Here is a 57,105-nt window from a genome sequence, read left to right as displayed (position 1 = left end):
ATTTCTTCAAGAGGCATTAAAGTGGATAAAGCAAAGATTGACTTGATTCGGTATTTACATGCTCCGACAAGTGTTAAGGATATTAGGTCATTTCTTGGGCATGCTGGTTTTTACAGAAGATTCATTCAAGACTTTTCTAAAATTGCAAGGCCTCTAACTAATCTTCTTCAGAAGATGTTCCGTTCGAGTTCAACGATGAATGCAAGTTAGCATTTGAGGAGATGAAATCGAAGCTTACATCATCTCCCATCATACAAGCACCTGATTGGAATTTGCCTTTCGAGATAATGTGTGACGCTTCAAATTATGTTGTTGGAGCTGTACTAGGGCAACGGAAAGATAAAAAGGTGCATGCCATCTATTATGCTTCTAGGACCTTAAATGATGCACAACTCAATTATGCAACCACCGAGAAGGAGCTCCTAGCTGTTGTTTTTGCTTTGGAGAAATTTTGGTCATATTTGCTTGGTATAAAAGTGATTGTGTATACTGATCATGCGGCCTTAAAGTACTTGTTGGCGAAGAAGGAGGAAAAACCAAGACTCATTCGTTGGATCTTGCTGCTACAAGAGTTTGACATTGAAATTAAGGACGAAAGGATCTGAGAGTGTTGTAGCTGATCATCTGAGTCGCTTGGTGAGGGAGGAAGAAGATGTACCTATAACTGAGACGTTTCTGGATGAACAATTTCTCCGGATTGAGGTAAGTGCTCTAAAACACTTTATTCCATGGTATGCAGATATTGTGAATTACTAGCACACCAGAATATTGCCCAATACTTTGACTAGTGCACAAAAGGATAAAGTTAAACATGATTCAAAATTTTATGTGTGGGATGATCCATATCTTTGGAAGCATTATCCCGATCTAGTAATAAGAAGATGTTTGCCTGATAATGAATTTGAATCTATGTTAAGGTTTTGTCATAATTATGCATGCGGAGGGCACTTTGGAGCGAAAAGAACTGCACATAAGGTCTTAGAGTGTGGTTTTTATTGGCCTACAATCTTCAAAGATGCTAAGGAATTTTGTAGCACTTGTGATAGATGCCAGCAATTAGGAAACATAATATTTAAGAATCAAATGCCCATGAATCCTATTTTAAATGTTGACTTATTTGATGTTTGGGGTATTGATTTCATGGGACCGTTCTTGAATTCAAATGGTTTTCTATACATTTTGTTGGTTGTTGATTATGTGTCGAAGTGGGTGGAAGCTAAAGCCACCCACACTAATGATTCTAAAGTTGTTTCAGAGTTTTTGAGGACACATATTTTTGCCAGATTTGGAATGCCGAGAGTTGTTCTCAGTGATGGAGGATCACATTTTTGCAACCGAACCATTGAGGCATTGTTTCGCAAGTATAACATCACACATAAGGTTTCTACACCTTATCATCCACAAACCAATGGACAAGCAGAGGTGTCTAATAGGGAGATTAAGCAAATCTTGGAAAAAATTATGGGATCAACTCGAAAAGATTGGAGTCAACAGCTAGATGATGCACTTTGGGCTTATAGAACGGCATACAAGACACCCATTGGTATGTCACCTTATCGCATTGTCTATGGGAAGCCTTGTCATCTACCAGTGGAACTCGAGCATAAAGCATATTGGGCAATTAAAAAATTCAACATGAACTTGGATGAAGCTGGGTTACATCGCAAGCTACAATTTTCGGAATTAGAGGAGCTACGCAATGAAGCTTTTGAGAGTGCTCAGATTTATAAGAAAAAGACGAAGGTGTTTCACGATAAGATGATTCATCGGAAGCATTTTGAGGTGGGCCCAAAAGTTCTCTTGTATCACTCTAGGTTGCGTCTTTTTCTTGGAAAGTTGAGATCAAGGTGGATTGGTCCGTTTGAAATTGTGGAGGTATTTTCGCATGGAGCTGTGGTGATTAAAAAAGATGATGGAAATACATTTAAGGTGAATGGGCATCGTCTCAAACCATACTTGGAGGACCCTTCCAACCACATCAAGGAGAGCGAGGCTCTTAATGATGTGATCATTTCTGATACTTAAAATATGAGGCAAAGAAATTGTCTAGCCAAAGACAATAAATGAAGGTGCTTCTTGGGAGGCAACCCATGAATGTTGTATATATTCTTTGTATTTGAACAGAGAAGATTTTAAAGATCTAGCAGAAGTTCATCATGTCCACACAGCTTTGTTATGGTGTCTGGTATGTTTTTCTCATTTAGCATGACCACGCGATCTCAGTGCATGTTCACGCTCCTCTTGATCCATAATCTGTCATGTTTATTCAGTTTGGCATGCTCACTCCAGTTAACTGCATGCTCATGCTCACTAGACTATCATAATCTGCCATATTTTATAGATTTGGCATGATCCCACAGTTTTGTTGCATGCTCACGCAGCCTTACAAGAAGCAGCTTCTGCCAGATTTTTATATTTTAGCAGGTTTCACGACTACAGCTATGTTTCTTATGGGCCTATTACGAGCCCAATTGCTTACCAGTTCATTTACTTCCTTCTTGCTTGCTGTGTAAAAAAAAAGGGAATTATGAGCCCAATTGCTTACCAGTTCATTTACTTCCTTCTTGCTTGCTGTGTAAAAAAAAAGGAATTGCTGCTGCGTAATCTCGAACCCCTGACCTTGTAGATCTCAACATTTTCTAATGTGACAATTGTACCAGCTAAGCTAGCAATGCCTTGTGTTATAAACTGGGTTGAATTAATTATCTACTTAAATTGGGCTGGAGTTTGGACAATTGGAGGCACTGTTTCTTATATTCTTTTCGAGCGACACTTCTTTCCATTGCATAGGGGAGTTTTTCTCACTTTCTTTGTAAATTATTTTTCTTATTTAATTTGTGTATTTTTTTAGGATAATATTTTATTCCTTATAGATGTATATATGATAGATTTTATTCATCGAGGACTATGAATCATTCAAGTGTGGGGAGGTGTTCTCAATGTTATTAAAAAAAATAGTCTTTTAAAGTAGCTAGATAATCATGCCATGTTAGATTAAATATTTGCACATTGCATAAAGTAATTCATATAAATTGCATTAAATCATATAGTTGTATTATATGTTAGTTGCATATCATTGCATAACATAAGCATGATCTCGAATTAGTAGTAGTCCAAGTCACTGACCTATGATGATATTATGTGTAACTTGTTTTAACTAAGTCTTGCTATGATCACTTGATGTTACAAAGCGTGGTGTCACTAGTGCAGAACTTATTTCCCTACACAATCTTTTTATACTCTTGAACTGAGACTTAGATATTCTTGTTTCTTGAGGGGTAGCTCCTTGTTGATAGTTAGAATTTTGACTATTCATTTTTGAGCTTAGTACATAAATGCTTAAGTTTGGTGGAAGTTGTGGGATGTAAATGTCTTTAAAAAAAATAGATAAAAAAAGTATATATGAGTATCAATAAAATACACATTAAAAAAAATGGTATAATTGACTAGGCTGGGCTCATTAATACTCGAGTTATTAAGTTTGAGAGGACTTTGTGCCTAGTAACCTAAAGCCTTTTATGGTTTGGGATTGCTGACCCAACGCTCGCTACATGAGTATTAGTGCATAAATCTTTAGGGATCTCGACCATTGCTTGGTTAAATAAACCACTTAATACAGATGTGTGTATAATATGATTGGTGAAGTTTGAAAGTGGTCGTAACTCACTTACCCTGAGAAGCCACCCGACCTTGGATCTAGCTTGTGAAGTCTTATGGTGGACGTAATTCACTTACCCTGAGGAGCTTGCTAACCTTAGACCGAGCATTAAAAATCATATGTGTATAGTTAATAGTATTGTAAAAATAAAAATAGACATAAAAATCCCTTGCTAAACTCGAATGATGGCCTGTTCTAAGTAACGAAGTGTTTAAGATCTATTCTAGTGATCAAGTTAGGAGCTATTAAATCGCGTGACTTGTCATGTTGAAACTTGTACGTCTTTGTTCTTGGTTCAGTAGAAAGCATTTTATTAATCTCAGCAGTTACATATCCTGAGAGTATTGCTGACTTGGCGTACACTATTATGTTTGTGATCCTTTGTAATCATCTAGTTGCATGCATGTAGGTAGTTGTAGTCCTTCATTGCTTGAGGACGATTGTATTTCATGGGCTGGGTAGATTTTGTGGGTATATCTTCTATAAACCCTCACGAGACACAACTCGTCCTACTAGGGTTGACTAGGGGTTTAACGGCTTGTTGCATATGCTCAATGCAATCGTGTCATCTACGAAAGTGGAGTTAGTTAATTAGATAATTTTATTTCTCTTATTTGTCCGAGGACGTGCAAAATGCTAAGTGTGGGGATATTTGATAGAATATATATTTGTGTATATTTTAGATGATATTTGTTTCCATATTGATTATGTTTTGTATTTAATTGGACCTTTATTAATTAGTTTGTAATATTCTATTGTAGGAAGCAAAGAATTCTAAGTTGGAAAGGATTAGAGCTAAATTAGAAGAAAATTCAGATTAGTGGGACTATTAGAGCACGACTTATTGTTTGGGTCGTATCTTGAGTTCCGTTCATCATATTTGGGCGATTCAACAGCCTACGCGAAGATAATGAGATTCTCTTTAATTAGAGAATGGTCTACACTTCAAAATACATTCGGATCAGCCCAGTAACAGCAGAGAAAAGTCAACTACGAATTTTGACTTTAGAATCCCATTCAATTTTGGAAACTCTTATTTTATTCCTAGAAAGAAAAAAAAATATTTTTTATATATTAGGTTTATATTATTAGAGAGATACATATGCATAGCCACGAAGGAGAGAAGAAGACTTCAAGGAGAAGATTGTGTACTTGGAAATTTCGACATAGGGATTTATCTTCTACATCTTTACTTTGTATTGTATTCTCAACTCTTTATGATTTCCATGTATTTAGCCATGACTATGGTAGGCTAAACCTTTTTTTTGTTGGAGGGCTGTTTTGAAACCCTAAACTTTATGACAATTTTATGAGTATTAAACTTGAATTCTTGAGATGTGCTTGATTATGCTTATATGTTCATCAAAGCTTTTAGAGATGCTTGAATTAACATTGGTATGTGGTCATCCAAGTTTGTTATGTGATTGTTGTCTCTAAAAAGTCAATTAATCTTTCTATGTGGTCATGGGATTAATTGTATAAGTATGTAATTCATATTAACTTTTCTATGTGGTCATGGGGTTATATGAATAGCAAAATTTGTTTCTATGTGGTCATGACTAGTTTTCTGTAAGTATTTAGCACATCGAGGATAGAGTTCAAGACTTGTATGTCATGGGTTTAGTGGTGGATTTACATGCTTTACAACATCTCTTTCTAATTGTTTACACACCAAATTTTCATTAAGTTTTATTTAGTTTAGTTAAAAACACCAAATCATACCAAATTCTATTATTAATTTTTATTTAAGATAAAAGCAAGAAGCAAACCCTTGATCCTTGGCGTTAACGATACCCTTACTTATTCTACATTACATTGGACACAAAAGGGTCTAAGTTGAGACACATCAACCATGTTTTCAAATTTTACTATTAAATTCGATTTAAAAATTAAATACTACTCACTCCTGCACTTGCAGTCTGCAGATATGTATCATGTTTACAAATCAGTTTTTTTTAAGAATATTAAAAGTCAAAAGTATTTTGGTAAAAATATCACCTTTTTTATGGAATTTACCAAAAAAATCATTTTTTAATGAAAATATTTGCAAAAATACGGATCCCGGTTGCAGGTTGAAACGGTTGCATTTGAGGTTGATCCGTATTTTTGTAAATATTTTCTGCAATTTGGGTATTTATGAAAAAAATTTCTTTTTTAAAATAATTAAGAAATATCTTTTTATTTGTAAAAATACTATTTTTAATTTCTTTTTGCAAAAAAAACGAGATTTTACAACTCGATTCAACTAGAAGCAATATTAGACTAGTTTCTACAACTCCATGCAATCGCGTATAAACTCAAATGCAATAAAAACGTTGGATTCAATTACTTGCATGTCTACTTGATTTTGTTTGATTTCATATTTTTGCAAAAAACCTCATAAGATAGTAAAATTGCAAAAATATTTAAAAACATTAGTATTTTTGATAAATAATAAAATTGTTCACGTATTTTTACTGTATAATTTTCTTTTTATTAAGAATTTTAATGACATAAATTAAGAGCTTTTTTTGAAAAATAATTAACTCCAAAAATATTTTTGCAAAAATACTGTTAAAAAAAATTGCAAAAAAAAGATTTTTTCAGTGATTCGATTGGATCTCGACAAGTTTTGTAATTTTATGCCAATAAAAAAACCCGGCACAACTAGTTATATATCTATTTAATTTTAATTTTATCTTACTTTTGCAAATATTTTCAGAAAACAGTGTAGCCCAATTTTTTTTCTATAAAAAATGTTATATTTTAGGTAATTAAAGAATACATTAGATTATTTAAAATGTAAAATATTGGCAAAGAAAAATAATCATATCCGACGGAGCATCCGTTTTGTTTTGTTTATAGTTGTGTGTATCCCTCATCTGTTGTTAAAACATGCAACAACAAACCACGCAAGTACTTACATAATTACATATAGTTAGTCAATTGTTGTTTTAAGGTATATGATTCACAACTCGTAAGAGTAGGCTACACAAATGATCTGTCTTGGTACTTATTCCATTCTCTGTACTGCAATTAAGGTACTTGTTCAAATTCTTGTGTATCTTTTCAAGAATTGTGTTCTTTTTTCGTTAACTGATTATAAAGTTCATATCTTTAGCTTAAATACCATTGTTTATTTGTTTGAATCAGTGTTCACATGTTTTTCTTAGGATTTAGAGTGGGGATTTTATAAAATGGATATAAATCTGGTGATATTCATTCTTTGATGATTATTTTGAAAAGTCATTATGGTTTTTTTTGAAATTTTAGACTAAAAATTAAGTTAATCTAAGGGCAATTTTGATTTTACATCTATTTATATAGATTTTTTTTTAAAATAATCGATTTAAAAAAAAAACAAAAATGACCATTGTTTTAAATTGAAGGTATCCCAATTTGTATAAGCTCCACTGGTAGTTGGGTATTTTATTTATATATATGAAATACTCTCATGTAACTAGTAGTCGTGTCCCATCGGCAAATATTAGACCAATTTTTCAGAAATTAATCATTTTTGTTAATTTTATATGCTAAACTTGTCCTTTACCCATTTATATATTGGATTGAATCTAATGAAGTTAATATCAGGCTGCTAAGTCCTCTATGAATGCCACAACTTTGAGCTTACCAAAATTGAGAAGAGATGCCCAGGGCTTGCAAAAAGAGAAAATGTTGTGCAAATCACAAGAGGATTAATAAAGGTGGTGTTGCTGAACCGCAATGGTTAGATTTTCCCAATAATATTCTTGTTGAAATTTTTAACCTTTTTATTCCCAAAGATGCATTGTTGTCTCTTCCATTAGTTTGCAAACAATGGGGTCGAAACTACTTGGAGCATATATTTTGTAAACAAAAAGGTAGTTGTTTGGATTTTAGTCCACTTGTGGAGAAACCTTTTTATAAGCATTTTTATATATCGAAAGACAAGGATATAAGAGCAATAAGATATAAGAGCAATAAGATTGATGGATTTGCTTGTGGGTGTTATGCATGCATTCAGTTCTGATAGTCAAAGTGATGTCAACAATTATGCTGCTAGGACTACTCCAATTACAGAAATTTATTTTCCTCATGATCTCCCCCTTTATGACAGGCACCTTATTTATGTCGCGGAAAGGTATAATTTTGGTAACTCGTGTTTTATATTACAGAATAAAAATTTTGAAGTTTTTACTATTATAGAATAAATACACGACTGATTTGGTATCAAAATTGGTTTGTGAGAAAAATATGGATTGTGAAAGTAATATCTAAGTTTTACAAGTTATATTTGTTCTCTTTTTCTTTTCCTAGTTTAATATTGGGGTTTAATTATTTTTTTACTGCTTGTATATTGTTAATATTAATTGTGATATGGTAAATTTATATGATTTTTCGGTTTAGTAAATAATTTTCTTTAAAGCCTGCATTGGTGTAACTTATGATACTTATGAACTTATTGGTTGAATGAAAAGTGTCAAATGAGGCAAAGTCTAAAAAGTACCTTAAAACGGGAGTTATTGCTGAACCTGCAGTGTGATTTGAATATTGAAGTTTGAACTCGGTTGTCTTGATATTTTATCTGATATTTACTTCTTTAACTTGCAGGAAACATGTGAACAATTATAAATTTGTGACCATGTGATTATTTTTAAAAATAAATGCTCAACTGAGTTATGATTGAATGTGGTGATTAAGTAAATATTTAGCATCGTCCCACAATTGAGCTATCATGACCGCATTCATTTTATTTATTTTACTCTTTCTCTGTATGTGTTATTCTCGGATTATGAAAAACTAAGAATAATATAAAAGGGATCATAGTAGAGAGGAGGAAAGAGAAAGGCGGAGAACTGAAAGTCTATATAATATATTGTCTACTGCAGTATCACAAGGGAGGCAAGAGCCTCAAGATATAGAAAATGGCAGGGGTGTACGCGGTTCGGATCAGATCGATTTTGGGGTAAAAATCGAACCAAACCGCGAAAAACGGTTTTAAAAAATTATCATCCGGAACCGTATGTGCGGTTGCAGTTAACCGCGTTATTTGCGGTTGCGACTTTGCGATTATTGCAGATCAGTTTGCGGTTTAACCACTTATTATAAAATAATTAATAATTTACAATTAATTAATTCATAACTTTAATAGATTTAAGTTTAAGTTTTTTGATAAGTTTACATTAATAATTTGCTAAAATTCGCGTTTACCTAAACGTATACGCTATAAAGACTCGGAATGCAAAAATGTAAAAAAGACTCAGAGAGCAGAGCAAATCTATCTTCATGTACCTTAATTTTGAGACTTATAAATTTGTATAGGAAAATGTTGTGAATCATTGTTTCTGCTTTTTTAACTGATTTAATTCAACACACTAGTTGGGTTTGAGAATTGAGACCGAAGTGAGGATAGATTAAGTACTGGACTGCTAGTTGGGCTTCAAGTAATGGGCTTCAAGTCATGATAATTCAGTATTAACAAAGGTATGTTAATCTTGGAATATTAAAGAATAACATTTTTTCAAAAAATATATGTTTACTTATTAATTTATATGATATCAAGTATATTTTTAAAGATATATTTTATTATAAATATATGTAGCGGTTTGCGGTTGCGATTTTGCGATGTTTAAAAGTTTAAAACCGCATCCAAACCGCGAACAAGCGATTATTAAAATTTGAATCCGCAACCAACCTGCGTTTCGCAATTATCCGCAAAATGCGGTTCGGTTGCGAGCGGTTGAGCGGTTCAATGCGGTTGAGCAGTTCATCTGTACACCCCTAGAAAAGGGAAACTTGGTGGCTACTCTTTTTACAGTAACCAAGTACTTTATGATGTCATCTTGATGACCTAAGCTTGCTTATGTCATGGTTCTTACTGATATTTAACACGCCCACTGACTCGAAATCCCATCTTGGGATGATACCTATCTTGGGATTATAGATTATAGTGGAACACTAGGAGCCCTTAAGCATAGCCTTAGCATCCAACCAGACCCATCTTAGGATTAATCCATCTTGGGATTGACTCATCTTGGAGTTAACGATCCATCTTGTGATTTCCCATCTTGGGATTGTCCTATCTTGGTTTATGTAATTGAAGATTTTGGGATACCGGGACTCGAACCTTCTACCGCACAGTATATTTTAGGCCATGTCCAAATATAGAAGCTGCCTCCAGCACTATAGTAGATCAGCCACCTTATTTTTGGGGTTTTCGACCCCTTTTACCACTGCCATGAATTTTGTTTGTCACCTGATTCTGCATGGGCAGAATAGGCGGATGAAGGTCCTGGAGAATCAATCTCCATTTGAGTCAATAGCTGGCTGGTATATTCCAACATTTTGATTTGGATTCTGTTATAAGGGTTTTGCTTGGTTAAAAAAGGAGTCGGCAAGTTTCCCGTGTGAAACTTGTTATTTTGCAGATTCCCTCACTGATCTCTTCACAAATCGACCTGCTCTGATGCCATGTCAGATTATGAGAAACTAAGAATAATATAAAAGGGATCATAGTAGAGAGGAGAGAAAGAGAAAGGTAGAGAACTGAAACACATTGTTTAATGCATTAGAATCTAATACAGTTATTCGTCTCTATATAATATATTGTCTACTGCATTATTACAAGGAAGGCAAGAGGCTCAATATATAGAAAAGGGAAACTTGGTGTCTACTCTTTCTACAGTAACCAAGTACTTTATGATGTCATCTTGATGACCTAAGCTTGCTATGTCATAGTTCCTACTGATACTTAACAGTTATTGTTTGTTAATCTGTCTCCTACTTGTATTATTTTGATTAGTGAAACTAGCTTAGTTAAGACATGCTATTTGGTGTAACAATAAATAGCTATTTCCACTTAATCTTCACTTTGTGTGCTTGGTGATGCATGTTCTTTTGTATCAAAGATTACTACTTGCATATAAAACATTTTTCTACATATAACTAAATAAGTTGTTTCTAGATGTCTTAACGATAGACAATTATATCTGTTTTGTTCCTTTTGTTTTTATGTGCAATGTTTGCTCAAGTCAAAAGTTGCTAACCTGCTTTGCAACTTCTCCATGTGTTATAATAGATGTATTCAAACATAACTTGATATTATTACGTGGAACTACTTGTAAAAAAATGAGGTTTGATGTAACTAATTCTGGATGTTTACTACTATTTTTTGGTTGCTGAAGTATGTAGTCAAGATTTTTAGAAAGAATTATCTCTTAATTCGTCACTGGTTAAGTTTATATAAGTCAACTACATATATTTCCAGGTGTCCAGAGCTCAGACATATTATCCTCCCTTGTGCAAAAAATATTACAGACAAAGGGATTTCAAGGGCATTGCGTTGCTGGAAATACATAGAAATGATGTCATACGGACCGTTTGATAGTCAAATCCTAACAGATCGACATCTTCCGCGAACCATTGAAGAAATTGGAGTAAATTGCAAGAACCTTCAATATCTTACTCTAAGTGGTTTCCACTTACATTGGAAATCATCAGATGTTATGGTGCGGTATCTGAAGTCATTGAAGTGATTACGCTTGAATGCTGTTCATATTTTAAAGAATGGACTGCAATTGTTTTTGTCAAAATGCAAGGAACTTGATGTGCTGGAATTTTATAATTGCAACTTTTTAACTGATGAAAGCACAATCAATCAAACACATATTAAGATATGGAGGATTCAAAATTGTAGAACCAAGTGGAGTACTGATATAAACAGTGATGTAGCATGTAAAGCTTACACCTTGAAGGAGCTGGTGAGTTTGATTTGGAAGCAGAGAAAATAGATTTTTGAGGTAAATCAAGTGTGATATTAGATTGATGTAAGGAGTCATTTTGTTCTGTTGGAAACATTTTTTGGTATCAAGTTTGTTTTCAGACTCTATGCTGTGGATGTTGAACAAGTGCACCTCACACTCTAATTATAGAAAATAACTAAAATATGAACTCGTGTTATAAACTATGTAGTCTCCATACCTTTCAATTTTCAAGTATACTTAAAAAATTATTAAAGCTAGTTAATAATTAATAGTCAGATTAGAAGGAGGTGTTCTGAAGTAAAGTATTCTGACGAAGTTTATGTTTTCTTTTCAGTGTTATCTTTTTATATTAAAATTTTAACTGGTCAGTTATCATTTTTTATAAATTACATGTGACATTTTACAACATAAATAAATATTCTCAAATTATAAAGTGACATATTTAATCGGGGGTTCGTTCTCGTATGTTTTAATATTTTCTGTTTTGATGTTTGCATAGCGGCTAACCTAATTCATTAGCACTTGCTGGAGAAACAGAATTCTAAGATTTCACAGTGAATATGACCTGAATTCGTCGCAACTTTTGCAAGAATTCCTATGCCCTAAAAGAGGGGCTGGGCTGATGGGTAGCAAAGGTACTAAATATATTTTAAGTCTGATTCAATTTGATTAAATGGTTGTGAATATCGAAGCTTTAGCTGAAATATCATTATGTATATCCACTTACAAGAGTGTGTCTATACTCTATATATTAGTTGTTTCTTACATTCTTTGTATGTCATGTAACATAAAAATTAGCTTTCATGGTGATGAATGTGCCTGTTTTGACCATAGATTTCTTTTACAAGAAAATTAATCTAAGGATTTTGCTTTGATTGTGTATTTGTTGAGGTGATTGATAGGAATTTGAGGATAAAATGTTTATGCTACAACTTCATCAGGTTTATCAAAATTAAACCAAACATGACCCATAAACGTTAATGTCCCACCGAATAGTCATACATATGTATTTGATAATTACAATTATTTAGTGATATGAACTGCACTATAGATATTGATGTTGCACATCTTTGACATTGGCATATGACATTACATTTTACTATATATTTGATTCTAGGATGGGTTTGTTTGGACACAAAAGGTCATGATTAAAGGTCCCTTAGTTATGCAATTTTCAATCCCAATATAGGTCTTACATCCCAAGGCGAGTTTTTGGGGGACATGTAAACATCGGCTGACATGACAACTTTTTGCTTCCATAGAAATTTAAAAATAGTTAATTGATTATATTTCATATATAAGAATAAAGAATTCATTAGTTGTGGGTGTAAGAGTTTGCTGAATTGTTAAAAAGTGTTTTGTTTGTGAACTTATTTAACGGTTTCTATTATTCAATACCTTTTATGTACATTAATGTTAGTATTAGTTTTTTTATAACTTGTTACTAGGGATGGCCATCGGGTCACTTTGGGGTCTCCTTGCCCCGAACCCGCCCGTTCGGAGATTATATTGTTCCCCGATCCCTGCCCCGATCGGGAAAAGATGATCCCCGTGGGTAACTAGGATTTTTAATATTTTTTAACAAATAAAATTCTATATCAATACATTTTTAATAAATCATGATACGTAAATATGTTTCAAATTTAACATCGTATTTAAATAGTAATTTGAATTTATATGTACTTATAATAAAAGATTTAATTAAAATTATTGTAATTAAATCATATTCTAATGTAAAAAATTAATATATTAAACTGGATTAATAATTTTAAACTTATAAGAATGTATATTTTATATTTATTCATAATACTTTAGTTAATGTACATATAAATTATTATTTATTTATATTAAATATGATAATTGGGGAGCGGGGATCAGGGAGGAGATACCCTAATTCTCGACCCCTCCCCGATCTTTTGTTCACTAAGGTTGAAATCTTATAATACAATTTTGATATATGTTCACTTTTTATATTATATTTCCCCATATGCCCCACTCCACTAAATTTTAATCCTCGGTCCGTGCATTGTCACGTTGCTATTGCAAATTTAAGCTCCATAAAATAAAAACGAGAGAGAGCACTTATGGCCGCGAAAAGGAGTACAGATGGTCAGCCCAAGATGGCTGTCAACAGATGGCTTGATTTGCCGACCGGCCCTCTTGGTCAAATTTTCGCCAATTTAAACCCAATAGATATGTTATTGGTTGTTCCATTGGTTTGCAAATATTGGGGTCGGATCTTATTCGAGATCCTGTTTTTTGAGAAAAAAAGTAATTTCTTAGATTTCAGGCGACTTTATGAAGTACCTTATAGGAGCATTTTCTACAGATTGGGAAATGCGAATTTGAGGGAAATGCGATTGATGAATTTGCTTGTGAATGTTATGCATACGTTTGCTTCGGATAGTGGAATCGTTGTCGGCACTTCTGCTGCTAGGCCTACCCCGATTTCTAAAATTGTGTTTCCTGTCGGTCTTCCCCTTTATGATAGGCACCTCGTTTATATTGCAGAAAGGTATTATTAGTTTATTACCATCCTTTCAATGTGATTTTGTTACATGATCAAGATGTGGATTTTGTCAATCCTAGGGTGATCATTGTCATATTTGGCCTAAATTGAGTTGGGGGCAAGATAAGTTTTTTTTAAGTTTTGTTAGTTAGCAGTTATATTTGAGTAAAATTTATTACAGTTAGTTTTTTTAATAAAATATAATTACTCCTCGATATCCTTCATGTATTGCTTCTATAATTAATAGCTCTTGTTTTAGGTGTTGAATGGTTCACATCTATATTCACATAGTATGTGATGAAATAACCGGAACTTTTTGATTAGTATTGAGTTGTAGTCCTTTGCAAATTAAATGGTAATATCAAAAGTTGGTCAGGTTGAGGTACAATATAATGAAGACCTTAGAAAATAGGATAAAATTTGTTATTGTGGACAATGCCATCAGCCCTTTTTAAATAATATCTATTTTTGTTCTCCAAATTTCATGATATGCTGTTGTTATAACTTGAATTTACTTGTGCTTTTATGCTTTAATTCTGTTTTTACTTTCAATGACATGTCAGTATTTATAAATTAGTGGCCATGTGTTTATTTTTGGACAAGAGATACCATTTACTATACATCAATTAATTTTGTTTTGACTATGTTTTGACAAAGTAGTACGAGCTCCCCCATTGAGCTATTGTTAGCACATTCACTGTTTTGTTTTTAGTTTCTCTATATTTGTGTACTCAATTTTTTGACAATCTAGTTTGTTGAATTATTATTACCAACAAGCTTAACTATAGTTTAGAACATGTGGTCGGTGTAGGAGTAAATAACATGTCCACTTATTCTATCATGTAGTATGCTTAAATATGTGAGTGGTCTTTATTATATATATTTTTCTAGTCATGCTATCAGATCCCGTGTTTCCAGCAAATTTTCCATTTGAAACCACTTTTCTTTTGCTTCGTATACTTTTTGCGTCCTTTGGTTGAAAATTTTTGCTGCTTTTAAAAGCTCATGTTTTTGCTTTAAAAAATGCGACCCCTGTCAGAAACTTTGTAGCTTATATAGGGACTTAGTTCTTTTATACAAATTTATATAAATTTATCTTTTATATAACTTTGTAAATAAAGCCTGAGAATTGCATATTAGAAATCTAATAGTCTTGCACTTTCGGTTCATTATTTTATGAAAAAATTTGTCCCTTCAATTTCTATCGCCTAGTCGAAATTTGGTCACTCACTTTGCCATACTTTACATTGTTTGACCTGATAGTGATGTGTCTCAATCAGGGTCTTGCAAGTAGAAAAATCTTTTAGTAAGTTGGGGCAATTGTTGCGTTACAACTCAATGGTTTGTAGCCTACTTTGCAACTTTTTCCTTGGTTTAAAGTCTAATGAACATAACTGGATATTTTTTCTAGGCACTATATATTTGTTGTTACCAAAAGTGTTATAAAATGGTACCTCCCAGTCAAGTTTATAATGATCACGTACAGATATTTGTAGGTGTCCAGAGCTCAATTCTATCTTTCATTACAGTTAGTTTTACCAATAAAGGATAATTACTCCTTGATGTCCTTCCTGTTTTACTTTTATTGATTAAATTGTTCTGATTTTTTATGTTGAATGCTACACCTCTGTTTTCACATATTATGTTATGAAATAAGTCGAACTTATTGTTTAGTATTGAGTTGTAGTCCTTTGCGAATTAGTTGGTAATATGATACTGTTGAACTTGAATTTATTTCTCTTTTCTTTTCTTTTTTGGATAAGTAGCAGGTTTATATTATTTCTAGGTTCTATTTATCTGTTGTTACCTATAGTATTACAAAATGGTACCTCCTAACTCACAACCAATGAAGTTTCTAATGCTCATGTACAAATATCTGTAGGTGTCCAGAGCTTAAATCCATCTCCTTCCCTTGTGCAGAGAACATTACAGGCAGGGGTATTACAAGGGCAATGCGGTTCTGGACTGGCATGGAAGAGATAATTTATGGACCATTTAGTTATCCACCTCTGTATGATCTAAATTTATCTCGGACTGTTGAGGAATTTGCAACAAATTGTAAAAACCTTCGGCGCCTTCAGTTAAATTGTTTTGAATTGAATTGGCAATCAGCAGACATTATTGTCCGGAATCTGAAGTCTGTGAAGTCATTATGCCTTGGTGGTGTTAACATTCATAAATATGGGCTGCAAATTTTCTTGTCAAGATGCAAGAAACTTGACATACTGAAGTTTGTTTGTTCTATCCTTGTGAGGAGAGGCAACGGGGAATTTGTAGGAGAAATGAACATAATGAGGATTCAAGAAGGCCGCAGAACCAGATGGAGTACCGATAGATTTCCTCGTGAAACTGGCAAATTGCACACCTCTAAGGAGCTGGTAGATCTACTTTGGAAGCGATAAAATAGAAAGTTATGGATCCTTAATCTTAAAGTCATTTTTAACGTTTTACAAACATGGTCACATGAGTATGGTTTGATGTTTTGTTTTCTGCTTGTATTAGAGAAATCCATAACATATGGTTTCTAAATGAATTTGATATATCCTTTTCGTTTTTGGATTTTCTGTGAGTATTACAAGGCTATAAGCTATGCTTTATTTTTTATAACCAGGTGATATAACTGCGCTTGGCTTGGCTGTAGTTAATATATCTTCTTTAAGACTTAATATATTTATTTTATTAAAATATTGCGTTGAAATCTTTAAACATTTATAGTAACTGGTTAAATATTTTGCATTTATGTTCTTTTGCACTGTGTAAAATAGTAGTATAAAATTTTGAGTGCAGCTTGTCAACCCGGATGCTAATATATTTGATATTTTGGCAATAGCTTCCAACTTGGATTTTAAATGGTTTCCCACCTTTAGTTAATCATAAAATGTATAAGTTAACAAAGTAGCTTTCAAATAAAAGTTCACCTCTTTTTGAAATAATTTATTTTATTTAAATAATTTTTTTAACAAAATTAATATTATTATTCAAATAAATAATTTAATGAATTATTTTTTTATTTACACATTTCAAGAACTCATAGTTATATATAATAGAATATTACCTAAACAGATATTTACTTAAAAAATTTATTTTTCAGAGCTTTTTGAGCTGTACAATTTTTGTGTTGGAGAGTGTATATTTTTATATAGGTTTCATTCTATTTTTTTTTGTCAGGTTTCATTTTAGTTTTCAATTGTACATTTCTGTCCCCATGAATCTCCTTATTAATCCAAATATGTTTACTAATTTCGAAACCGAGTATAGCTATTGCCTATTAGAGTTGAATAAACAAAAATAAAAGCTAATAACCCATTTTTTCATTATAAAAATTACATTTTTTTTAATTCAATCAATAAACATGTTTTTTTATTTACAGTGATTCATTTTTGTGTAATTTTAGTTATTTTTTTGTGTCTAATATATTTATGATCTTAAATATTAAATTATTATATTTTGAAATTACAAAAGAGTTAAAACAATTTAAGGGAGTTTTCGTCGGTTTAATTGTCAGTCCATCATCATATTTACACCTAAATGTATAGTATTATTAGATATCCTAATTTCTAATTTTCAAATGAGCTCAATTTTGTCAATTATATTTCATATTTTTATAAATTCTAAAGTTTCCAAGTAGGTTCAGAAATTTCATCCATAAATAATTTTTATATCCCATTTCCATAACTTTCAAACTTTTAAAATATCCTATCTCTCTTGTATGGCATCATCCAAATTATAATTCTTAAAATTTATCTTAAACACAAAGCTCTTTGCCTAACAACAATAGTTGCACCTCAGCTGCAACAGAAATATCTGATTTGTTTATCAGCCTTTTTGCCCAGATATCCAAGAAGCGTTTCATGACAACATTCAACAAAACCACATCCCCCTCTCAAACCTTCTTCCTTTTTAACACCATGTGGATGCCTCCTCACAGTCCCCCCTCCTTAACACCATGAGGCCACTAATTGCCCAGACTTCTGGGTTTCCAGAAGGTCAGGCTCCACTTCGCCTAGGGCCTCCTCGCTCTCGCAAAATTACAATTCTTAGTATACAATGCACCGAAAGGTTATGAGAATCCAAGATACAATATATTAAAGAAACAAATAATGTCTTAGCACAATATAAGTTCAGATGTTACTACTACATGTACCTGTACCTGTGATAGGACAAAGGTACCACCTTCCAGAGTCCGAGATAAGAACATTACAGAATACATTACAGTTTTGAAGGCAAATGCAAGCATATGACACCCACAAGTTTTTAATTCGCCGCTGGGGAATTCAGTAGTGGCCACCTCCAGGGCATAGATCCAAACACAAGACACTTGACATGATAAATCGAGTAGATTTTAGTTTGCATCAAGCCTCATTAGGAAGCCTGGATTTTTTAAAATGAAAGTAAAACATAATGTTGCTATCACTGCAATCATTATATGAAGCTTTAAATTTGATAAATCAGAATAGCTTCATCCCATTTAAATTCAATAACTGAGCAAGTATAAAGTATAGTAATAAACACTTTCAAACAAAAATCAAAGTACATTGTACAAGATCATCTTAATAAGAAACCATATAAACTTATAATCAGTTGTCTCTCAATTCAATAACAGTGGAGAAATTATAAACTGCAATAGGTACTTCCAAACACAAATCAAAATACATTGCATAAGATTATCTTAATAAGAAAGCACGTAAACTTGCAATTAGTTGTCTCTCACTTGATAAAACCGGTAAAAATGTTTATAAGCAATTCGGCCAGGCTATCACTTACAATTCTGATAAACACTAATAATAGAACCATTTCTTGTTGATAAATATTGTGATTCTTTAACATAGATGTGTGCATTAGCAGATAAAAGGAACCTCCCACCATAAGCTCGGAAAAAGTGATATTAATATCAATAAAAATTCCCAAAATTTCCGGGCGGTGAATACTCTGTCCCCTTCGCCATGACCAATAAACAATAACTCAGAAGCTTTAATCTACAAAGCATCAAAATAATTAAATTTCAAAAATTACATTTGCAGGCCTGCCTATAAAAAAGCTTTAGATCTTTATACATGTACCAAAGGCTGATTAAAATTTCAAATCAACAGAATTTATATGAGGAAGAGAACTTTAAACCCAGTTTCTTAATAAAATAGAGAATCGAATAGATGACTGATTGCATATTATATATTATCAAAGCCTGATGCCTAACGATAACAACAAACATAATTATTCATTGTCAAGTAAAATCACAAAGCAAATGTACCTGATTTCTTTAAAAAAGGATGCAACAAAGCAAATACATGAAATAGTTAATGAGAATCATATATACTATTACATATTTTTCGTGGATCCCGAATATGCTAAACCATAAATTTGCCATTTCTAGTAAAAGGGACGGGACCTTTGAGATTCACCACTTGTCCTTTCATTATCCAACTTGGCTTACTTGTTGCTATCCTGTGGTAGTCCAAAGTGAATGTGAGGAAAATGCGCCCACTGCAATTCTTATTCAACAACAACATGCATTAAGTAATTAACAAAACTATTTGAGTTAAAACCAAAACCAGTCAATGTAGGAATTGTACCAGTCAATGTAGGAATTGTACCTGCATATAGACCTGTAATTTCCTTTGCTGGCACCTGCACTTTGTCGTATATGTATGTAATTTGTTTTTACTTCCACATGCACTTTGTCGATCAGGGTACCAATAGAAATTAACTAAAGGTTATTTCATGCTCTAAAATAACAAAATACTACTGCGAGAAAATGATAGCAGACAACACAATCATGAATATGATGCAGTTTGATCTAAACTTTAAAGTTATTTAAGACCATTCACTTAAAAAAAATTGGAATAGAAAGCCAGGTCTCCTCTTCCACAAAGCAAACTAAAGTGATTATTATTTCTTTAGATATTAGGTAGCAAGTTCGTGCACCAAAAAAATCTTAAATTAGATTCATAACATTTCAAACGAAGCGACATAAAATGCGATGCTGACACAGTATGATGAACACTAAACATGTTTCTGCGGCATGTGTCAAACACTTTTGTTACTAAATCAACATATAGACTCTGCAGGACAACAACTTAACATGTTATAAGCTAAAAATATATCTAGCATTAGCAAAATTCCAAATCAACAAATTAAATTAGAAATATAATAGAAATTAGCAATATAACAATCAACAAATGTGGAGATGACGAGCAGTAGAGTCTGGTATAAAGTAGATATAATGAAAACATTCAGCTTACACAATGACAAATAAAAATACTTATCAAGTGAGAGGAGGTGTCAGTAATTCCCATAAACCCATGCTTGACCTGAACTAAGGGAGGCATATTGTCTAAAACTTGATTAGAAATAACTTTTGAATACATCTGAAAAGAATTACTTAACTGTGTTAATGTGAATCGAAAATGAGCAAAAACAACCTGATCAAACAGAAAATAACGTAGTACCAAAAAATTTAATAAATTTGCAAAAAGTAAAGTGTGAATTTTAGGAATAATACATGTGAAAAAAAAAACAAAAGATGATCGAACGGAAAATAACATAGTACCAAAAAATCTAATAAATTTGCAAAAAGCAAAGTGTGAATTTTAGGAATAATACACGTGAAAAAAAACAAAAGGTGTTTAGGCATATAGGCTAAGAAACAGAGTGTTAGTGTTAACCAATGCGGGATGCCAAAAACACACAAGATTTCTTCATTCTATTGCATTATTGTTATACCCAAAATTTGGCATTGAATTGACTCAGGTCAAATGCGGATTACATGCGGTCAAACCCGGTGTTGCGTTGTAGGAGGTTAGGACGCGTCCAGGCATACATGACGCGCCTACTTGTAAGAAGATATGTTATAGTCTGGTAATGAGGGAGCATGGGAGTGCATGATCAGGGAAGGACGCGCCCCAACTATGTGGACGTGTCAATCATGGTGAAAGTACCTTGCCAGTGTGATCTTGTGAAAATGGAAGTTGGAGGACGCGGCTGACCCTACCTGGACGCGTCTTGTTTTTGTTGCATGACGTAAGGGGTGGTTGATGAAGAAACAAGGTTGGTTTTATAAAGGAGAGGACGCGCCCGCATAGAGAGGACGTGTCCTGTGGTTGGTCAATATGCTTTTGATGGTGATTTCAGGACAGAGCTCGCATGGAGATGAGTAATGGAGGTTATTTTTACTAACGTATTTGTTACAGGTACTTTTTGAAGAATTCCCTCCTTGAGACGGTCAAGGAGGGGGATGTCCGTGAAAAGCTTGAAGGCCTCCAGGGGTATGCCTGATGATTGAAGGCCTCCTCCTGTATTCGACGGGTGTCCTCGTTGGGGATGCGTGGTTAACTTTGGTGTGTGCTTTGGGAACTCTGTTCTTGCATTCAACGAGTGTCCTCGTTGGAGAACTTTGGAGTCATCTTGCACTTTGCACCCAAGAGCTTGGGATCACCTGTCCTGTTATCTGGTGGGTTATCTTCATTCGGGGGACAGGGATGCGTCCGACACTTGGGGTGAATCGTGGCTATACCTGCGTCCGTACATCAAGGGAAATAGCTATAGCAGAGTGTTATCCTTGCGCAGGGAGATGCACTATCCGTGAAGTCCTACAATTATGGACGAGCCTTGGGCCTTCGCGGTTGGGCCTCATAGTTGGACATTCCTAAAGCTAGCGGAAGACGGACTTTGGATGGGTTTCTACTGGGCCTAGGAATAAGAAGTCTAAGCCTATTAGATTTCTTGTTCTACGAGAACTACGTCATACTTGATCCCTATATAAAGGGTACGTAGGCACATTGAGAGGGTAAGAAGTTGAGAGCCGATAAGAGAGCCACCACTTACTCTGATCAATCTCAGCCTAAAATAATCACAAACCACCGCACACCGCTTGATTTTCCGGCAAAGAACCACCATCGCAGATCTTAGTTCCGGCGAGAAACCTCAATTTTTGTTGTTACCAGATTCCTCCGTCAACAAATTGGCGCTAGAAGGAGGGGCACGCTAATTAAGGTCGTAATTTTAGGAGGAAAAGATGTTTTATAATCGTGATGGAAGTTCTTATGATGGAAGTGACAGCAGATCTGAAGGAGAAGGCGGGGGAGGCTACACTCGCCATGAACCTTACGTTCCCAAAAACATGGCGGATCCACCAAGAGCTCCGGATGTGGGGGGAACACCTCCAGTTTTCATCAGCAACGCTGATATCTTGGAGCAGTTGTATCGCATGGGGGATACTCTTAATAGTTTTCACTCAAGATTGAACACGGTGGAGCGTCGGAGAATGAGAAGAGGTCGTCATTTTCCCCGTCACGGCCACGCCGTGGGGAAGGCACCAATAGTTGAAGGAGATACCCAGGGCAGCGGGGAAAACCCGCGAATCACTCCGCGGCGCTTGAAATATTCGGACGATGTAGAGTCTATTATGGAGCTTGTCGATGAGGACACTGATGGTAGGGAAAGGCCTCTCCTAGGTAACCAGGTGGTCCCACACCCACATAGGTCTGGGCGTACGATGGACGAGCGTCGTCATGCGGAGAACACTCAAAATCAAGATAAGGAAGGAAGGGATCTTTCAACCTTGAAAAGAAGACTTGGCATAAGGTTGGAAGATGACGATTTGAGGATGTTGCTGGTAGAATGGAAAAAGGAAGGAAACGCTGGAGAAGCGAGGCCCCGTGACACAACGCGTGTGCCCCCTGCATTCCAAAGGGATGACGGGGCACGACACCACGAGCACGAGCGTGCCCCTCCGCGAGGAAGGCCCGGGAATTACTACCGGGGATATTAGAGGAATGGACGAGGAAGGATGGGATACCAATACAGAAGAACACCCTACAATGGTAGGAGAGATGGAGCACCCTCCGCTGAAGAAGCCCCTGCCGTTATTCCCGTAGCTTCCCACAATGCTACAGGTAATGGGTCCAGGGCGCGTCCTCATGAGCAGGACGGCGGGCGAATTCAAGTAAGAATGCAAAATGATGATGAAATCCCGCGACGCGGTCAAGAGGAACCTCGCGTGCGGGAAAATGTTCGAAACCAAGACGGTAACGTGCCACAGTCGCAACCTCAGGGTGAGGGGCGGCGAGATCCACCACTACACCCAGGGGGTAATCAAGGGGAATTACAGCAAGTCGCAGAGCAACCCCAACAGCCTAATGTTCAAACCATTCCTGGAGTAGGGATGTTTAATGTGAACGACCTCAAGAGGTTGCTCAACCATCTTGAGGGAGGAAGAGTAACGGTGACTGCACAAGCCCCTTCTCCTTTCGCTGCTGTTATGAGGGAGGCACAATTGCTTGCAGGATACAGGAAAACAACCAATGACTTGCGTTTTTATGGGAACTCTGATCCCGTGGAATTCCTGGGGTGCTTTAACATTGAAATGGATGTATATCAAGTACCTGATTTGGCTCAATGCCGTCTCCTGGCGGCCACTTTTAGAGAAGGCGCTCAGTAGTGGTTTCAAAAACTTGGTCCATGTGTGATCACATCCTGGGAACAGATGAAAACTTTGTTTTTGACTCAATTTCAAGCCGCATTAAAGTACACACCACCTATTACCATACTGGCTAATGTGAAACAGAAGGAAGGAGAAAGTTTAACTTCATACTTCAAAAGGTTCAATGCAGAATCCACTTTGGTAAGGGGTGCAACTGATGAAACGCTGAAAATACTTATTATAGCTGGATTGCGTGTGGAAACGGATTTCTGGAAGCACTTGTAAGGGAAGGACCCTGTATCATTAGCTGATGTGCTTGTGCAGGCGGAATCATTCAAAGCAATTGAACAGTCGCTTGCAGAGACAAAAAAGAATGACAACACCCATAACTCCAAGGGGCGATCCAAGAGAAGGGATGGATCCTTGAGCCTAGATTATCGGCGGAATGCCAGAAGCCCTAATAGAGTGAACACCGTGAACACGCGGAGAGAATGGAGCCCGCCATCGAACTATGAGAGAAGGGTCAGCAATTATACGCCGTTGGCGGCATCCATTGATCATATCTTTGAGGTAAATAAGGATAGAGGAATCTTCAAGAAGCCCGACGGTCTAACTTCATGGCAGAGCAGAGACAAAAAGAAGTATTGTGATTACCATGAGTCTACCGGCCATGACACCCACGAGTGTCGTCACCTGAAAGATGAAATTGAGGAACTGATCAAGGTTGGGTATCTGGGAGAATGGATTGACAAGGTGAAACGATGTAGGGGAAGCGACGACAAGGGTAAGGATGAAAGACAGCCCCCGCGGGGGGAAGATGTTGAAAAAATAGCAAAAGTTAAGTTTTAGAGGGCTGGCAGTATCAGGGAAATTTTTGGAGGACACCCTTTTGTTGGTGATAGTAATCGAGCATTTGAAAGAAATGCGAGAGAGGCGCGACATCCGCCGCTCACCAACATTCACATCTTGGAAGACAGACCTCCGAAGATCTTTAAGGGAGAGTCCGCTGACATTACATTCAAGGAAAAAGAATCAAGGTGGGTGCATCATCCCCACAACGTTGCGCTGGTGATTACTATGCTCATTGGAGCAATGAATGTACATCGAGTCTTCTTGGACAATGGAAGTTCTGCGAACATCTTGTATTACAGCACATACAAAAAATTGGGTTTCCCGGATAGTGACATGTATTTTGAAGATCCACACGTCTATGGCTTTACTGGAGAAGCAGTGAGAGTTATGGGTTCGGTTAGGCTTCCCGTTACACTCGGTGAAGGAGATTTGTCGGTCACTCAAATGATAGACTTCAAAGTACTTGATTAGGATTCCGCGCACAATGTGTTAGTCGGCAGACCTTGGTTACGAGCGTTCAGGGTGATAACCTCGATACATACCAAATGGAGTAGGCAGTCTGAGAGGGTCACAGTACGAGTCACGCGACTGTTATCACAAGGCTGTTAAAGAATTCCGTAGGAGAAGGTACGAGGGAAAGGGTCTCCCATTTGAGGGTGCTGAGGACATTCATACAAAACCAAACGGAGAAGTTCACGCCCACTATTTCGTAGAAGGCCCCGAAGAGGAAGAAACCTATGTCGCTGGGAACTCTGTTTTGACGCTGGGGAGTGTTTCGAGGTGTTAGGTCACACACACTGTAGAGGGGGGTGAATACAGTGTATAGCACAATCAAATCGAATTCTAATAACACAAGTAACAGAAAACATACTTTATTCAAAGCAATAAACTCTGTTACAATGCGGAACTGTCCTCTCTCAGTGATGAACAAATATCACGAGAGCTTCTAGGGTTACAATAAATAATATTCTCGATAATGATAACACTTATAGTGTAAACCCTATGTCCGTGTTTATATACTACACAGTTACAAGATAATTATTAATTGATATGGAATATAATTCTGCTTCCTAAAATATATCAATCAGATATCTTTTCTTCCAAGTATTCCATTCTTTACAGAATTCCTTCTTCATGCATATCTCTTCTTACGTTTGTCTTGATCTTCTCTTCAATCAATCAGCCGCCTTCCTTATCTGAACGTTTCCTTTAAGTCCTGAGATTATCTTCTGATAAATATCTCCTGAACCTTAAGTACTGATGACTTAAGTTCTGACTTCAGTATAAGTGCTGATTTCAGTTAAGTACTGATTTGTCCTGTTTAAATAAGATCTGAAAACTAAACATAAATCATATTAGTCATGACATTATCAAATATATCTAACAATCTCCCCCAACTTGTAAATTAGCATAATATACAAGTTTAACAGATATTTGATGATGATAAAAACATTAAGTACAAATGCATGAGAATTTGACTAGATAACTACAACTTACAGTCCTTAAAGCTTTACCAACTTTAACTTCTGATAACAACTTCAGTCTGTATAGATATCAGAATTTGAGCAGTTGTAGATCTTGACTTGGCTTCACTTTCTGATCTCTCTGATGTCAGGAGTTGTTTTGAGATAGTTCTTTAACAAACATCTCTCAACATATCTGAGTTTATCAATTATTCTCCTTTTAGCATCTTTAAGTTCTGCAGAATCTTCACCAGTTTGGAAGATAGCAGCCCTGAGATCATTAATTATAGCTTTTCTTATGTCCTGATCCAGTCTGATCAAATATGCCTTGTCAGACTCAAGATTGAATTCTACAGCCTTGTAACCCAGAAATGTAGTTATAATCTTAGCAGAGTTAGGCTTCATCTCAACAATATCACCCTTGTGATCTCTGTACTTTGGAAGATATGTGTTGTCAGAATTTACAGAATAAAGCCTTTTGTGTCTCTGAATTTGATTCTTCAAATAGTTTGCAGCACTTTCTATTATTCTGTCATTCACTTGAAGTAAAAATAAAACATGTTCCAGTTCTTCAAAATACTTCAGTGGAATAGCATTTTCCCTTATGTGGTAAACCCTTCCATCTGTCATGAAGTACAACAAGATGTGTTCTTTCAAGTAGGTATGGTAAACTATTTGTACAGATTCTAGTTGATTCAATCTTTCAGGAGTTGCTCCAATACCTGGTTCACTTAAGGAAGTTGGATCATTGGTTGTGTTTTGTACTCTTCTTTCATCATAACTACCCAATCCAGATTTATCTCTTGCTTCCTTTCCAGTAACCACTCTTGCTTCAAAACCACTTGCAGCAGTCTTCAAAGGTTGAGTCTGTTTGGCTTTGGTGAAACCTGGTAGGAGTAACTTTAAAGGTTTAACATGAGCAATGTCAGAGGTTTCCTTTGATTTATCTTCTGATATCAAGTCAGCTTGAGCTATGTCAGAGGTTACTTGCTTCTTTGTAATATCAGAACTAACTATATCTTGACTCTGAACAACTTGAGCCATGTCAGAGGTTGTCTTAGAAATCTTTCTCGAAGTCAGAGTAAGATCAGCATCTTCAACAGTAATTTCTTCATCCACAGGAGGCACATAAACCTTTATAGGTTCACCAACTTTTTCTTTGCCCTTAGACCTTGGATCTATCTGCAATTGTGATTTGACCTTGGTTGCCTCAATATTTGTCCTTTCTTTTATCACAATGCCTTTGGCCTTTGGAAGTTTCTTTTTACCAACAGAAGCTTCAGATTTAGAGTTAACTTTTTCTGACTTAAGTCTAGCTTCTTCTTCCAAAAGACTCTCAAAGTCCATTCCTGGATTCTCCTTCAGAAATAACTGTCTTGATATTTCTTCATCAAGATCCAGAAGTTCATCAGAACTTATTCTTTTACCAGTATCAGAAGTAATTCTTTTTCCAGTATCAGAACTTGTTCTATGACTTGTAGCTTCAGTTCTTCTTGATGATAAACCACTACCTTGACCATGACCTCCACCCATTCCAGAGTTTCCTTGGTCATCTTTTTCATCATCCTTCCCGTTCAGTGTCTTAACAGTTTTGTATTTAGACTTAATTACCTTCTCCCCCTTTTTGGCATCAGCAGGTAAGAGAAGAGAGACAAGCAATTCCACTGAGGATTAGATTTCATTAAGTTGAGATTGCTGAGAAACTTGATTTTTCAAAATATCATCAATCTGAGACTGCTGCTTCTCTTAGGTCTTCTCAATGTAAGCAACTCTGTCAAAGGTAGGTTGAAAGAAATTTTTCTTGTCAATTTTCTTAGTCATGTCTTGCTTGAGCAATTCTTCCTGAATTTTATGCAGCTCTGCATGAGTTGTTGAATGTAGACCTTGAAGATGTCTAGTACTCAATGCAGTAACTCGAAATTGTGTCTTGAAATCAGCATTAGCTAGTAGCTCATCAGCTTTTGCCTAGTGCTTAACAAGAATTGATTGAGAAGGAACAAAAGTAACTGTGTTCCATTCCTTAGTCCACTCCTCTCCTCTAGGAGTTTCACTCCAAGGTACTAGTGCATCTCCTCGAACAAACTTTTTGACTAGTTCAGATTTATGAACAGTTTGTTGAGGTGCATGTCCTGAAGGACCAGCGGCAGTAGCATCTTTATTTCTAGCAGCATCACCAGTAGTACCAGCATTTGCAGAATCAGAACTTACAGATTCAACATCTTCTGATAAAAGAACAGTATGAGAAGCTATTGAGACTTCAACATCATCCTCTAAGTGTTGTTCTGCTTCCAAGTTCTGATCAACAATCATTGTCTGATGCTCACCTATAATCTGATCTTCAATATCTAGATGCATAGAAGGTGTTGTAGACAATTATGGAGTTTCATTAGCATCAGTAAGTGGTGTTGTTGATGGATTAACTAGAGCTGTTGGAGCTTCTAAGTATAGAACTTCAGGCACAACCGGGTTGTGAATATCAATCTCAGCACTTGTGCCTGGGTCTGCAGTAGATACTGGTTCATGAATAGGAGACACAGGTGGTGTAGTTGCTTTATCTGTAGTAGCTTCCTGAGTTGGTGACAATGGAGGTGTAGAAGCAGTAGCTGTAGCAATTTATGGCTCTTTTGAGATCAGAGATTCCTGATCTCCTTCCTTAGCTGCTGCTTCCTCATCATTTGAAGCTGGCCTGTGAGCTCTCTGTTTCTTGTATCTCTTTGAAGATAGAGATTCTTAGGGAGTTTCAGCATAAGACATTCTTCTAAGCCTTTTGAGAAGCTTAGATCCCCCAATACCAGTATCCTTCTGAGAAGTGACCTTCTCAGCTTCTTTAACAATAGGTTCTGATGTAGAAACCTGTTCCTCACTATCTGACTCATCTCTCAGAACAATCCTCCTTCTCTTCTGTGATATCTAAGGGACAGTCTTTGTCCTCTTGGGCTTGGAAGATGAAGGGTTCACAGTATGTGCTGATGATGAAGGTTGGGCTATCTGTGAAGGTTTGAGATGAGTTCGATAGAGGGTTGAGTAGGTTGAGATGTATGTGTGTTATGTTCTGATGGTTGTTGTGGTGTTTGGGATGTGGTGGTAGGTTGAACATCAGGATAAATAGATCTGTAGGTTTGAGGATCAGCATTTACCAAGATCTGTTTTACAGACTGAGGTATCTGTAAGGGTCTAACCACTTTTTTCTTAAGGTCAGCATTTACCAAGTCATTAAAAGCTCGTTTTGCAAGTTTAAAGGGTGGAAATAAAGAACTGGCTAGTTGAGGTTCATCAGCACAGTAAAAAGTAAATATAAGCTGACAGAATCTAGCAAAGTATACGACATTCCTATCCTCTGTCATTCTATCCCCTATAAAACCTAGCACAACACTTGTAAAATCAAAATGAGTTTGGTGAATTATAGCATACCCGATGTGCTGACTCATAATAGGAATGGCATCAAAGTTGGAACACTTATTCCCGAAGGCTTTAGTGATGCAGTCGAAGAAAAAGCTCCATTCCTTTCTGATAAGCGCTCTTTTCAACTGTCCAAGCTTGGCCAAACTCTTCTCATACCCCAAATTGGCCATGAGCTGCTGTAGAACTGGTTCCTCCGCTATTGAGAAAATGCAGTCTTCTGGTAAATGTAGAGCTTTACGAACTGCTCCAGGAGTTACCACATGCTCAACATCATTTACTTCAAAGATAATGCTTGAAGTTCCAGTAGCACCACCATTATCAAAATGTCCAGTCCGCCAGAACGTCAGAACTTGATGACTGGAAATGACTTGAGGCTGGGTCAATGCATACCCAATTTCACTGTGTGCTAGAAGATCTTGCACAAAGTGCAACTCAGATGGAGCTTCATCATGATTTAAGATTGCAGCACAGTTGTTGGGAACGAACTTGGCTCCATCTATAATCAAATCCTTAGGTGCCATGAGAAAAATTGAGAATTAAGGTTGCCTGTAAGGTGTTTGATAAAATGTCTGTATGAAAAACAACGTCAGGAGATGAGAGAGAATAGAAGTAAAGAAAGAGAGATAAAGTGTGAAAGTAAATAAAAGATTTTACAATCTTCTCTCTCTTTTACTTATACACGGTAGAAAAAGTAACCGTTGGATACCTGTCAGACATGCAGCAGTAAAGAATAATTAATGGGCACGGGAAAATAGTAATCATTACTTATCACATACAGTTTTTCAAGGAAAAACCGTTCCACTTACCAAGTAATCCCATTAAGTAAGGTAATTCAGTTTTAATTCAAAATTTAAATTGTTCCCACTTATTAAATCATTTTCACTGCGAAACCAATATTCTGTAAAAATACATCAAGTGTGAGAATGACAAAAAAAATCAAGTAAACAGGTACTGCCATGTCAGAATCAGAACTTGATTTGTATCAGTAATAAAATGGTCATCAGAATATGGATAAATCAGGATTTAAAAATGCATCAGAATTTCAAACGACTCAGAGACAACATCTTGAAAAAATATAAAAATTTCATTAATATATTAAGAGAATACATTCATGAAATTGAAATTACAGCAAAAGATTACAAGAGTGTCCTAAGCTACAAATCCTATTTCTTCTTCCTACTTTCTACAAACAGAACAGCGAGACGAATGATTCGCTCCTGCTGTCGAAGAGCTTCCGACCGTTCTTCTTCCAATCGCTCAACATGGCGATGGTAATCCATATAGAAGAACAAGAGGTCTGTCAGAACCTCTTGGGGAACAGAGTCCCAAACCTCATCAGGAATAGCAGTAACATGCCATTCCTGCTGCCACTCTGGACAGCTCATGGTGAGAGAGAAAGTATCATTGTTTAGAGCTAAGTTATAGTTCACCATGATTGTGATGAGAGAGAAATAGATGAGATTGAGAGCTAGAGAGTTTGAGAGAAAGTGAGAGAAAATGAGAGATGTACTGACTGGAGTGAAGTGTTGGTTTATATAGGCAATGGAATGTCAGGAGATGCAAGGAAAATTTAATGCTGACAGGTAGAAATAATTCTACCTCGTCTCCCTAGACTGAGGAGAATAAAAACAGCCATTGGAAGTGTAAAACAGGGTTTAATGCGCATAAGAAACAAGTAAATATTATTGTGCATGGAAATGTACCACTAACCCTAATTGTATTGACTGTTAATATTCCACCCAAACATATTCTGATTTGAAAATAAGACTGTTTCAGATTTTAACCACAAATAAGTCAAGAATCAGAATTTAATATCAGCACTTAGACTTATATCAGAACTTAACAGTCATCAGAACATGATTTCTTAACTCGAAAAGTGAATGCCTATCTTTGTAATCTTCACACAAATTCTGATTTCGGTTCTTCAGAACTTAATCATCAGAACTTTTATCAGAACCTGTCCTCAGAATTTATGCAATCTGACACATAAACTGTTCATCTAGAACAACATTGATCACCACAGTAATTTTCATCATTCATATAGAGTGTAAGTGTGTGCATTAAGCTAAATATCAGACAAAGAGTAAAGTCTGGTTCACTTCAGTACATCTTCGAAATAAGGCATAACTAAGAACTTTACTTAAAACCTGTCATTATTCTGAAGCCTACTATTGAATGAGTTCATGCATGAGTCCACCTCAACTGTTTTGTGCTTATTTTATGCATCTTTTGAAATTCCATTTTACAGTGGCTTCTCAGTGTAAGTGAGTCACGACTGCTTATCAGAATTTATGCTATTATCAGAGTATTTCTCCAGTAATCATAGAGTGTGAAAAGTCACCAAGAAAAATAATTATTTGTTTTTCTGATGCATATTACTTAATACCAGCAATGCACTTGGGTCGTCCCTTCCACATTTTTACTCTAGATCTCAAAGGAGTACCTGATTTTTATTCCTTGTTCTTTTCTTTTTTCTTTTGATAAGTGAGGTTTATCAGCACTTAGTACATTCAGCAGATTTACTAACATCAGAACTTAACAGATGAGAAACATTATTCTAGTTTTGGACTTAGTAATAAGATATACAAAGTAAACTTAACTAAGCTCAATATCAGAATTTGCTTGTGTCAATAGATTTCCACATAAATAATTACTTCTAACATGGGATCTCTAGTATATTAAAGACCACTAGGTCAGCATCTAGCACAGTTATCCTCATAGGATTGAATAGTCACAGAAATATTCATATCACTATCAGAGTTTAGAAATTCACATCAGACAACAATCAGTACTTAAACAATTTTCAATTAAGCACAGAAAACACAAATAGAGTAATATCTGTAAATACTGATCATAAAGTCTGATGCATCAGAACAAAACTAAGCAGATTTAGAAAAAGAACCTGAAACCATTCCAAGTTCATTTACCAATCTTGTAAAAGTAGCTTCACACAGTGGTTTTGTGAAGATATCTACTAGTTGTTGATCTGTTGGAACAAAATGCAATTCCACTGTACCTTCATCCATATGTTCCCTTATGAAGTGGTACCTAATGCTGATGTGCTTTGTCATTGAGTATTGAACTGGATTACCTGTCATAGCAATAGTACTTTGATTATCACAGTAAATAGGGATTTTAAAATATGTTAACCCATAATCCAGTAACTGATTCTTCATCCTGAGAATCTGTGCACAACAGCTTCCTGCAGCAATGTACTCTGCTTCTGCAGTTGATGTGGAAATTGACTTTTGTTTCTTGCTAAACCAAGAAACCAGTCTGCCTCCAAGAAATTGGCAGCTTCCACTTGTGCTTTTCCTGTCAATTTTGCAACCCGCAAAATCTGCATCTGAGTAACCTATTAGTTTAAAATCTGATTCTCTAGGATACCACAATCCCAGATCAGCTGTTCCCTTAAGATACTTGAAGATTCTTTTCACAGCTGTTAAGTGAGGTTCTCTTAGATCTGCTTAAAATCTTGCACAAAGACAGGTAGCATACATGATATCAGGTCTACTAGCAGTTAGATAGAGTAGAGAGCCAATCATACCTCTGCAATCAGTAATATCTACTGATTTACCAGTATCCTTATCCAGTTTTGTTGCAGTGGCTATGAGAGTGGATGCACTTGAACAATCTTGCATTCCAAATTTCTTCAGCAAGTTTATGGTGTACTTGGTTTGACAAATAAAAGTGCATTCTTCATTTTGCTTGACTTGAAGACCCAGAAAATAGCTAAGTTCCCCCATCATACTCATTTGATATCTTGATTGCATCCGTTTGGCAAACTTCTTGCAAAGTCTGTCATTTGTAAAACCAAAGATGATATCATCAACATATATCCGAACCAGAAGTAAGTCCTTTCCATGGTTGAGGTAGAATAGTGTTTTGTCTATAGTTCCTCTGTTAAATCCACTTTTGAGAAGAAACTGAGCTAAAGTCTCATACCATGCTCTAGGAGCTTGCTTAAGGCTATAAAGTGCTTTTTCAAGCCTATAGACATGATCTGGATATTTAGGATCTAAAAAGCCTGGAGGTTGTTCAACATATACTTCCTCTTCCAATTCTCCATTGAGAAAAGCACTTTTCACATCCATTTGAAAGACAGTAAACTTTTTGTGAGCAGCATAAGCCAAAAATATCCTTATGGCTTCCAATCTAGCAACTGGTGCAAATGTTTCATCATATTCAATTACCTCCTGTTGAGAATATCCTTTTGCAACCAGCCTTGCCTTATTCCTTGTAATTATGCCATCACTATTAGTTTTGTTTCTGAATACCCACTTTGTACCAACAACAGATCTGTTCTTTGGTCTTGGCACTAGGGTCCAGACTTTGTTTCTTTCAAATTCATTTAACTCTTCTTGCATTGCTTGCACCCAATCAGCATCTTGAAGAGCTTCTTCCACTTTCTTTGGTTCATTCTAAGAAAGAAAAGAATTGTAAAGACATTCACTTGAAGTAGCTGTTCTAGTTCTGACACCTGCATCAGGATTTCCAATAATTAAGTCAGGTGTATGTGATTTAGTCCACTTCCTTGCAGATGGAAGGTTTTCTCTAGAACTGGATGCTCCCCCATGATCCATGCTATCTTCATCAATATTTTCTGATGCTCCCCCTAAAACTATGCTCTCTGAGTTGGATCCTTCAGAATTTAAGTTTTCAGAACTATCAGAACTTGGCTTATCAGAACTTGACGAATCAGAACTTGAAGAGCCAATTGTATGTTCTGATGCTTCTTGAGATGTGGTTGTATCTTCAGTATGCTCCCCCTGCACAGGTGCATCTTCCTTTGGCGTAGTCACCATAGTTTCAATAACCTCAGAGTTTAATCCATCAGAGTTTGCAGTATCAGGATTTAGACTGTCAGGATTTTCAGTATCAGAATTTAAGTTTTCATTTTCAAATCTCAGCTGATCATGATCATTGAAATCTTCAAGTCCAGTAATCTTCTTATCATCCAAGGAGACATTGATAGATTCCATGACCACCCTTGTTCTCAAGTTATAGACTCTGAAGGCTTTTGTGGAAAGTGGATATTCAACAAAGCTTCATCAGCTTTTAGATCAAATTTGGATAGTTGTTCAGGATGAGTCTTAAGAACAAAACACTTGCATCCAAATACGTGAAAATACTTCAGATTTGGCTTCTTTTTCTTCACCATCTCATATGGTGTCTTTCCATGCTTGTTAATGAGTGTTGCATTCTGAGTAAAACAAGCAGTCTGCACAGCTTCAGCCCAAAAATAGGTTGGAAGCTTTGCTTCATCAAGCATAGTTCGTGCAGCTTCAATGAGAGTTCTATTCTTTCTTTCAACAACTCCATTTTACTGTGGAGTTCCAGGAGCAGAGAATTCCTTCTTAATTCCATGGTCTTTGCAGAACTCTTCCATGATCAAATTATTGAACTCAGTGCCATTATCACTTCTTATTATCTTCACAGAATCTTTGACCAATTTATCCAGTTGTTTGACATGATCAATCAAGATAGATGGAGTTTCACTTTTTGTGTGCAAGAAATACACCCATGTGTATCTGGTGAACTCATCCACTATGACCATAGCATATTTCTTCTTTGCAATAGACATGACATTTACTGGACCAAATAGATCAACATGTAGTAGGTGATAAGGCTCAAGAATTGATGATTCAGTCTTGCTCTTGAATGAAGATTTTCTTTGTTTAGCCTTCTGACAGGAATCACAAAGGCCATCAGGAGCAAATACTGACTTTGGCAGTCCTCTCACAAGATCTTTCTTGACAAGTTCATTTATATTGTTGAAATTTAAATGAGAGAGTTTCTTGTGCCAATTCCAGCTTTCTTCAATTGATGCTCTACTCATCAGATAGATTGCAGAACCATTAGTACTTGTTGAAAGCTTGGATTCATTAATGTTACCACGCATGTATCCTTTCAGAACAACTTTGCCTGTAGATTTACTTACAACTTCACAGTGTTCTTTAAAGAAATCCACATGATAACCTCTGTCACAGATTTGATTAACACTCAGCAGATTGTGTTTAAGTCCTGAGACCAGAGCTACTTCTTTAATGATGATATTCCCAAGATTGATATTGCCATATCCCAATGTTTTTCCAGTGTTGCCATCTCCATAAGAAACACTTGGGCCAGCCTTCTCTACAAAGTCTGATAGAAGGGCTTTATTTCCAGTCATATGTCCTGAACATCCACTGTCCAGAACTAGGATGTTTTTCCTGTTGCCCTGCAATCACAAAGACCACCAATGATTAGTTTTAAGGACCCAGACTTGCTTGGATCCTTTGGACTTATTAAGTTTATTAACATTTACAGCGGATTTAGCATCAGAGTTTATGTTAACATTTTTCTTATAAGAATTTACACTATCAGACTTTGAATCAGAACTTACACTAGAAGGAACAATGCTAACTTTTTTAAAAAAGGTTTTATTTGATAATAATCATAGTATAGACTATGATATTCCTTACAAGTATAAATGGAATGCCATAAACTACCACAATGAAAACAAGGATTTTATGGCTTATATCTAACAGACTGACTCTTAACTCCTGACTTTGAAGGTAAGGAGTTTATGTTCTTATTCTTCCTGCAACAAGAAGCCAGCTGATTAGAACTTCCATAGTTATGACACTTTTTTCTAGGAGCATCAGGAGCAGGCTTAAAATCATTGCTTTTATTCACACCTTCCTTTCCATTCCTATTTTTCCTAGGTGATTTTACCTTGTTTGCATTCTTAACATCTTTCAGCTTATGCTTAAGCTGCTTCTTTGTCATTAAGCCTACGTTTACTTCAGTTATCTTTTCCTGTTTTAGTTTGTCAGAAGTCAATTCCTTTTTAACTTCTGATTTCTCAGTATCAGACTTTACAGCTATAAACTTAACAGGTTTTAACTCTGGCTTTTGTTTAACAACTATAGGCTTAATATCTACAGTTCCTTTGTCATTCTTCCCATCTCCATAACCTAAGCCCTCTTTCCAGTTTCCACTACTTAACAAATTCTGAGTTGTTCTTCCAGAGTTAGTCCAAGTCCTGATAATCTCTCTTTCCTTTTCTAACTCAGTTTTTAGAGATTCATTCATTTTAAGTACTTCATCCCTAACATAGAAAGCATCATCTCTATCTTTCTGAGTTTGATGGAACATGACTAACTCTTTCTCTAAATAATCATTCCTCTTTTTACAAGCAAGATTTTCAGAAGTTAATCTTTCACATGTTAAAGTTTGGTCTCTATAGCTAATGAACATGGTTTTAAGATATCTTCTCAACTCATTAATATCATCAGTATGAAAGGCATAAGTAGTTTGAGGTACCTTTAACTCAGCAGCTTCAGTACTGCTTTCAGCATTTGCCATATCAGCATTTGCCATCAAGGCATAGTTCTCCTCACTTTCAGAATCTGAGGTGTCTGTCCAGCTTTTCTTCTTTGTGACAAGAGCCTTGCCTTTGTCACTCTTCACTTTCTTGCAATCAGGAGATATGTGGCCTTTCTCACCATAGTTGTAGCATTTAATATTTGTGTAATCTCCTCTGTCAGACTTTCCTCCTTTGCCTTCAGATTTTATGAAATTCTTCTTATCAGAACTTGCACCTTTCCTGGAAAAGTTCTTTCCCTTCCTGAACTTCCTGTATGCAATATTTGTGATTCCTTTCACCATAAGAGCACACAGCTTCATCATCTCTTCATCAGCATCCGTCTCAGGCAAGCTTTCAGATTCTGAGTCATCATCACTATCAGAACTTGATGACTCAGTATCAGACTTTGTGAAGAGCGCTTTACCCTTGCCTTTCCTTGAGGTGGCTGCCTTGAGAGATTCTTCTTCGGCCTTAAGAGCAACTGTTCTTGTCTTTCCTCCTTTCCTCTTGCTTCTTTGTTCCATCTCAAGTTCATGAGTCTTGAGCATCCCATTGATTTCATCAAGAGTCATTTCATCAAGATTATAGTTATCTCTTATAGTTGTTGCCTTCAAATCCCAGCTTTCAGGAAGAGCTAACATGAATTTAAGGTTTGAATCTTCAAGATCATACTCCTTATCAACCAGTAAAAAATCATTCAAGAGTTTTACAAATCTATCATATAAATCAGTCAATGACTCATTAGCCTTTGAGTCAAAGTGTTCATACTCTTGAGTGAGTATTATCTTCCTGTTCTTCTTGATCATATCAATTCCCTTTTTTAGGGAGAGCTAATGTTTGTTGGGTATTTTGGTTTGCATCTTGTTTCCAAGGCATCCCATATCTCCTTTGTAGTTTTACAGTTTATTACCCTGTTTGACATTATTATCAATGGCACTATGCAGTAAGGGTCGTACCTTAGCATCCTTAGCAATTGATGCGATATCTTCAGCAGTGTAGTCACTCTTCTCCTTTGGTACAGACTTTGCTGCTTCACCTGCAACTGCAACTGCGAGTTTTGTTGGATTGTGAGGTCCTTCCTTGATTCTATCAAGATATTCTGGATCTGTAGCTTCCAGAAACATAATCATCCTCACCTTCCATATGGGATATTCAGATGGTTTCAATATGGGAACTCTAATAGCCTCATATCGGCTATGAATTTGTGTCTTTGGAGGTTCTTCAGTTTTGGTGGGCTTAGTTGGAGTTTCTACTTCAGACATGATTGTTTTTGGATCTTAAACTGTTTGTGTGTTAACAGATAGGCTCTGATACCACTTGTTAGGTCACACACACTGTAAAGGGGGGTGAATACAGTGTATAGCACAATCAAATCGAATTCTAATAACACAAGTAACAGAAAACAGACTTTATTCAAAGCAATAAACTGTGTTACAATGCGGAACTGTCCTCTCTCAGTGATGAAAAAATATCACGAGAGCTGCTAGGGTTACAATAAATAATATTCTCGATAATGATAACACTTATAGTGTAAACCCTATGTCTGTGTTTATATACTACACAGTTACAAGATAATCGTTAATTGATATGGAATATAAATCCGCTTCCTAAAATATATCAATCAGATATCTTTTCTTCCAAGTATTCCATTCTTTACAGAATTCCTTCTTCATGCATATCTCTTCTTACGTTTGTCTTGATCTTCTCTTCAATCAATCAGCCGCCTTCCTTATCTGAACGTTTCTTTTAAGTCCTGATATTATCTTCTGATAAATATCTCCTGAACCTTAAGTACTGATGACTTAAGTACTGACTTCAGTATAAGTGCTGATTTCAGTTAAGTACTGATTTGTCCTGTTTAAGTAAGATCTGAAAACTAAACATAAATCATATTAGTCATGACATTATCAAATATATCTAACACGAGGATCCGTAGCGTGGAAGAAGTTGTGATGAACCACGCAGAGGAGATCATGCAAAAGGAGGTTAACGGGGAGAAATTGGAAGGAAGAAATGAGATTTTGCAAGGTCTCGGAAATAACTTCAAGGTGGATGCTCCTCAAAAGGAGGACGCACCCTTGAAGAGTAAAAATGGAATTGAGGTTGATGCTCCTCCAAATGAGGACGCGCCCTCAGATGCAAGAATGGAGGTCGAGGACCCCCGAGACTTTGATTTCGATTTGGATCCCAGGATCCCTATGCCCGCCGAAAAGACGGGACCGGCCGGAGACATAATATCTATTCCGGTTGACAAAGATGACCCCAACAAGGTTTTGAAAGTGGGATCCCAGTTAGATGATGAAATGAGGAGAAGTCTTACCCGCTTCTTAATTGCAAACCTTGATGTCTTCGCATGGAGTCATTCAGACATGGTGGGAATCGACCCAGAAGTAATGTGTCACCGATTGAATATCTTCCCGAATTGTACGGGCATACGTCAAAAACGCCGCCCGGTGAGCGGGGAGAGGGCGATAGCATTAAAAGAAGTAGACCGATTGTTGGAGGTGGGACTAATCAAAGAATCCTTCTACCCCGAATGGCTTGCGAATCCAGTGCTTGTGAAAAAGCCGAACGGGAAGTGGAGGACATGTGTAGATTTCACAGATCTCAATAAGGCCTGTCCAAAGGATAACTTCCCGCTCCCAAGAATTGATCAGCTGGTTGACGCGACAGCAGGGCATGCATTGCTGAGTTCTATGGATGCATACTCCGGTTACAATCAAATTCCGATGTACGGCTCTGATCAAGAACATACATCCTTCATCACTGACAGGGGGTTATACTGTTACATAGGAATGCCGTTTAGTTTGATCAATGCTGGCGCAACCTACCAGCGGTTGGTAAAAATGATGTTCAAAAACCAAATTGGGAGAACCATGGAGGTGTACGTGGATGATATGCTGGTAAAGTCCAAGGTGGCGAATGATCATATCAGAAACTTGATGGAAATGTTTAACATTCTAAGAAAGTTTCGTATGAAGCTGAACCAAGAAAAATGTGTGTTCGACGTGGAGTCGGGCAAGTTCCTCGGGTTCATCATCAACCATAGGGGAATTGAGGCCAACCCTGCAAAGATCAAGGCATTGTTGGATATGAAGTCACCCACCAATGTGAAACAGGTGCAGAGTTTGACTGGGAGAATTGTCGCGCTAAATCGATTTGTTTCCAAGTCATCCGATTGATGCAAGAAATTCTTCAAGGCCATTAAGCTGGCGGGGAAGGATTTCATATGGACACCCGAATGTGAAGAGGCATTTAGAAAGATCAAGGAGCAACTGGGAAACCCTCCCATGTTATCAAAACAATTGGATGGGGAATCTCTAATACTGTACCTCGCGGTGTCTGAGTATTCAATTAGCGCAGTCCTGGTAAGAGAAGAAGATGGGCAGCAATCACACGTGTATTATGTGAGCAAGCGGTTGCACGATGCTGAAACTCGCTACACAAGCATGGAGAAGTTGGTTTATGTCCTGGTTCTTGTATCAAGAAAATTACGGCCGTATTTCCAGGCCCATAAAGTTGAAGTCTGTACAGCATACCCGCTACGGTAGGTCCTTCACAAACCAGAGTCATCGGAAAGAATGGTGAAGTGGGCTGTGTAGTTGGGACAGTTTGATTTGGAATATGTGCCCCGGACGACAATTAAAGGGAAAGCCTTAGCTGATTTCTTGTTGGAATTTGATTCTGAAGTCGATGACAAAGCTTTGGTGATGCTACATCCACCTCATGTTGATTTCCAAAGCGAGTCTTTGGAGGAGTTTCCACATCCCTGGCGGATCTTGCATGTGGATGGGGCAGTTAACAATGGAGGAGCAGGTGCGGGTATAGTACTTGTGTCTTCAGAAGGCCACCATCTGATGAGCACAATTCATTTCAAGTTGCATAACGAATAATGATGCGGAGTATGAAGCGTTGATTAATGGCCTAAAGATCGCTTTGGAAATGGGGGTACGAAACCTAAATGCGAGGAGTGACTCAGAGCTGGTGGTGAATCAGGTGAACGGAGGATTTCAAGCGCGAGGCCCACGAACAGAATTATACTTGAGATGCACACAGTGCCTGATTGGAATGTTCAAAGAAGTTAGGTTGGAATGTGTTCCACGGGAGAAGAACAATAACGTGGACGCTCTAGAAAAAATGGGGTCGCAACAAGAGGCTGTGTTGTTAGGATCCATCCCTCTTGAAATCCAGGAGATTCCTAGTATCCCAGAGATAGGAATTATGCAAGTGGATGAGGCTCCCAAGGAAACATGGATGACGCCAATATTGGCCTAAATTCACAAGGGAACACTCCCCGAGGATAAGTTTAAGGCTCGTCGACTCCGATATCAGGCTGCAAGGTATGTCATATATGACGAAGTTCTATACAAGAGAGGGTTCAATCAACCGCTGCTTAGATGTGTTGACGAAGAAGAAGGAAATTACATCTTAAGGGAAGTACATGAGGGAATCTGTGGCAATCACTCGGGGGGTAGCTCGTTGGCGATGAAAGTTTTGCGCCAAGGGTATTATTGGCCTACAATGAAAGAGGATGCTACAAATTTTGTCAAGGCATGCGATCGCTGCCAGCGCTTTGCAAACTACTCGTCTATGCCGGCGACGCTCTTGACGTCTATGGTAAGCCCATGGCCGTTCGCCATGTGAGGAATTGATCTTATCGGAGAATTACCTAAAGCTAAAGGAGACGTCAAGTATGCAGTGGTTGCGGTCGATTACTTTACTAAATGGGCGGAAGCTATGCCATTGGCTACTATCACCACAAAGAAAATCAGAGATTTTGTTTTCAAATCCATCGTGTGCAGGTTTGGAATCCCTTACAAGCTTGTCTCTGACAACGGAAAGCAATTTGATAGCAAGGAGTTGCAAAAACTATGTGAGGAGTTGAAAATTAAGAAGGAGTTTACAGCGGTCTATCATCCTCAAATCAATGGGCAGACAGAAGCTGATAAAATAATAAAGCATACCCTCAAAGCCAAACTGGAAGAACGCAAAGGAAATTGGCCTGAAGAACTCCCGAAGGTGATGTGGTCATACAACACTACACCATGATCTACTACGGGAGAAACTCCCTTCAAGCTGACTTACAGTTACGAGGCTATGGTCCCCGTGGAGGTTGGGTCAGGATCGCTTCGCAGAGACCGTTACACAGAGGAAGATGCCGAAATTAATCAAAGGCTTCATTTAGATCTCTTGGAGGAGACAAGGGAAAATTCTCAGCTAAGGCTCGCAGCGTATCAGCAACGTGCCGCAAGGTATTATAAGAAGAAGGTAAAGGGACAATTGCTGAAGGTGGGAGATTTAGTACTTAGGAAAGTGATGCCCAACACGAAAAACCCCCAACATGGAGTGTTTGGAGCTAATTGGGAAGGACCATACAGAATAAATACCATCTTGTGGAAAGGGACTTATCACCTTGAAGATATGAAAGGGAAGCTAGTTCCGCGAGCGTGGAACGCGGAACATCTCCGAAAGTATTACCAGTAAGGCGCGGCTTTGGCCCCTTAAGTACCTCTTTTATTATATATTTAGGGCTATGCCCGGATTATAGGCTAGAATTAAATAAATTCCTCCTAGCCTAGGGGGTAGTGCATGTACTACTTACCTTAGAACTAGTTGAAGGGTCATTTTTTCGAAATAATTTCCCCATAGAGCATAGTAACCGTGGGACTGGTGCACTTTTGACACCAGAGCGCATTATTAATGAAAATTTTGAAATTTTCCAAAAGTTATTTGCTTAGTTTGCTTGGTTGCATGACGCGTCCTAGCCATAGGATGCGCCCTGAGTGATAGTTCTATACAGATGTTAATTGAATTAGTGGTTGTCAAAAGGAACAACAAAACTCAAGTAAAAATGGAACTAAGACGTGTACTATTTCCAAGGACGCGCCCAAGTTATCTTGGTTGATTCTCTTTCAGTTGTATGTTTCTTTAATTTTGACAAAGCATAACTAAAAAAGGAAGACAAGTCCTTACTAAGGACGCGTCCTGCCTGAGGGACGAAGTATTTCTTTGAGATAAAGGTTCGGCGCGTCAAGATATGAGGACACGCCCCATTGTGCTTTGTACCTTGACTAAATACACAAGTACAACATGGTGCCATGCTCATGTACTTTCCAAAACAAACAAAGACGCGTTCAACTAGACAGGACGCGCCCACAATGGACATTTGCTTGACCTGTGATAGTAGAAAAAATAACAACAATATTTCAAAGGTGACGCGTCCTCAACACAAGACGCACCATATAAATGACAGAATAGGATACTTAAGTAAAAATCTGCATGGTTAAGGCAGAGAAGCTTCATAAAAAGTGCAAGCGAATGAAGTTCAAAAATAGTCATTATAATTTGCAAGGCTTCAAGGGGCCTGCACCCTTAAAGTAGTTCAAAAACAATAATAACTTCATGAATAAACATAGGACACGTCCTAAGCAGGAGGTGCATCCTGTGGCTTATCTTGGTCGCCTGCAGGAGGAGGTTGAGTTTGAAGTGGAGTAGGAGCAGGGGACGCGTCCTCTTCCTTCAAACCCAGGAAAATCCTTTTACTTTTTATGGAATCCACGGCCCTGACCCTGAAATCATTGATCCATATCTGGGTGTCTGCATCAAACTTTGAAAAGGTATACTCTGGGTTATTTACAATAAACCCAGAGCACCACTCTTCAAACCCAGCCGCAAAGCCATTTTGGTAAACCAACTTTTTCTCCTCTGTCCATCCATGCAGCCTGTCATCGTTCAGAGTGTCAAGCTCCAGCTGCATGGTGGAATTTAGTGTGATAACACTTTCCATCGTTTTCTCCAAAGAGGAGACATTACCTTCTAACACAGCCTTTTCTGCCTCAAGGCGCGCCCTCTCCTCCTCCAGGCGTTTAATCTCAGCATCCTTTTCTTGGACAAGCAGGTTAATGTATTTTTCCAGAGATTTAACCTTGTCTTCAGCTTGCCTCTTTGCAGTGTCAGTGGCAGCAAGACACGCCCTGAGCCTTACAGACATATTAGAACTTTGCCTGGCGTGCAAGTGAAGCTCAGCTACAGCCCTCACCATAGCCTCTTCTGTCTGCTGCTCTGTCCGGAAGGTCCATCCTCTGACTTCGTCCTCAGTGAAATTGCCGGCTGAGGACGCGCCCAGGTATCGAAGCACAAAGGATTGATCGTCTGGAACTACTTTTTGACGTTTGAAGGGCGCGTCCTCCACCTTCTCGGGGATGTCTAGCACAGTAGTGTCAATTATTTTTGGTGGAGGAGAAGGAGTTGCAACAGGAATGGGGTTTCTAGCCTTCGGATCATACTTTGCAGGGGCTTGTTTCCTGGCCCTTAGCTTTTTGGAAGCTCCAATAGCAAATCCTTTGGGAAGGGAGGCCATATTAGTGATATAAACATGAAAAGGTGTTAGCTGAGTAAAGAAGACGCGTCCAGATGACAGGACGCGCCCATATTATGATATAAAAATTCTACATGCATGCAGTTAAAGACGTGTAGGTGCATGGAAAGATGTCAAGTAAAACGAATGCAGAGATATGAAAATGCAGAGATATGGAAAGATGTTAAGTAGGATGCGTCTTAAAGAGGTGACGCGTCCTACTTAAGAACAGATGGGGTATATGGAAAAATGTAAGTAATATGTTAATAGCAGTCCCAGAATTTTATGAAAAGACGCGCCCTGAGAATGAGGCGCGCCCAAACTCATAGTGCAGATGTAAAAGAATGTCTGTAAGTCGGGTTAAGTTAAAGGGGAAAGGTGAGCAAAATGAAAGTGACGCGTCATAGCGTCATGACGCGTCTTACGTATAATAATTCCTTACCTTACTCTAAGTCCACCTTTTTGTTAATATCTGGCTGAATGATTTCTGTGGCTTGGAGCCCTTTGGATTTCTCGGAAGCAGTGAGAATGGGCTTCCCATTATGAAAATCTCGAAATTTGTAGAGAGAACCCACTCGTGGGGACAAAGCTCCTATTTTCTTGAAGTTCTCCTCAGTGATCATATCTTTGAGGTTGAAATGCTTCTCAGCGTATTGCAATACCTTCACTGCTCTCTTTTTCTTCCTTCCTGTTAGCTCTTTCTGAGTCCTTTTATCTAGAGAAGAGAGAAAAGGTTACAAAAAGAAAAGAGAGAAGAGGTTGCAAAATGGAAGACGCGCCCTGAAAAAGAAGCCGCGTCCCAGACATTATGCTTACTTGGTTCTAAGTTGAAACGAACGCGCATCCTTTTGACATCATAAATGTAGAAAAATGGCTCCTTCCAGTCTCGTTCATGACTGATCTTGCCTTCATTAAATCCCTTGTTGTTCAGCCATTTGTTAACAACCAGGAAGCAGTACCCGGGAATGGATTTCCTGATGCTGTAGAAAAAGCTAAACTCTTTTATTGAGGGCACACCCAATCCCAGGTTATAGTACATAATGTATAGAGCCCAGGCTAGCTTGTATGAGTTTGGTGATAGTTGGATTGGAGCCACGTCATACCATTTCAAAATTTTCTTGATGTATGGATGCCAGGGCGCGCCCACACCCAAGGAAATTAATTTTGGTGTAAGCACCATTCTAGGGATCCTTTGGTTCCCAATGTTGAAGATGTGCGGCCTCATGGTCCGAAGAGGGCGCACCCAGATGCCCTCCATGTCATAGTATTTCATATGCCATTGGATTTCCCAGTCAGTTGTAGTAGAGTCAAGAGCTACACAGGCCATCTTACCTTCTTTTTTCCTTCTGGCATTTTTCTCTGCCTCTGTTAGAGCACCAAGCCTGGCCCAGTCACAATCCACTTCAACTTTTGAATGTTCCCAATGTTCCAGGGGAGAATCAGATTTCTGGGGGGACACATGATATGTCTCGGGGTCAGGAACCCTCCTTTCAAATTCGCTTACACTAGGGGGGACGCGTCCTGAGAAGGAGCCGCGCCTTGGGAAGCTGACGCGTCCTGAGAAGGGGACGCGTCCTTGTCTGAAATAGCTATTCGTTGGGGCTGTTGGCTGGTGGTGGGTATAATTTTATCATCTGTCCAATCTTCGATTGCAGACCTGGCATGGAGAATTGAAGTTCTTTTCCATTTAAATTCTTTTTTTTCATTCTAGAGCTTATGGGGACATTATCCATGGAGTCAGAACTGGAATCAGACATTATAGAGCTTCTTGATTTGAGGGAACCGAAGACGCGTCTTTCTGCTCTAAGGAAGGAACTCGTCCTATGAAATTCAGGAAACTCGGGTTTGAAAGAGATTAAGTATGGGGAGTAGATCCCAAGGCTTTTATTGAGAACCTTGAATGGATGGAAAGGAGAAGAAGATGACGCGTCCTCCAGCTGCAAAAGAAGGAATAAACATTTGAGGACGCGTCCACAAAAAAAAGGAGAGAAAAAAGAAAAATGAATGAATGAATTATGATGAAGAAGGAAGATACTAGGGACATTCGAGGACGCGTCCTAAGAATCTATTGTGCGAAATGCACTACGAAGACGCGTCCTAGTAAAGTGTTGCCCCTATGCGACCTTTGGTTAAAACGACTAAAACGTACGTCTTAATATGGGAATATAAAATGCGCCCTGAAGGGTAGACGCGTCCTGTATGATTTCAATGCAATGGAATTCTAATCGACTGTTAGTAATTTTGAGAAAATACAATAAAATCCTAGAAACATGCAATTAAAGAATCAAGGAAGCTAAATATGGTATATTCACATATACATACAGATATATGTACAGATAAGCCAAGAACAGTTGAGATAAGCATGTAGCATACGAAAAGTTTTTTTTTACTTATTTTGACGGGGTTATTCGACCAAATGCAGAAATGAAGGATGATTCTACGTACCTCATAAGTTGGGGGTTTGATTAAGCTGAGAAAATCGGGAAATGGCTGGATAGATCGCCGGATTTTTGGACCTTGAAACTCCTGCTTAAAAGGGCGGCGATGGTGGTTGTTGAGGAAAGGGTAAAGTGATGATGGGGGTTCTCTTTTTGGGTATTTATAGAAGAAAAGATAGCTGACGTGGAGGACAGCTGTGTGCCACAGGTATCCAGTGAAAGCAACACGCGTCCTCAGCATTTGACGCGTCCTATTTTTGTGAGCCAAATTTCGTTGCTCGGATTCAAGGATAAAAATTCCAATTTTGTTTTTAACTGCAAATGGAATTTGGGGGGTAGTTATTATACCCAAAATTTGGCATTGAATTGACTCGGGTCAAATACGGATTATGTGCGGTCAAACCCGGTGTTGCGTTGTAGGAGGTTAGGACGCGTCCAGGCATACAGGACGCGCCTACTTGTAAAAAGATATGTTATAGTCTGGTAAAGAGGGAGCATGAGAGTGCATGATCAGGAAAGGACGCGCCCCAACTATATAGACACGTCAATCATGGTGAAAGTACCTTGCCAGTGTGATCTTGTGGAAATGGAAGTTGGAGGACGCGGCTGACCCTACCTGGACGCGTCTTGTTTTTGTTGCATGACGTAAGGGGTGGTTGATGAAACAAGGTTGGTTTTATAAAGGAGAGGACGCGCCCAGATAGAGAGGATGCATCCTGTGGTTGCTCAATATACTTTTGATGGTGATTTCAGGACAAAGCTCGCATGGAGAGGAGTAATAAAGGTTATTTTTACTAACGTATTTGTTACAGGTACTCTTTGAAGAATTCCCTCCTTGAGACGGTCAAGGAGGGGGATGTCCGTGAAAAGCTTGAAGGCCTCCAGGGGTATGCCTGATGATTGAAGACCTCCTCCTGTATTCGACGGGTGTCCTCATTGGGGATGCGGGGTTAACTTTGGTGTGTGCTTTGGGAACTCTGTTCTTGCATTCAACGAGTGTCCTCGTTGGAGAACTTTGGAGTCATCCTGCACTTTGCACCCAAGAGCTTGGGATCACCTGTCCTGTTATCTGGTGGGTTATCCTCATTCGGGGGACAGGGATGCATCCAGCACTTGGGGTGAATCGTGGCTATAACTGCGTCCGTACATCAAGGGAAATAGCTATAGCGGAGTGTTATCCTTGCGTAGGGAGATGCACTATCCGTGAAGTCTTGCAATTATGGACGAGCCTTGGGGCTTCGCGGTTGGGCCTCATAGTTGGACATTCCTAAAGCTAGCGGAAACGGACTTTGGATGGGTTTCTACTGGGCCTAGGAATAAGAAGTCTAAGCCTATTAGATTTCTTGTTCTACGAGAACTACGTCAGACTTGATCCCTATATAAAGGGTACGTAGGCACATTGAGAGGGTAAGAAGTTGAGAGCCGATAAGAGAGCCACCACTTACTCTGATCAATCTCAGCCTAAAACAACCACAAACCACCGCACACCGCTTGATTTTCCGGCAAAGAACCACCATCGCAGATCTTAGTTCCGGTGAGAAACCTCAATCTTTGTTGTTACCAGATTCCTCCGTCAACAATTATTAATAAAATTGTAGGAACTCATAAAAAAGAGGGAAAATGATTTGCGAAATTCAAGCATGCCATATAGTTTGACATAGGCATTCACTCTTGTCTCCACTACATACCTGAACTGGGTCGGGAAATGGTTCTAATAAACCGTGAAATCTTATATCTATATAGAAAAAAAATACCAAAATTGATGGATTATAGATATGCAGAAAAAATATATATATGCAGAAAAAGACGATCAAAGAAATAAAGAAAGAAAGTATCAAAATAGCAAGAATATCATACCTGCCCTGTGGCTGCCCACTTCCTGAGAACTACAAGGACCAGCATAAATTGAATCTGCCTGAAAAATGAATTAATCAATATAGCAGGATAATAAAGGATCAAAATTGGATAGCAAGCATATGCATCAAAATACTACATGGAAAAGAGGGTATTGGTTTGATAATGGAGCCCAAAATTATACAAGCGTTGTATATGTATATGTATATATACATAGCGCTATTCCAAGACAATGGTCTAAGTGGTTACCGCTAGCTGAGTGGTGATATAATTCCACTTATCATAGCGCTATTCATATGAGCCCATTTGAGGAACTTTATGTGGGGTTAAGCCTAATCTTATAAGTTAGACTTGCCACCTGGAACTAAACTACATCCTCTATTCCATGTCAGCTTGTTAAAGAAAATGATGGGTGCTCACTATGTTAGTACCACGCAGCTGCCAAGAATGGGTGATGATGGACAATTTCTGGTCTATCATGTTACTTTATTGGATCGACGAATGGTAAAATGGAACAATATCGCTGTGATTCAATGGCTAATACAATGGTCACATTCTATACCAGAAGATGCGCGTTGGGAGGATGCACAAGCCATTGCAGATCAATATCCTGATTTTAATCCTTGAGGACAAGGATTTTGGAAGCGTGGTGGAGTGTAATCAAGGTCTAGTTGGGTGTGTTAGCTGAGTATGGGTAGTTAAGGTGTTAAGGTGTAGTTACAGAAGTGAAGCAGTTAGAGAAGTAGTGGGTGGGCAGTTAGAAATTATATTAGGAACAGTTTAGAGAGTTGGGGAGTATTCCGGAAAATTACATTTTTATTTTCTTTTATTTGTGTTCTTAGAATGTTATCATTTTCTTATCTTAGTCCTTATTTCTGAATTACAGTTGTACTTGGAAGTTTGGTATATTATTTTAGGATTTTTGTCTTCATTTTAACTATTAGAACATGTTAGTTAGTTACATAAAAATTGAGAAGCAAAGAAAAATTAGGAAAAGAGAATCGGAGGTTCTGGAGGAGCCACATCAGCCTCCCAAAATTTCCCTTTATATATATATATAAGATTGATCGGTAAGGCATTAAAGAATATATATGTTATGTTTTTAAAGTTAAAAATTTGTTGAGGTAAATTAATTTATACTTGTAAATTTAATTTGCAACATTATTTGTCATTCTTTTAATTTTTAATAACATATGTATTAATAGTTAAATTACCTATATATAGAGATGGTTGAAAATATAGTTTACTAATATTATGAAATAAATAAATATATATATATATAGTAATTCTTTATGTAAATAGTCAAATCAAATGGGCCTTGTTAATTATGATGAACATATCAATAAGCTTATCACTTACAAACATGGTTGTCACGTCGAGGAGTCGAAGCGAGTCGATGGACCTCCCGCTAGTCGACTAGTCGATTAGTCGTAGACTAGTCGATAAAAAAATAATATATTATTATAAATTATATATCTGTGATTAAATATACACACATATATATTTGCATTATGTAATTTAGATTTCTAAGTTATAATCTCTTCCATAATGTTTTTTTAGATTCCAAGGAATGCAGTAATTGTGCAGAATGGAGATTGCAGAAAAACAGAAGAAAAATATAGCAGAAAATATAATCTATAGAAAAATAAGCAGAATTATAGAACAAAAAATACATGAAAATTAAACTGCAAAATTCAGAACTCAGAATGCAGTAAACATAAAAAGAGAAACAATTAACATAACATATTCTGCAGAGAATTAAATCCTGGAAAGTGGAAACAATAGAAAGACAGCGACAAACAGAAAGTCAGATGCTCAATCTGCAGAAAACAGGGCAGATTTCGAATAGTGTGATTAAAACAAGTTTAAACTTTAAACTTATCTATTATCAGTTATCACATATATATAGATACATATATATATATATAATTATACATACTATATACATACATATATTCAAATGATGGTTTGTATATATAATTATACATACAATATACATACATATATTAGACAGAGAAGAAGAAGAAGAAGAAGAAGAAGGTAGAATTAAAGATTTGTAGAAGGAAGAGAAGGAGAATTAGAGAAGAAGAAGATTTCTTACCCGTTAAAGAAGTAACCGGTGTTGGAATAGAGAGAGGAGGCTGTGGCTGGTGGGTAATAGGGTTTTATTAGACCCGTTTCTTTTTTATTAAAGATTGACCGGGTTTTGACCGGGTTTGGACCATTTTTAGTCCGGGTTTGGACCGGGTTATAAACCAGTCGGTGATCTGAACGACTTAGCAGCCCGACTAGTTGACTAGTCAACCGCTTAGTCGACTAGGCGACCGAAATATCAACATTCACCGAGTCGAGATGTTGAGTCGATAACTATTCACCGCTTGGTCGACTATCAACGACTAGTCGCGACTAGTCGACTGACATGACAACAATGCTTACAAAAACAAGAAACATATGTACATGTGTTTCCTTGATTATAAAAAAGTCTCAAATCATAAAATATAGATGAGTGAAATGTTGTGCAAGTTATGAAGCCATGAACTACGGAGCCCCCCCATAATTTGTTATGCGAGCAGCAGTATACATGAACAAATATTGAAAGGTTTTTTATATGAAAAATATGGTATGGTCTGTTATATAATATTGTTTCTAATTTTTGGTGTCCATCTTACAAAGCCATATATGATATGAGATATATAGATACATCTTAGATGATTCTAGATGCATAATTAAATGCAGTAAATGAACATATATATATGATACATGAACCTGCATATACATTAATCTGAACATTCATAAATATTCTAGAATTTTTATGAATTATTTTCCAACACTCCCCCTTAATTCTGACAAATTTAGTTCTCTTAGCTTATCACGAAAAAAGAGAAACTTCTCTCAAGATACATGCTTTGTAAAAATGTCTTCCACTTGTTATCCGATCTTGCAAAACTTCAACTCAATCTTCTTGTCTTCAACCGGTTTTCTAATGAAATGATGACGGATTTCAATATGCTTTGTTCTACTGTGAATACGGGATTTTTGCCATTGAAATTGATGACTATTGTCATAGAAAATTATTGTGGGAGTGACTTGTTTTTTCCTTAAATCTTTTAGCATTCTTCTGAGCCAAATAACTTCATAAGCTGAATCAGTAGCTGATATATACTCAGCCTCTGCTGTTGATAAAGCAACAGTTTTCTGTTTCTTAGATGACCATGAAATAATATTCCTTCCAATAAAAAAACCATAGCCTGATGTACTTTTTATGTCATCCAGGGAACCTGCCCAATCACTATCGGTATATCCAACCAGCTCATTATCATTATTTCCTTGATACAGAATTCCAAAGCTTTTTGTGCCTTTGGCATATCTTAGAATCCTTTTAGCAGTTGCAAAATGAAGCTTACTTGGTTCACTCATAAATCTTGAGATGATACTTACAACATATACAATATCCGGCCTAGTATTTGTGACGTAAATGAGTGACTTCTGAAAAAGTTTCATCTACCTTTGCAGCACCATCATTTCTGGAAAGTTTCTCATTAACACTTACTGGGGTTGCTACTGGTTTGCATTCCTCCATGCGGAACTTTTTTTAATAAATCAGTAGCATACTTCTTTTGATAAAATAAATTTTCCCAAGCTCTTGTTTCACTTGCATGCTAAGAAAATACTTCATAATACCCATATCCGCCATCTCAAAATTCTTCATCATTGCATCTTTAAATTCTTCAATCATTTTCTGATTTGTTCCCATATGAATTAGATCATCAACATAGAGGCATACAATAATAAAAACATTTGTACCTTGTGTTTTTACATAAAGCGATGGCTCACTTGGACTTTTTTTAAAACCACAAATCTGAAAATATTTGTCAATTTTGTTATTCCAAACTCGTGGTGCTTGCTTTAAGCCGTATAAGGCTTTTCTTAGATGATACACCTTATCTTCTTATCCCTTGATGACATAGCCTTGCGGTTGCCCAACATATACTTCCTCGATGAGCTCTCCATTAAGAAACACCGATTTTACATCCATTTGATAAATGAATAGTCCCATTTGAGCTGCAAGTGCCAGAAGAGTTCTTATAGTCTCCATACGAGCAACATGTGCAAATGTCTCATTGGAATTAATCCCTGGATATTGTGTGTAACCTTTCACGACAAGTCTTGCCTTATGTTTTTGTATCGAGCCATGTTCATTGAGTTTAGTTTTTAAAACCCATTTTAACCCTATGACTTCTTTATCTTTTGGCTTATTCACAAGCTGCCATGTTTTATTTTTATCAATAATTCTTATTTCTTCATTCATGGCCTTCTTTCATGCATCTTCTTTGACTGCATCTTGGAAGCTTTGTGGTTCACAAGCAAGAAAAGCCACATTGCTAGCATCATACACATTTTGTAGTGATATGATCTTTCTTAATGATGTATCCATGGTTGATGACACCGTAAAGCCTTCATCTGGTTCTTCGTGATCAGAATCTTCGCTTCGTGGTATTTGATAATCTTCTTTCTCTTTTCTTACTTGTTCAAAATTACTAAATTCTGATTATGCATGCTCATCTTCTTTGCTCCATTTTCATGCCCTTAATTCATCAAAAATCTCATCTCTTGATATAATGAAATCCTTGATGTCAGTGTTGTATAATCGGTAGCCTTTAGATTCATCACTGTAGCCAATAAAGATACATTTCTTTCCTTTCTCGTTAATTTTTTCTCTATCTTGAGAATGGATGAAATGATATACAACACACCCAAATACTTTCAAGTGATTAATATCTGGTTTCCTCTCGAACCAAGCTTCATAAGGTGTCATATTTAGGACTTCCTTAGTAAGGATTCTGTTTAAAAGATACACTGCAGAATTAACAGCTTCTGCCCAGAAATTATTGGGCAATCCTTTTGCCTTCATCATGCTTCTTGCTATTTCAACAATGCTATGATTTTTCCTCTCGGCCACGCCATTTTGTTGAGGACTTCTACGAACTGAAAGTTGCCTCCGGATTCTATTTTCTTTGCAATAATTCCATAATGGTTTATAAATGAACTCGCCACCATGGTATGTTCTAAGGCACTTAATTTCCTTGCCACTTTCTTTTTCAACGTAAGCCTTGAACTCAAGAAACTTTGAAAATGTTTCTGATTTTTGAGTAAGAAAGTAAACCTACATTATTCGAGTATAATCAATAACGAATAATAGAAAGTACCTTCGATATTCAGTGATGGTGTTCTTGTTGGTCCCCAAATATCTGCATAAACAAGTTCTAATTGAGTCTTTTCCCTCCAAGCTGATTTTATAAATGGAAGTTTATGCATTTTGCCATATACACACCCTTTACAAACTCCATTGCTTAATTTAATCTGCGATAGTGTTAGGTCACATAACACTGTAGAAGGGAGTTGAATATAGTGTAGAATACAATCAAATTGATTTAAAGCACAAGTAAAAGAAAACAGATGTATTCGATATAATAAACTCTGTTACAATGGAACTGATCTCTCTCAGTAATGAACAAATATCACGAGAGCTGCTAGGTTACAATATATGATCTTCTCAATGATCGTAACTCTTATAGAGTAAACCTATGTCTGTGTTTATATAGACACACAGTTACAAGATAACTTCTAGTTGATATGGAATATAATTCTGTCTCCTAAAATATTTCAACCGGATATCTTATATAATTCTTCTAGTCCTCTAACTCTTTCCATGCATATCTTCTTCTTGTATTAGTCTCGATCTTTTTTCCTGTGAATCAGCTTCCTTCCTTAACTGTTAGTCCTCCAGTACTTAAGTTCTGATATCCATCTTCTAATATTATCTTCTGATAATCTAAGTCCTGATATCCTTAAGTCTTGACTTCCAGTAAGTCCTGATTCCAGTAAGAACTAATATTTCCTGTTAGTTAAGATATGAAAACTAAAAATGAAACATATTAGACATGACATCTCAAATATATCCAACAATCTCCCCCAACTTATAAATTATGCAAGAATGTACAAGTTAATAGATTTGATGATGTCAAAAATATTTAAGTTCAAATGCAATAAGAGTTTAATAAGACTATTAATTACAACTTACAAAACATCCAGCTTTACCAACATCAGAATCAATCTGAATCCATAATGATTCTTAACAAAATCATTTATCAGATTATCTTCAGATTTCTTCAGAACTTCAGCTAACTGTGCTTTGACCTGCATCAGTTCTTCTACCTTACTATCACCAATTTGATAAATGGCTGTTCTGAGAGCTTGAATGGATATTCTTTCAAGTCCATCACCAAGTCTGATAACCTTGAGATGTGAAGAGTTTTGATTATAACATAAGCATCTTCTTTTCAGAATAACTTCCACCTTAGCAGAATTCTTCAGCATAGGAATTTTTCTTCCATCACCTTTAGTAATCATTGGACTGTAATGAGAAGTCTTTGTACTAGAGATTCTGAATAGATCTCTTATAGCCTTCAAAATGTATTATGACCATGTTCTTGTAACATCAGATTTTACTTCCAGAAGATAGTGAATATATTGAAGTTCTCTGATAGACTTCTTTAATACATCAGTATCAGCTAATCTATAAGTCCTTCCATCATTGAGAAATAAGATCAATTTCTCTTTTAGATTCTCTTTGTCATGAGCATCTATCATAATTTGAGCAGACAACACCTTGTCAAGGTGCCTTTATTTGATTTGTTCATATGGTTTGTCTGTCAATATGAAAGGATCTCTTAGAGTAACCTCTACTCCTGTTTGAATCTTCTCTTCGTCAGAACCTAATCCAGCTCTATCTCTAGGTTGCTTAGCTTTCAACCCAAATGTATCAAGTTGATTAATCATGAGATTGGATTTTGGTTCAACTGGAATAGCTTTCTTCCATAACATCTTCTTCTTATCAGCAATTATCATTTTATCCAAATCAACTTGAGCATTGTCAGTAGTTGATGTCTTGATAGCTTGATCAAAATTTGATGTTTCTTCTGTACCTTCCTATCTTTTATTCTGAATAACAACTTGAGTAGTGTCAGAGGTTGTTTTAGAATCTTCAATTATCTTTCTTCTTTTCAGAATTTGAACAGTTTCATCTTCAACAAGATTATCATCATTTACTTGAACCATTTTACACACTAGTTTCATCAGATCTTGAGAAGTTTTCAAGTCCAGTAACTTGGTTGGTTCATAAATTTTTCTTTTCCCTTTGTCTTTGGGATCACTCTCAGTCTGTGATCTAGTCTTGACCTTTGAAGTTTCAGAATTTGACTTTTCCTTGATCACAATGCCTTTTTCCTTAGGCCTTGGAGGTTTCTTTACATCAGAAGCTTTAGACTTAGGATTTGTCTTCTCAGCAGCAAATCTAGCTTCTTCCTCCTTGAGAGTTTCTAAATCCATTCCTGGATTGTGTTTCAGAAATAATCTTCTTGCTATCTCCTCATCAAGTGTTTGGATTTTAGGATCTTTGTAATAAACAGTAGTCTGCTGCCCCTTTAACTTCAGAGTTTGCAAGAACTTCTGAGAGTCTTCAGATCCTGACTGAATCAGAATATCAGAATTTGACATCAGACTTTGCTTATCACCACTTGACTTCAATCTTTGAGCATTCACAGTATCAGAACTTGACTTGTTCTGAATAGAAGATTTTCCTTGAACTTTTCTTTGACCTCTGCTCTTTTCAGAGTTTCCCTGGACATCACCTTTATCATCCTTTTTCTTCAGTTCTTGAGTAGGTGAGCATTTGGATTTAACTACCTTCTCCCCCTTTTTGGCATCATCCGGAAGTAAGAGAGAAAGAAGAAGTTCAACTGAAGATTGGATTTCATCCAATTGAGCTTTCTGAGAAGCTTGATTAGCCAGAACCTCAGTAATTTGGGCCTGGTGCTTCTCTTGAGTTTTCTCAATGGTTGCAACTTTTTCAGAAATAGGTCTGATATACCTGTTCTTGTCAAGCTTGATCTGTATATTGAACTTATCAGCTTGTTCCCTGAGTGTATCAACCTTTTCATGAGTAGAAGTATGTAGATCTTGAAGATGTTTTGTTGACAGAGCTGTGATCTTGAGTTGTGTCTTGAAATCAGCATTTGTGAGCAACTCATCAGCTTTTGCAATATGCTCTGTCAGAATTTTAGAACATGGAATAAAATATGATTCATTCCACTTCTTGGTCCACTCAAAACCTCTGTGAGTATCCTCCCAAGGAATAAGTGCTTCCTTTTCAACAATTTTCTTCACCAATTCTTCCTTGCCCAGAGTAGGTACCGGAGTCTCAATAGAAACACTGTCATCAGAACTTGAGGAAGTCTCATTCTGTTCTGATAGCTCAACAGTGTGTGAAGCAACTGAAGATTTAGGAATAACATCATCTAAATTCTGATCAGCAGAATTTATCTCCAGAGCTGGTGTCTTTGATATAGATGGAGCTTCCAGATAAAAAACTTCAGGTATATTCAAATTATGAATATCTATTTCAGAATTATCAGTTTGTTCTTTAGCATCATCTGTAGCTTTAATATGAGAGACAGGAGGGGTAACAACTGTGTCATTAGCAGTGTCTTTGGCTTGAGCTGGAAGGGCTTCAATGACAATTGGTTCTTGTGAGATCAGAGATTCCTGTTCCCCTTCCTCAGCTTCTTCAGTATCTTCTGATATAGCCTTAGCCAAATACCTCCTAGCCTTCATTTTCTTCAATCTCCTTGCCAATGAAGGAGTTGCTTCAGCAGCATCAGAATTTACATATTTCCTTTTCAAAGTATTAGAACTTTGAGCTGCTTTCTCTTTCTGAGAAGTAACATTCTCAGCTTCTACTATCACAGGTTCAGATGCATGAACTCGTGCTTCAATTATTTCCTCTTCACTCTCAGACTCATCTCTGAGAATCAACTTCCTTCTCTTTTATGGAGGTTGAGGAACAGACTTTGTCCTATTAGAAGTTTTGGAAGATGAAGGTCTGGTTGTTTGTGCTGATGGTTGAGAAGTCTGAGATGTTTGTGTAGAGGTGGTAGGTGCTGATGGTTGAGGTTCTGATGGTTGGACATCAGGATATAGTGCAGTGTATTTAACTGGATCATAGGTTATTAAGGCTTGTTTG

General features: G+C 37.0%; 1 protein-coding gene across 9 annotated transcripts; it reads left to right on the top strand.

Annotated features, from left to right (window-relative positions):
* The first annotated feature begins 6,495 nt into the window (after positions 1–6,495).
* Positions 6,496–16,449, top strand: LOC141667788 (F-box/LRR-repeat protein At3g48880-like). 9 transcript variants are annotated; one of them, XM_074474403.1, is made up of 6 exons: positions 6,499–6,678; positions 7,229–7,363; positions 10,884–11,415; positions 11,879–12,014; positions 13,709–13,894; positions 15,771–16,449. In XM_074474403.1, the coding sequence occupies exons 5-6, from the start codon at positions 13,734–13,736 to the stop codon at positions 16,288–16,290; spliced, it is 681 nt and encodes a 226-aa protein (XP_074330504.1). In that variant the 5' UTR covers positions 6,499–6,678; positions 7,229–7,363; positions 10,884–11,415; positions 11,879–12,014; positions 13,709–13,733; the 3' UTR covers positions 16,291–16,449. The 9 variants fall into 9 exon arrangements, 4 of the variants coding, with proteins under 4 accessions (XP_074330504.1, XP_074330505.1, XP_074330507.1 ...); XR_012552785.1 differs by having other exon boundaries at positions 6,496–6,678; positions 10,884–12,014; positions 15,809–16,449; XM_074474404.1 differs by having other exon boundaries at positions 7,229–7,341; positions 10,884–12,014.
* Positions 16,450–57,105: the final 40,656 nt, after the last annotated feature.

This window comes from Apium graveolens, chromosome 6 (assembly GCF_009905375.1).
Source record: "Apium graveolens cultivar Ventura chromosome 6, ASM990537v1, whole genome shotgun sequence".
NCBI lineage: Eukaryota > Viridiplantae > Streptophyta > Magnoliopsida > Apiales > Apiaceae > Apium > Apium graveolens.
The sequence above is the reverse complement of the archived record's forward strand: the minus strand, read 5'-3'. Positions and strand labels throughout refer to the sequence as shown.

Excerpts from the sequence above, each read along its gene's own strand:
- LOC141667788 (XM_074474404.1), top strand. The coding sequence starts at position 13,734 with ATGCGATTGATGAATTTGCTTGTGAATGTTATGCATACGTTTGCTTCG. Across the intron at positions 13,895-15,770 it reads CTCGTTTATATTGCAGAAAG|GTGTCCAGAGCTTAAATCCA; the intron begins GTATTATTAGTT and ends AAATATCTGTAG.